The following is a 71,689-nucleotide window of genomic DNA, read 5'->3' as shown; positions in this document are numbered from 1 at the left end:
TTGTAATCCATCATGGTGCAAATTCTTTATTTTCTTCAAAAAATCTCCTCAACTCTCTGGCATTTGTAATTGTTACTCTCTTCCCCTGAAGTTCAAAGCTCAAACCCTCGGGGATTATCCATCTGTACCTTGTGCCATTGTCTTTCAGTTTTTCTGTCAACTTTTTATATGTTCTCCTGTCATTTATCACTTCTTTGGGTAGCTCCTTCATTATTCTCACTCTGCTACCTCTTACTATCAATGACTGTTCAAAGTTTTTCTTCATAATCCTTCCCACCATTTCCTTTGTCATAAATCTTACAACAACATCTCTTGGTAAGTTGTTTTTTTTTGCATATAACGAATTGACTCTATACATATGATCATACATACTCTTAGTCTTGTCAGGGTCTTCTTCTAAGAATTCTGCAATTATGTTTATTATATATCCTTTCAGATCATCATTCTCTTCCTCAGGTACTCCTCTCAAGCGTATCTGATTTTCCATTAATTTGCATTCATGGATCGTCACTTTTTCTTGGACTTTCAGCAAGGTGGTATCATGTATTTTAACTTTCTCCTCCACTTCCTGTACTTTCTTGTCTATTTTCCCAATTTGGTCTTTAAGGTCATCCACTTCTTTTTTAATTACTGTGACAAGTTCTTCCTTCATTTCTTCCATCATTTTCTTAACTCCTTTCATAATCCTGGCTTCCATAGCCTCCATTTGGTCCTGCATTTTTTCTAATGAGAGGGCTCTTGTTCGGGGCTGCCTGGGCTCTGACATTTAGGCAAGGAGCAGGGAGATAAAATAAAAATACCAAAAATTTCCGTCTCACAATTTACAAATTTGGCTACCAAGTTCAAAAGGTCTAAATTTTCTCTCTTATTTAGTCTTTGTTCTGTTCTCTTCTGAGCTTCCCAGGCCCAGATATATATATTTTTAAGAAATTTTTCCCCTTTAAAAAATGATGAAATTTTTAACTTCACCAATTTGAAATTTGACAGTCAGGTTCAATAGAGCAGAGGTTGCCCTTTCCGGCAAGCCTAATTTCGCTGGTTTCTGAGCCTCCAAAGCCAAGATATTTATCAAAAAAGTCTTCAAAAATTCCAAAATGGCGGCCGCGATTTTTTCCCCTTTAAATTTTTTTTCCCCTTTTAAAGTCACCCCAGGAGCCCACCAGTAATGTAGTCAATAGTTCTTGTCCTCTTACCCTTTTTCCCGTCGATTCTGTCAATTTTTAAAGTCCCAAATCTTTTTAAAACAATGTTTTAAATTGAACCTCCCAGCAATGGCTGCTGACGTTTCTCTATAATGTAGAGTAGGCTTTTTCCTTTACTGCTTCCTGTCTCTGTCAGCTTCAACTCTCATGGAAATCTCACGATACTTGACGCACTTCCTGTCTTGCTCAGAAGAGTTGCAGAACTGTTCCAGTATATTCCAATGCAACGTGGGCTGTTTACTTTTCACAAACCGCAAACCGCAAGTAGACACAACTATGTTCTCTTTTCAAATTTTAGCAGTTTTTAACACTGTCTTTTGTATTAAAACAGTCCAACCTTCTCAATTTCTTTCTTCTAATTGCAAGCTTTATATTTTCCCCTTCTTCCCACCTTTAATATGTCCCTTTAATCTGTAAATAGCTCCGGAGTGAAAAAAGAGCTTCTGTACCTTTTTTTCTTCACTTATCCAAGTTCCACTGGTCTTCCAAAACTTTAGTTGTTTAGAATTGTCCCAGAAGGTTAGGATCCTGACGAGCTTATGCCAAATCAATGACTCTGAAAGATCTTGCAGACGATAACTATGCAAACTTCTGAGACCCCTCAAAGCCTCAAAGGAACCCCCTACAGGGCTCCTTTTCAGCCAAGGTAAATCTCTTCCAAAGTTTTAAGTGCAAGTCTTGGACCTTTCTCTCACTGAGAAAGGTAGGCAGTGGGCTTTGATTTGCCCTCCACTACCCCGAACAAGACCTTCAGCTTGCTCCCGATGTGAGAGACAACTCAGCTCGCCATTTTCCTCCCCGGAAGTCAAATTCATGCATTTTCCTATTTGCCCCCCCAGTTTGAATGAAGAGGCTGAAACAGTGTTGGATGAAAACCGGGTTGCTTTATTAAACATAACTTGAATGAGCAGGAATGGCAAGAGGTCTAGGCCTAACAGGACAAGCCCTGGGGTCAAACCCAGGACCCCGCTTTGTCCTGGGAGGGCAAGCCACCCTGCCCCCAGCACAAGCCCAATATCGTCTGGCTGGTGCTGAGCAGCCAGGCCCAAACTCCACCTCCACTTAGGCCGGCATCCAACCCACTGGAAGGATCCACCCCAGTGAGGCTTTGTCGTGATCTGCACTCTCTGCATTGAGCCGTAAAGCCCATCTGCAGTTCGTACAGACCACCAGCACCAACTGGTGCAGAGCCATAGGTGCTCCCCTAAAATACTGTAGCCAATACCTCATCCTGCCACCACCAATGCCAACACTCTGCTTAGAAGAAGAAGAACTGCAGATTTATACCCCATCCTTCTCCCTGAATCAGAGACTCAGAGCGGCTTACAATCTCCCATATCTTCTCCCCCCACAACAGACACCCTGTGAGGTGGGTGGGGCTGAGAGGACTCTCACAGGAGCTGCCCTTTCAAGGACAGCTTCTGCCAGAGCTAATGGCTAACCGAAGGCCATTCCAGCAGGTCAAGTGGAGGAGTGGGGAATCAAACCCGGTTCTCCCAGATAAGAGTCCATGCACTTAACCACTACACCAAACTGGCTTAGGCATTGATGCCCACCGGGTGGCCCAGAGCTGACCGCAACCCCCTCCTAAGCTCGTCCAAAAAAGCCTGGTTTCCCAGTTCCCATAAATGAACCCCATCCGGCCTATACAGGTCAGCATACTCGACCCGTATTGCCGGATGGGGAAGAAATATGCCCAAGCCCCCTTCCATGGCTTTTTGCAAGGATCGGTTGGCCTTGCATCTGGCACGCTCAACTCCCCCAGGATACAGGGCAGACCGCCAAACCCTACGTGGCAAAATTGCTGACCAGATCAAAAGGACTCTCGGCCACCTCCGCTTGATGGCTTCTGTATACTCTTGCGCTTGTAAGGAAAGGGCCTTGCCCTTCATAAAGCCCAGGTCGTTACCACCCAGGTGAATGACCAGGATGTCCGGAGCGGGCACCCTCCTTTCCCGAAAAAGCAGCGGCATAATGCCCGGCCCACGCAGGCCACGGCGACCGAGCCACTCCACTGTAGCCCACTCACTGAGACCCAGCTGTGTACCAATTGGGGATCTCCTAGCCTGGTGGGCTGCCCAAAACACCATACTTTGCCTGCAGATGAGGATACGACACCTCGCACTACGAGCCACAGCACCTGAAAAACAGAAAAGAGGTCACATACCAAAAATAACATGCCAACGGGCAACAATTGCTAATAACTCCCTAAAACTTACTAACCAACGGGCGCACATAAGACTTATAAGCTGCCGACCACCAATGGCCCATCCACTGAATAGCAGGAGGGTTATAACCCATCGCAGCCGCCGTAGATGCAGCCCCAATTCGGAATGAATGGGTCCCAAACTTAACACCCCCCAAACCCATCTCAGCCAGGGCTCTCCCGGTCACTGCCCAAAATTGGTACTTTGTGAGGGGAGGGCCATCCAAATGCCGAAACAAAGGGCTGTCGCTCTCACCTCTGAGCGCAATATACTGCTCCAAAGCTCTGACTGTGCATAGCTCAGCTGTAGCACATTGGCTGATCCTTTCTGATGCTGGTCGGTTTTCAACCGTCGCACTGTCAGCTTGACCTGCCCCCCTACAAACTTTACATCACCAACCCCCAGGCCCAGCCTGAATGATCTGCCTTCGACTGCACCACTAGCTCCCTGATCCGTAGCACCCTGAAAAAGGTGACCAAGGAGGCCACATGGAACAGAGAGGCCTCAAACGAAGAGGAACACACCTCCAGCCAAACCCTGTGAAGCCCTTGCAACACTGAAGGAAATATTGGCTGCCGTAGGTCAGCCCTGGGCCCCCGCTCCCTTGACCAATCCTCCAGCATCTTTTTAATCCTAAAATCGCCTGTGCACTCGGGAAAACCCTGCGCTTTGCTAACAAAAGCCAGTTGCCCCTTAATGGATTTCAGTCCTAGCCCCCTCTCCTTCTGGTGCACACAAAATTGAATAATGTGAGTCACCAGTACTGGCCAGCTGTTTGGAAGCCCCACATCTTTCCTGAAAAGCCAAAACTGTAATTCTGCCCTCCCATAGGCTTTTCGAGTACTAGGTGCTAGTCCTAGTTGAATTGCCTTACCGGCAGAAGACAAAATGCAGACTTAATGTCACATTTTGCCATTTCGGCCCCCACACCACAACCCTGCACCACTTTGATCGCTTGATTAAAGGAGGTGTACCTAACAGAACAAAGAACTTCAGAGATAGCGTCGTTCACCGATCCCCCCCTGAGGTAAGACAAATGATGTATCAGATGGTATTCCCCCGGCGCTTTTTTAGGCACCACTCCCAAGGGGGATACCCGCAATGTGGGTAAGGGCGGGCTATCAAATGGGCCAATAACCCTCCCTTCCAAACATTCTTTCGCTATCTTGTCCCTGACCACGTGTTCCATTTCCCTCACCGAGGGCAGGTTAGGGGCCGAACCAGGGACCCTAGGTCCCTGGTATGGAATCCTAAATCCATGAGTAAAACCGTCCATCAGATACTCCTTATCAACTGTCAAGGGGTAACAAGACAACAGCCTTTTCCAGGTGGCTGTTGGCTCCCCCCCCCCCCCCCCCCGGGGTGCTTGGTACCAGTCTTCACCTTTGATTTGCTTCAGGCTGAGAAGGCGTGAGGCCCACCGCACAATGGGCACTCATGTTTGAATTTGCAGGCCTTCCTGGAACAAACGCCCTTGGATGTAAATTCCCAGCAAAGAAGCCGGGGTTGAACCGACTGACCCGCCACACTGCAGGCCCCTGCGTTGTTCTGCTGTCTGTGTACCAGGTGTCCGCTATTGGCCCTGTCCCCTTTGCAGGGGACATCAACTGGAGCCAAAGCTGTTGGTTGATCTTTTCCCAAGGGAGCCCCGGATTAACTGCAGCCCTCATCCTAAAGGCCTCATTGTATTGCAACCACGCTACACCCACGAAATCCGTGTACGCACGGTGCACGATGTCACAATATTGGAACAATGCCACAGCTCGTGAAGGCTGTGCCCTTGCTATCACTCCTGCGTAAATCAGGAAACCCGGCAACCAGTTGGATCAGGTCCTGTCCACCTTCCGGTGTTTCAGCTTTTCTTTTTCCTTATCATCGAGCTCCTCCTTGTCCTTCTTCTCAAGCTCTCTAAAGAGAAGACTAAACATGTCCACATATTCACCCCTCAATATTTTATCTCGGGTTGCCACCGTCAAGTGATCCCTTAGTGGTAAGGTGGTGTCACCATATGGCAAGACATGGAAGGGGATGGATTCATACGGATTGGGGGTACCGGATTGGGATGACCCGGCCACCCACCATGCTGAGGCAGCTGATGCTGACCCCCACCCCCACCCCGGCATCACTGCAGAAGTGGAGGTGCCTTGTGATAAAGTTGTGGCCATCCCTTGACCGGAGGGTTGTGAAATAGGCCTGACCAAACCCTGGTATTGAGGCGCCGCACAAGGCGGGCCCAAGCCCAGGAGGGTCCAGCCTGCGCCTGTTGCCCCAAAGACCCCGACTGTCCCGACGATGCCGTTACCGGACCTGCCCAGCCCTACGAGGCACCTGGCTGTACCGGACCCCATGGTTAGCTTGGCAACTGGGGCTGTGTTTGGGACTTACCTGCTACCCCGTAGGGCAAACTGCCACTGCCACAGCCAGAGTTGGATGCGTTATTTCCCCCTCCGGTCCATGCGTGCCACGTTCCCCACTGCCTACTGCCTCCATATCAGCCTCGTACTCCTGGTCTGGTTCCTGCCACTCGTTCGCTGATGCACCCTGCAAAGCAGAAAGACGAGCCAGGCCTTCCTTTTCAAAGGTCAGTTTGGAAGACCTCCCAGACGCCCGGCGACACCCCTCCCAAGGAGGGGCCCCGGACGCACCCCACTGCTGCTCTAGTGTGTCCCATTGCCCAATAATGGCCTGCCTCAGCTGAGCCTCCTCGCACAAGTCCCCAGGGGAAGCAGGCCGTTGGGTACGCTTCTTAGCAGGCTGCTTCCCCTTGGACATGCCCTGACCCTTCTTGGGTGCCATGCCCGCTGTAACAACAACAACAACAACAACAAATTTTATTTGTATCCCGCCCTCCCCGCCGGAGCAGGCTCAGGGCGGCTAACAACATAGTTCAGGGTTAAATTATACAAATGAATAAAATTACATTAAACATTATAAGCATTTAATTAAAATCTGGTTAAGTTTTAAAATTAAATTGATTAATTTTTAAAAGTGCTAATGCTATGTTTACTTTTTCTGATGGCGGTTTCCTTCGCAAATTTCCATTTTCATCAGCGAAAGCCAGTCTGAAGAGGAAGGTCTTGCAGGCCCTGCGGAACTGTTCTAGGTCCCGCAGGGCCCGCATTTCCTCTGGAAGTTGGTTCCATAGGCTCGGGGCTATAGAGGAGAAGGCCCGGTTATGGGTGCTTTGCAACTTCACCTCTCTCGGTCCGGGAAGCCTGTCCCCACTACAAAACACACCCTACTTGCCCGGTTCACAAGGCGGGGGTGCACCTAAAATGCTGTGATGAGGTGTGGGTGGGTGCTCCTTACAGGGAAGCCCAGAACCACCTAGGTGCCTTCAACAACACTAATTACCCAAGAGAGTGGGGGGGACAAGGCCCAGCTCCCTCCCCAAGGCCTCCCTACCCTCGTACCAACTGCTGCCCTCCTGAAAAAGGGGGGGGGATAAGGGCAGGCGAGGGGGGGAGTGGAACTTAAGTATGAGGAAAAAATGGGGGGACAGCCCAACACCCCCTAGTTGCCTTCCACCACCCTTAATGCCCCAAGGGGGGGCAAGGCACGGCTCCCTCACTCAAGGCCTCCCTACCACCCGCCGAAGACCCTCCTCACAACAAGCCTTTCGCGGCGCCCCCAGGCCAGCTAACCGCACGCTCTGCGCAATGAAGAAAGAGCCCCTGCTCGCGCTGTTGTGGCCCGCACACGCTCCTCCAGCCCAGCCTCGCCCGGCACCCAAGCAACGCGACTCTCTACGCTCTGAGAGCTGAAAAGAACTGCGTTGCTTGGGGCAGGGCCGGGGCTTTATAGCCCCAATGCCACGCCCTGTAAGCTCCCATATTCTAGGGAGCCGAGTCATCCTCCCTCCTTCCGGGAGGGCAAAAACCGGCCCCCAGCCTGAAGCGGCAATGCCGCTCGGCTGGGAGGGGGCCGACTTACTGAGGCTTAGATTAGTTTACTACTTGGGTCTATATTGGGTCTATATTGAGATGGTATTTGAATAGAGTAGAATGACACACTACTATCCCTCAAGTGCTGGCCAGTCAGTTTGGTCTGGATATGAGGGGATCTCATGAAATCACCAGAAAAGCCATGGTGGCAGGATTGTGATAATTGCCCACTAACTTCAACACAGGTAATGTATTAATGAATGCATATTGAAGAAGAAGAAGAAGAAGAAGAAGAAGAAGATATTGGATTATATCCTGCCCTCCACTCCGAAGAGTCTCAGAGCGGCTCACAATCTCCTTTACCTTCCTCCCCCACAACAGATACCCTGTGAGGTGGGTGGAGCTGGAGAGGGCTCTCACATCAGCTGCCCTTTCAAGGACAACCTCTGCCAGAGCTATGGCTGACCCAAGGCCATGCTAGCAGGTGCAAGTGGAGGAGTGGGGAATCAAACCCGGTTCTCCCAGATAAGAGTCCGCACACTTAACCACTACACCAAACTGGCTCTCCAGTTTGTGAAGCCAAAGGCCCATGTGCCATCTACACCATAATTTATTCATGATTGTACATAATGAAGGGGGTTACATATGGCAACGTATTTGTCATAAACCATTGTTGCAAGGATGAAAGTTTTGTAGAGTAAGCCCAAGGCCTAAATGAGTGTTGTTTCATAGATCTTTGGGAAATCTCCTGGAGCAGGCTTTGGGCTTCCAGAAAGCAGTTGACACCAGTAGAAGATAGAAGCAATCTGTGCTTTGTCAGCTTAATTAGCTGTCCGCAAGCTATACAGTGCAACCATGATGAGCTGTCAAAATGGGAAATTATCACTTTTAAGTTTCTGAACAGATAAAATTAACTTGACAAAATGCTCTTTCTTTGTTTGAGGTTAGGGTTGCCAAGTCCAATTCAAGAAATATCTGGGGACTTTGGGGATGGAGCCAGAAGACTTTAAATCCCTTCCCTCCATAGGACATAATGAAGGATAGGGGCACCTACTTTTGGGGCTCATAGAATTGAACCGCCTAGTCTAATCTTTTTGAAACTTGGGGGGTATTTTGGGGAGAGGTACTGGATGCTATGCTGCAAATCTGGTGCCTCAACCTCAAAAAACAGCCCCCCAGAGCCCCAGATACCCACTGATCAATTTTCCATTATTTCCTATGAGAATAAGTCTCCATAGGGAATAATAGAGTTCCCTCCCCCCCCACCCCGTTTTCTCTCTCTCACTCACACACGCTTAACTGTCTCTGGTGCAAGTGGGCAGCCGTGTTCGTCTGAAGCAGTAGAACAAAGCAGGAGTCTCTGGTGCCTCCACAATCAGGTCTGGAAAGTACAGGGGCTACGCTGCTCTTTTACACACTCACTCACTTGTCCGAAAGGAAAGCAAAACAAACAGAGGGGCTGTACTCTTAGGAGGTCTGCTGTTGCTAACCCTTCCCCACGAAGTACTTCCTGCTCCAATTTAAAGGCACACACACACATTTTAAAACTGTACCTGTTTGCAGGTCCTGCCCAAGATCTAGCCAGCCAGCTGGCTGGGGAAAGCCTGTAAAACCCAGAAGATTGGGAAGCCTAAGGGACTGCTGGGACCTGGAGATTGGGAAGCCTAAGGGGAAGGGAAGGGGCAAAGAGAAGCTGCTGCGATGGGGCTGGGTGGGAGGGGAAGGGAAGGGGCAAGAAGAAGCTGCTGTGATGGTGCTGGGTGGGAGGGCAAGGGAAGGGGCGAGGAGAAGGTGCTGCAATCGGGGCTGGGTGGGAGGGGAAGGGAAGGGGTGAGGAGAAGCTGCTGCAATGGGTCTGGGTGGGAGGGGAAGGGAAGGGGCGAGGAGAAGCTGATGCCATTGAGGCTGGGTGGGAGGGGAAGGGAAGGGGTGAGGAGAAGCTGCTGCCATCGGGGCTGGGTGAGAAGGGAAGGGGTGAGGAGAAGCTGCTGCAATTGGGGCTGGGTGGGAAGGGAACGGAAGGAAATGAAAGGGGCGAGGAGATGCTGCTGCAATGGGGCTGGGTGGGAAGGGAAGGGGCGAGGAGAAGCTGCTGCGATCGGGGCTGGGTGGGAAGGGAAGGGGCGAGGAGAAGCTGCTGCCATCGGGGCTGGGTGGGAAGGGAAGGGAAGGAAGGGAAAGGGGCAAGGAGATGCTGCTGCAATGGGGCTGGGTGGGAAGGGAAGGGGCGAGGAGAAGCTGCTGCAATTAGGGCTGGGTGGAAAGGGAAGGGACGAGGAGATGCTCATATGCCCATCTTTTCCAAGTGCTCATATGCAAAGAAACAGCTAGTAATATTCCACTGATGAATTATTTCTTTGTTCTATTATATAATGAACAATAAAGTTAATAATATGGTTTATTCTTTAGTGCTATACAGGTAGTCCAATTCAGCAAAATTGTATACCACTCATATGATTTGTACACTAAAACATATATTTGTCCACATAATGGCATTGCATTGATCAGTTTCTTAACAAGAATTTTAAATGACATGAGAAAGTAGTGGTTCATACTCCATCAATGCAGGGGCTTATATAACAGCATATTGATCATAACCTGTAAGTGTAAGAATATAAAGTTCAGTGCATCCTGTCTTAATGATGAAGAAGATTTGGACAATGTAATCATTGTATGAAATTGTGTGGCCTGAAAAGATATTTACTAACAGTTTAGGGAGACATCATAGCTGATGAAAAGCAGATATCAAGAAAAGACAGATGACCAAGGAAAAGGTATATGGGGCCCTGTTATTGTAAGATTATTGTTCTTCTTTATGACTGCTATAATTCACCCCTCCTAATCTCCCTGATACTATTCAAGCAGGAATGTTTGGATTATGTACCTTTTACAATAATTGTATACATCAGGGTGGTTGCCAATCTAATCTAGCCACAGCATTGACCCACACTAATCATCACACCCTGTACATAATTTCCCCACAGGAAGTTATGAGGTATTTCAGAAACCTGAAATCTGTATTTAGATGAGATTTTACAGGGCCTTTGCAACCAAATGCAATAATTGTATTATAGAAACCTAATTAATCCCCATAGGCATCCAATCAGACTAATACATTGTCTTGATATGGGCTGTTTTTTGTGGCCCCGTCCAATGAAGATGCACAAAAGGTAAGAGGCAGATGGAAAAAAAGAACTGGATTCAGAATATTGTCATTTTCTCTTTAAACAAGGACTGAGATGAGAAAGCAGTTTTGGGTAAGTTGTCTGAGCAAATCAACAGGTTTGTACCAATAGTATACATTAGGCCCATGAGGTGTGATAATTTTAAAACTACCCTATGAATAAAGCAGAGGCATAGGAGATGCTGCAGCTCAATGTAAGATTTTTTTTTTAATTCAAAGATTTCAGGTTCAGTCCCCAAAACCTCTATGGTAAAGTATCACATTGTATGTGGAATGAAAGGTCTTTAAGTGAGACGCTAAAGAGGTGCTATGATTTTCTAAGCAGGCAATACTGACCTTGAACGACAAAAGAACTTGACTGAGGCTGATTCCGCATTTGGCGTTTGCCCTCCTTTCGCTTTGGGGTTGTTCCATGTGGGCCAGATTTCCCGATTCCGCATTAGAGGATTTCCCCCGGATTCAATTCCCAATCTGTTCCATGTTTTCTGATTCCGCATTACCGCTGCTCCCAGAGTTCCCCCTCCCTCATACGTTTCCCTTTTTTTTTTTACACGCATGCGTGTTTGCGCTACAACAGAACGTCTTTGTTTGCATTACAACATAATGCCAGAGGCATAATACTGGCAAAGCCACATGTTTTCCTTTCGCCCTCCCATTGGCAGGTTAAACACCATGAAATCTGAGTCAACGATCCACCGTTTTTAACCACACACGCTGAATGTTAAGCACACAGTTTTCCGTTAAAACCTATAACAAATGACAAACAGATGCATGAAAAGGGGGGGAGAAATATGCAGAGGGGTTAAGGGAGAAAGTTTCCCCAACCTATCAAAAATATAAAGCTGTAAACATAATCAAATTTCCGCTCCTGTTTGAGGCCGTGGGGGGGGGGGATCGATAAAGGTGGCAATCGCGCATGTTTAAAGTAGTTTGTGCAACATTGCTTTTTATTTAGTTGTGTTGCAACGATCTTATTTGGAAAAAAATATAGCAGTCAGGATTGATTTTTTTCGGAGGGGGGAAGAACGTAATCACAATGCAATGGCACATTATCAAATTCACGTGGAATATAGTAAAGAAGGGGGGCGGGTGCAAGTAAGTGATGCATTCAGAAAAAAAATAGTGTTACATCGTTATATTGTTTTTACGTTGTAACGCGAAACGAGTTGTTTTTTTAAAAAAAAATAATCAATTTCAGGAAAATATTGCATAATTTTCAAAGGGAGTAAAATTGCAGAAGTATGACGAAATAACTGGGCGGAATCATGGGTGTGGAGTTATGTGGGTGTGTTCTACTGATGCAAGAAGTTTGACAGTGCACTGGCTCGAGTTCCGCACATAGAATTCTGAGCCTCGGAACCGCAGCAAAAAAAAAAAAAAAGATCTGGTATTTTGCCAATCTCCTTAATCCAGGGCAGCACCGCTTCAGAAGTGGGTCAAACTGCCGCCCCGGGTCAAAATGTGTGGAAACCAACATCTGCCCCAGGGGAAACACAGCATCGGAGCCGGAGCAAAGGCTAATGTGGAATCACCCTAAATGTAAGGTAGTCTGATGTCTTAATGCTCTCTCTTACCTTGGATTTGGGAAATGAGTGCAGAATAGAATGGATGTGCAATAGCCTGCTGATTTGTGGTCTGAGTTGAGAATTAACTATGACCACAAGTCTCTGAATATGTATAGGGGAATGACAAATGTAGTGATTTATATTTATATGCAAATCAACACATAAAATAATAATTCTTAAAATTTGGCCCTACAGAAACTGCTTATGTACTCATTTTGTTGGTTATACCACCCTTGCTCAGATCTCAGTGTGGTGTTGGAAAGGGAGATAACTATGCAACTATGAGAAATTCTCACCCCTTTTAATTGCTTCTGCTATGCCTAGCTGCAAGAAGGAAGGAGGCATGGAATAGCTCAATCTCATTCAATCCATGAAACTAAGCAGGGTGGGTACTTGTATGGAAGACCACTAAGGAAGACTCTGAAGAGGAGGGCAATGGTTAATTACCTATGCTTCTCTCTTGCCTTAAAAACCCCATGCTGGGAGTGGGACCCTCATAAATCAGTTATCAAGATAATTTTTATCCTTGTCTCAACACAAGCTAGTTTTACTCCTTTTATCTGACAAATTCCCCAAGTTTACCTTGTGGCTGCAAGATTTTTCCATTGTTTTAGTACCAAGTTCAAATGATGCTACTTAACGGAAGGGTTTTTGACTGCTCAATACTTTTAGTCAAGGAGGTTTAATCAGCTTAAAGTAAAGGAAAGAACGGGAGACACTAAAAAAGACACTGTATAGGAAGGCAATGATAAACCATGTCTGCTTCTCACTTGCCTTGAAAAACTGTTGCTGGCAAGTCAGTTGTTACTTCCTGGAACTTACCTATGTGTTTAGCTGCAACGAACTTCAATTGGCATTAATTTTGAATCTCTGATCTAAGGCAAATATCTTTACTTGCAGTAATAAATCTTGTATATAAAGCATATCAGACAAAAGGTTTTAGAAGGAAAAACCCTCAGTAGAACAGCTTTTAAAGTCAAACTGTAGTGTAGCTGTCATCTCTTCCTTATAAATAGCAGCTGATATTTTCTCAGTTCGAGGCTGATGGAGAAAGAAATTTTCCAGCAGTAGGCAAAATTATCTGTAGTTGACACAAACTCCATCCAACAGCCCCCTCCCGAGACAGAGATAAATAATTGCCAAGCAAAGTGTGTTTTTGCCTCTGAATAGGACCAGGGTGGAGGGGTAATAGGCAGCTAGCAGGCAACCAATTGGGGGAGTTGGCTGCAAGCTAAATTTCAGCTTTTTTTGGGGGGGGGGGGACACCAATATGGAATTAGTTCTTCATTTTGTGGCTGAGCAGGATTTTTTTTTTTTAAGGGGGGGGGTTTCCTTGTTTAGATTGACCTTGATAGTAACATTTTTTTGCCTGCTGTTTCAGATTAAGGTAGCAAAAGAAACCAGTACCTTAAGGAACTGATTAGGTAGGCATTGTGGGGATTAGTGTGGGGATTAGTGTAGATCAATGTTTGTTGTTAAATTAGATTGGCATCCACTCTGAGGTGTAGAGATATTGCAAAAGACACATAATCCAGCTGCTGTTGCTTACTGTGGGTTGAATGAATGGGGAGCCTTTCTCCACACAACTTTCATGCCGACAGGGAGAAGCATGATGTGGCTTTTCACCACACTGAGATCTGAGCACGGGTGGTGTTGCCCAAATGCTAGGAAACCTGACTGGTAGTCTTTAAGGGATCCTATAACAAAGATCATGGCATCTGGCCTCATCAAACCTTGCCAAATAGAAGGGGAAGACATGGAAGTAGTGACAGACTTCACATTTCTGGGATCCAAGATCACTGCAGATGGTGACTGTAGTCATGAAATTAAAAGACGTTTGCTCCTTGAGAGGACAGCTATGGTGAACAAGGGCAGTATAATAAAAAGTAGAGACATCACCCTGCCAATAAAAGTCCGTATAGTTAGAGCTATGGTATTCCCAGTAGTAATGTATGGCTGTGAGAGCTGGACCATAAGAAAGGCCGAGCGTAGAATAGATGCTTTTGAGATGTGGTGCTGGAGAAGACTCTTGAGAGTCCCTTGGACTGCAAGAAGATCAAATCAGTCAGTCCTAAGGGAAATCAACCCAGACTGTTCCCTGGAAGGTCAGATGCTGAAGCTGAAGCTCAAATACTTTGGCGACCAAATGAGAAGGGAGCACTTCCTGGAGAAGATCCTGATGCTAGGAAAGACAGAAGGCAAAAGAAGAAGAGGACAGCAAAAGATGAGATGGCTGGACAGTGTTACTGATGTAACAAACATGAATTTGAGCAGACTTTGGAGGATGGTGGAAGACAGGAGGGCCTGGCTTGACTTTGTCCATGGGGTTGCAAAGAGTCGGACTCAAATGTGCGACTGAACAACAACAAAACAATAAGGGGATGTGTGGCTTTAACGGGCACAGTCCAGACATTTAATAACTCCTAGATGAGTCAGTAATTTGTGTAAATTGTCTTTATTTCAGAGTGTGGGACAATTGAGAAGGAGAAATGTTCAAGGGATTTCAAAGGAATACGAGAAGGTTTGAATATAGGTGGAACATGGGAGTGCTTCTGTTCACCATGTGGGATTCTACACATCCCCAATTTACATGTACACACAGACACATATACACACCATACCAGTATCAGGATCTCAAAATATGGAGAATACTGATATTTTTGGCTAGTCCCAGCTCACTCCTAGTTGGGACAGGCTACAAGCTGTCAGATATGGTGGCACTTAATGGCATGTTGTTGCACCACAGACCATAGCTAATGCACCATACATAATTGTTTTTGTCTGTTTGATTCTTGCAGCTTATGTTGTTTGCTGAAAATTGGAAATATAAATGGAAAATCAGACTGCAGTGACTTATTTTGTCCTCTTGGGATTTTCAGACAACCTACTTGTCCAAATTTTCCTTTTCCTGATGTTTTTGTTTATATATACAACAACTCTGCTGGGAAATATGACAGTTATGGCAGTAATAAGGAAGAACAATAACCTCCGGAGCCCCATGTACTTTTTTCTCAGTCACCTGTCTTTTCTTGATATCTGTTTTTCATCAGCAACGGTACCTAAGGGGTTGATAAATTTCTTTTCAAGCCACACAATCTCATACAATGGCTGCATTGCCCAGATCTTCTTCATCATCATGACAGGATGCACTGAACTTTATATTCTTGCAGTCATGGCTTTTGATCGATATGTTGCCATATGCAAGCCCTTGCATTATGTACAAATCATGAACAGAGTGTTTTGTAGATGGCTGGTAGGAAGTACTTGGACCATTGGTTTCATACAAGCTTTAGTAAATACATTACCATTGTTTAAACTAATGTTCTGTGGTCAAAATGTCATCAGGCACTTCAGCTGTGAACAACCATCTTTATTGGCTTTATCCTGCACAAACATTTACACTAATAGGATCATACTTTCTATTACTGGTAATGCAGTTGGGATTTCTTCATTTCTTTTTATTTCAGTGTCTTATCTCCACATTTTTTCCACAGTCCGGAAAATGCACTCAGCAGAAGCTAAAAGAAGAACCTTCTCTACATGCACTCCCCACCTCATTGTTCTGGGTTTGTACTATAGCTCTACCTGGCTTAGATATATGAAACCTGAGTCAATGTCTTCAAGAGTTCTGGATGCAATCCTCTCCATTCAGTATAGTATCTGCACCCCTATGTTGAACCCCATCATCTACAGCCTGAAAAGCAGGGATGTGAAGGAAGCTATAAAAGAATTAATTGGGTACAAAGAACATAAGAAAATAAGAACATAAGAGAAGCCATGTTGGATCAGGCCAATGGCCCATCCAGTCCAACACTCTGTGTCACACAATGCCCAACACTCCTGTGTCACACAGGAAACTTTCTAAGAACCTCTGCTTCCCTGCTTTGGGCTTCTCAAGACAAAATGTATTCATCTAGATGGAGTCAGATGAAGAAAAATTGGTTTTTATATCCCACTTTTCTCTACCATAAGGAGTCTCAAAGCAGCTTACAGTCATCTCCCATTCCTTCCCCAAGAGTCACCTTGTGAGGTAGGTGCGTCTGAAAGTTCTAAGAACACTGCAACAGGCCCAAGGTCACCTAGCAGGCTTCATGAGGAGGAAGACTGGGAAGCAAGCCTGGTTCTCTAAATTAGAGTCCACCATTTTCAACCAATACACCGTGCTAGCTAAAAGATAAGTACAGAAGAAGAAGAAAAGGGCAACTAGAATGATTAAAGGGTTGGAACACTTTCCCTATGAAGAAAGGTTGAAACTCTTGGGGTTCTTTAGCTTGGAGAAACGTCGACTGCGGAGTGACATGATAGAGGTTTAAAAGATAATGCATGGGATGGAGAAAGTAGAGAAAGAAGTACTTTTCTCCCTTTCTCAAAATACAAGACTTCATGGGCATTTGATGAAATTGCTGAGCAGTCAGGTTAAAATGGATAAAAGGAAGTACTTCTTCACCCAAAGGGTGATTAACATATGGAATTCACTGCCACAGAAGGTGGTGGTGGTGGCTACAAGCATAGACAGCTTCAAGAGGAGGTTAGATAAAAATATGGAGCAGAGGTCCATCAGTGGCTATTAGCTACAGTGTGTGTGTGTGTGTGTGTATAATTTCTTTTTTTTCCACTGTGTGACACAGAGTGTTGGACTGGATGGGCCATTGGCCTGATCCAACATGGGTTCTCTTATGTTCTTAAGAAGAAGAAGAAGATGATGATGATATCAGATTTATATCCTGCCCTCCACTCCGAATCTCAGCGTCACAGTGCAGCTCACAATCTCCTCTACCTTCCTGCCCCACAACAGACATCCTGTGAGGTGGGTGGGGCTGAGAGAGCTCCTACAAGCGACTGCCCTTTCAAGGACAACTTCTGGGACAGCTGCAGCTGACCCAAGGCCATTCCAGCAGCTGCAAGTGGAGGAGTGGGGAATCAAACCCAACTCTCCCAGATAAGAGGCTGCACACTCAGCCATTACACAAAACTGGCTAACAATAGTTGTTTCCATTTTTCTCTTTATTTGGATGATCCAGAAACCTATCCAGATAACAGTGTAACTAGAATTCTTAGGGAACAGATTAGTTTGTAGTGCAGTTTTTGCTCTAGGTGGCAAAGTGTATATAGTCTCATATTGTCTCTCAGATACCATTTCATTTATTAGCTTCTATGACCAAAGGTCTCAAGCTCAATCAGGATGTAACAATCGTCAAAACATGCATTGATATACAACAGAACTAACCATATTCACAGAATTCAAATGTTACAGTCAAAATATTCAAATGTAAAAGTGAATAAAATGTTAAAACAGGAATTTCTAATAACACCTATTGTACAGTTAAGTAAACCTAAAATTGTCATATTAACTACATATATGCCAGATTCCATTATCATCAGATCAATGCACATTTCTGTCATTTTGCAGATAAGATTATTGTTACAAATTTTGTAACAAAATTGGTGGTTCCAAGGCAATTGGTGGTTCCAAGGCAATCACTTTCTAAAGTGGCCATGTGCCACAATCTGAACATTTTTTGTATCTGGTGTCAAGATCGACTGATTCTGACTAAAGACTGGGGGATCTTGGCCTAAGTATCAGGCCTAGTTAAAATCATAATGGATCCACTGCTGCTAATGTGCTAATGTTCTACCCTTAGCTACTTCCCTTCCCACCTTTTCTTATTTTGATTTGCAACTGGTGTGAAAGAAATAGTCGGCGCCTTCTCAGGGCCTGAGGTGGGAGGAAGCCTTGCATGTTAATACAAGGACAACTGGCTAGCTATCACCTGAGAAAGTATCTGGAACGCCCCCCCCCCCCGTAGGAATGTTTTTGAAGTGTATCTTAAAACCCATGTATCAATGTATTGGTTTCATTCTTAGCAAGCTAGAGGCTTGCGCCAGAGTACCGGTTATCAATAAATGTAGTCTTAGTATCAACTTTGACTCATTCTTGAATCCGTCGACTTGGCATCTGGAACCAGTGCTCTATAAGCTAAACGCAAGGTTGCTAGTCAGTTACTCACAAACAGCACTATCAGTTCTCTTTTGTGTTTCTGGAGCATATTATTTTGTTACCTTGCCTAATACTGATTGTTGTGAATACACTGGATACAAGCATGATTTCCTCTTAGTGTTTTCTTCTCTGTGCTTTTCCCTTTGTTTTTTCAATTATACCCAAATGGGGATTGGCAACCCCATCAGGCTTTGGGGGGATTGACTTTTTAGATGGTTCCAAAAAGTGGATTACCTGGGCTGATTGGTGGTCTGACTTAGCAACAAGTGATGGGGAAGAGTGCCCTTCAGTTTTTGGGGATGAGGCAGGATTTTCAAGACCATACCCACCTAGAATTTTTTTAAAACAAGGTAACAGCCTTTTTTAAACTAGTGCCCAAAATGGAACAAAAAACAAACTTGGTTGGAAATTTATCCAACCGGATATGCACAGAAACATCCTCCATGACCTTTTTGGTCAAGTCCAGCAACTGTTTCCCAGTGTTCCTGGCTATATATGTGATAAAAATGAAGGATGACCAGAGACACCATGATTTTTTCACCCCTACAAAGAAGGGGATGAAGAGAGGACAAAGCAGTTAAACTTTCCATCATCAGTGGAGCTCTTACTCAAGAAGGCTTACCAAGCCCCGGGGTGGACTGCATGCTTTAGGGTTATCAGAAAGTTGTCAAGTCTGCTATGGGTTACTCAATATCTGTATTAAGGTTGGTTCTGAAGTGAAGGAGTCTGGGTACTTTACAGTGTACACCGGGGGCTGCTAGCTCACTCTCCTGCCCCCTCTCTAGAAATGCCTTTGTTGTGTAACCTGCTTTGAAATGCTAACCTGTGAACAAGATAGTGGCGCCTTCCCAGCCTTGTTCTCTGTGGGGAGTATGGGGTGTCAAGACTTCGGTCTGGGAACGAAAGAAGTAGCATCCTAGTGTGAAGATGTGTTGCATAGATTGCCCCCCGTAGGAATCCTTTAGATTCATACTTTAAATACTGGATTAGTGCATATGCGTTTCAGTCCTTCAATCTCTGCCATGGTCCACAGTTCTGATTACAATAAACTTGCTACTTTATCAAGAGACTCGTTATTGAATTCAGCCGACTTGACATTTTGAAGGACTCCCTATCTTGGAGTTCAACCTTTCCGGCAACTGAAAAGGCGATGTCCGAACAGTCTCCGGAGAATGGAGGATTCCCAACCAGAGTGGAGGGGGCCGAGACACCCTGGCACATCCATACTGCCAGAAGGACCGCGGCCTCCCCTCCACAGTTTCAGCTGGTGGCGACCCCACGGCAATACCAGCCAAGAACCTCCACTACGCTGATGGATCAAGCCCCGGTCCGTCGGGAGGCGATCATGACCCGCCACACCAAGCGGGTCCAACTGGCCGAGGCCGCCGCCATCCACCCGGGCGAGGCGAGCAAAGGCGCCAGCGCCGCGGGGGCGCAGGACCTCGAGAGTGGAAGCGAAGGGGCCGAGTGCGGAGCGGAGGACGGAGGGGCGAGCCCCAAGGACCAGACCGATGAGGAGTACGAGACGTTTCGCGCGATGGTCCGCAGGGAGATCGACGGGGCGGTGAGAGACCTAAAGGACCAGATGCAGACCCTGACCGCGCAGCTGGGCAGAGCGCTGGGGGTGACCGGGGCTCGCCAGCAACAGCCAGCCCCGGCGGGTCCGCGGGGACCCCCGGCTCGACAGGGTCCCGCCGCTCCTCCACCCGGAGCGGCCCCGCAAGCCCCAGCGGCGCCCCCCCCTGCCCCGGTCAGACAAAGAGACCTGGGGGGGGGCCGGGAGCTGGACGCCACGTTCGACGGGGACCCGGAGGAAGTGAACTACTTCGCGATCCAAGCAAACAGCTACATGCACTACTGGGGGGACTCATTCCCCGATGAGATGAGCCGCGTGGACTACCTCGGGTCGAAGCTACGGGGCGCAGCGAAGAAGTGGTATGTGAGCCTATGCGAAACCAACAGCCTGGTCCTCCATTTCGTAAACACTTTCGTGCAGGCCCTGCTGACCCAGTACGAGGACCCCCTGCAAGAAACCCGAGCGCTGGCGGCGCTGCGGAACATGAAGCAAGGGGCCCGATCCATCCGGGAGTACGCGGCCGACTTCCAGGCCAACGCCGCCCGGGCTCGGAACTGGAACGAGGTGATGAAGATCGAGCACTTCACCAATGGGCTGAACCCGAGCATCCTGGATAGAGCGCTCACGCAAGCCCGCCCCGATACCCTGGTGGGGTGGATTCAGCTGGCGGGGGAGGTGGAGACCAACCTGAAACGAGTGGCGATGCTGCGCCAAGCACTGGCCGCTGGCAGGGGAACGCCGAAAGCAAGCCCCGGGAAGGCTGAGCCACCTAAAGTCAAGAAGCAGGCGGTGGCTGCCCCGGGGGGGCCCCGACGTTGTTTTCGGTGTGGGGACCCCAACCATCTAGCCTCCGGCTGCCCCCAATCAGCCACCGGGGCCGCCCCACCGCAGGGAGCCACCCGCCCTGGCACCCCCGGCCCCAAGAAAACCACCGGCCGCCCTAAGGACGCGGCGAAGAGCAGCGCGCTCCTGGTGCAAGATGACCTACAAGAGGAGGAGGTGCGTCTGTCAGAGGAGCTGGCCGAGCTGGCGTGGGAAGAGGAGCCGGCGGGAAACGACGCCGACCTGCTTTGAACGGTGCCAACCAGCAGGTCGACCGAGAGGAGGCACCGCTCACGGTGAGACCCACGGGAAGGTTGTACTTTATAGTGGTCAAATTGTTGAACCCAAAGCTAAAAAGGTTCCTACAGATCCGGGCCCTCATAGACTCGGGCTGTAATAGAGAGCTGATTTCCCCCAAGGTGGTGGAGGCTCTGGGATTGAAACGCTTACAACTGCCCCACCCCATGCACTTTGAACAGATGGATGGATGAGTCAGTAATGGGGGGGGAACCCTGCACGCAAGAGACTGAGCCGTGCCCCCTGGGGATTGAGGATCACTGGGACTCAGAGACGTTTGTGATCGCGCCCGCCTGCGGCTACCCCGTGGTCCTGGGAGTGGGGTGGTTGGAAAAGCACGAGCCCCTCATCCGCTGGAGAGCCCAGACCATCAGATTTCCCGACCCAAGTTGCAACCAGCACCTTTGGCAGGCAGCATGGGGGCCACGAGCGCCAGCCGCTCGGGAGAGGGCGTGCGTCCTGGTGGAAGAGGTGCACCATGTCCCGGACGCCTCCTAGACTTGAACTTGAAAAGGGGGTTCATCAGACCCGCGACGGCCCCCCAAGCGGCCCCCGTGTTGTTTAGAAAGAAAAAGGACCACAGTCTTAGGCTTTGCACTGATTTTCGTGGGATTAACGCGATTTCCATGTCAAACGCCTACCCCATCCCCCTCATCAAAGATTTGCTAAGCACGGTGGCGGGGGGGAAGATTTTCACAAAGCTTGACCTGCGGGACGCGTACTTCCGAGTGCGCATCAAGGAATGGGATGAGTGGAAAACGGCGTTCAACACCCCGATGGGGCAATTTGAATATTTAGTCATGCCGTTTGGATTGCAAGGGGCACCGGGGGTGTTCATGAATTTCATAAATGATGTATTGCGGGAATTTCTGTACAAGGGGGTGGTGGTGTACCTTGATGACATCATTATTTATTCGCAAGACGAACAATCCCATGTGAAACTAGTGAGGGAAGTGCTGGCCACCCTGCTGAAGCACCAGCTCTATGCCAAGCTGTCTAAATGCGAGTTCCACCGCACGGAACTAGACTATTTGGGCTTCCGGGTGTCTGGGGACGGGCTGGCCATGGATCCAGCCAAAGTTCAGGCAGTTCTAGAGTGGGCCCCCCCCGAGGACACGTAGACAGCTCCAAAGTTTCCTCGGATTCTCCAATTTCTATAGGACATTCATTGAGGGGTTCGCCCAGATCGCTCTGCCCCTAACAGACCTCCTGAAGACGAAGGGGAAGGGGGAGGAGGCAAAGCGACCAGGGGCCAGGCTGAATTGGACACCGACTTGTCAGGCGGCTTTCGACCGGCTTAAACAACTGTTCACAAGCGAGCCGGTCTTAAGCCACCCAGATGAGCGGAAGGGGTTTGTGGTCCAATGCGACGCCTCCGACGTCGCCGTAGGAGCCATTCTCATGCAGAGGGATGAGGAGGGGAAGCTGAGACCCTGCGCTTACATTTCGCGAAAGTTCTCGGAGGAGCAGAGGAACTGGTCAGTGTGGGACAAAGAGGCTTTCGCTGTCATGTTTGCACTGAAAACTTGGAGGTCCTGGTTGGAGGGAGCCAGGGTGCCCTTTGAGATATGGACGGACCACAAAAATCTAGAGGCACTAACAGGGAAAAGAAAATTGAGTGAAAAGCAAATCAGGTGGGCGGGCTTCTTCTCCAGATTCGACTTCACCCTGAAACACATCCCGGGGACCCGCAATTTCCTAGCAGACGCCCTGTCCAGGCTCCCACAGCATGAGAGCCAGAGAGAGGAAGTGGTAGATTCCCTGATCCCCCCCACACAAGTGGCGGCTATGGTCACTACCCGCTCGCAGAGGAAAAAGGAATTGAGCGGGCTAAGCAAAGAACGAATCACCCTAGAGGCCGAACGGGAGGGAGGTGGGCGGCCGGAGGGGTTGCAGAAAAGAAAAGACGCTCTTTGGTACAAGGGGGAGAAACTGTACATCCCGGAAATATTAAGGAAGGAAATTCTCCAACTATGTCACTGCTCCAAATTAGCTGGGCACTTCGGCTATGTAAAAACCTTGCACTTGGTGCACCGGCAGTTCTGGTGGCCGTCCCTAAAGAAGGATGTGTCGGACTTTGTAGCTGGTTGCCCGGTGTGTGTGATGGCAAAAAAGAGGGGGGGGGGGAAACCCCGGGACTCCTACAGCCTCTGGAAACAGCAAAACGGCCATGGGCCATGGTGTCCATGGACTTCATAGTCGAGCTACCCCCCTCCCGGGGGAAAACAGTCATACTGGTGGTGGTGGACACGTTTTCAAAACAAGCCCACTTCATCCCCTGCAGCCAATTACCCACGGCCAAGAAACTAGCGACTTTATTTTTCGACCACGTGGCCAAACATCACTCCATCCCTGACAAGGTCATAAGTGACAGGGGGCCTCAGTTCGTTGCCACCTTCTGGCGGGAGTTTTGTAAGTTACTAGGGATGGAACAGGGGCTAAGTTCTGCCTATCACCCCCAGACGGACGGACAGACTGAGAGAGTGAACGGGGTGCTAGAGCAGTACCTACGGTGCTTTGTGAGCCTACGCCAGTCGGACTGGGTGGACCTCCTCCCCTTCGCTGAATACGCTTACAACAACAGCGCTCACAGTTCCACAAAAGCATCTCCCTTTGCAACAGTGTTCGGGTATGAGGGAAAGCCGATTCCCATGCTGCCAGGGGGGGAGGGATTGACGGGCTCAAGTTTCGAGCAATGGTGGCAAGGTCCCAGCCAATGTTGGCCAGCCATTCAAGAAAACCTGAAGCTGGCCAAGGAGGCGTATAAGAAACAGTACGATAAAAGCCATGTGCCAGTCTGGGACTTGAAGGTGGGGGACTCCGTGTACCTGTCAACAAAAAACCTGCCTCTGGCACAACCGTCTAGGAAATTGGCTTTTAAGTTCTTAGGGCCATTCAAAATCAAGCGGGTAATCAACCCGGTGACAGTAGAGTTAGACCTCCCCCCTGCTCTTGGTAAAGTCCACCCTGTTTTTCATTGCAGCCTACTGCGCAGATCTCCGGGGCCGTCCAAATGGCATTCACAAGATTCACCAACCCTCCCCTCGAAGGGGGAGTGCCGGAGCCTCTCGGGGCCCGAGTTCCGGAGCCATAAATGTGACTCGCCCTCCTTGCAAGGCCGCCCGGCGGGAGGGGGATCCTAGGGGGGGCAGTATGTCAAGTCTGCTATGGGTTACTCAATATCTGTATTAAGGTTGGTTCTGAAGTGAAGGAGTCTGGGTACTTTACAGTGTACACCGGGGGCTGCTAGCTCACTCTCCTGCCCCCTCTCTAGAAATGCCTTTGTTGTGTAACCTGCTTTGAAATGCTAACCTGTGAACAAGATAGTGGCGCCTTCCCAGCCTTGTTCTCTGTGGGGAGTATGGGGTGTCAAGACTTCGGTCTGGGAACGAAAGAAGTAGCATCCTAGTGTGAAGATGTGTTGCATAGATTGCCCCCCGTAGGAATCCTTTAGATTCATACTTTAAATACTGGATTAGTGCATATGCGTTTCAGTCCTTCAATCTCTGCCATGGTCCACAGTTCTGATTACAATAAACTTGCTACTTTATCAAGAGACTCGTTATTGAATTCAGCCGACTTGACAAAAGTGGGGGGTGGAGTGAAAATATTAGCTGAACATTCCATTATACCCTAAATAGACCAGTTTCTATAGGGAAGCTGATTCATTATGAGGGCCAGATCTGACATATATTAGACCTTGTTGGGCTAGGCCATGTATGGCTGGCCATATGTGTACATATTTACGGTTAGGTAGCAGAGATTTAAACTTTATAAATGACACAGACAAACAGAAAGTTTTTTTAAAAAAATAATAAAACATAATAATAAAAATAATAAAACATGTTTAAAATATTAGCACTCATTGGTCTTAAAGGTGTTTTCTTTGTATTTCTCCTATAGGATCCAGGGAACTGGGCAAAGGAAGCTTTGGCTCTTTCCTTCCTTCCCCAAGGGACCAGGAGGGGGAGGAGCCTCAACCAATAGAAGGGTGGGAGGCTTGGCTCAGTAGCTCTACTGTGCAATTAAGACAAACTGGAAAACCAAGTTATTCCTCCCCTCTCCTCCCCAAGGGAGGAGCCTCAGCCAATGGAGAAAATAGAGGCTTTGCTCTGTAGCTCCTTTTTGATTGATTAAGACTGGCAAAGCAAGCTGTTATGCAGAAGAAAGAGAGAGAGAGAAGGAAGCAGATGACAGCCAGTTCCTTGGGGCCCCGGGGCTGCATGTTCAACACTCCTGCTATAGGATATAATTGAAAATTGACCTGCGGCTACCTAGGGCTCTGGGGTTTGTTTGTTTTTTGAGGTTGAGGCACCAAATTTTTAGCATAGCATCTAGTGCCTCTTCTAACCCCCCTCCCCCAAGTTTCAAAATGATTGGATGAGGGGACGGTTCATTCTATGAACCCGAAAAGAAGGCGCTCCTATCCTTCATTATTTCCAACGGAGCATGGTCCTTTTAAATGTGATGGTCAGAACTCCCTTTGGAGTTCAATCTTGCTTGACACAACCTTGTTCCTGGCTGCACCCTCCAAGTCTTCTGGCTCCACCCCCTAAGTCTCCATATGCTTGAATGGGAGACCTCCAAAAAATACCAAGTTCAGGACACAGAGGCAGGCAATAGCAAGCCACCTTTCTGAATGTCCAAGCCCTGCTAGGAGTTGCCAGAAGTCAACCATGACTTCAAGGCACACGCACACACAAATATACACCCCAAAAAGTTTTCAATACAGTTTTTGATTTATTAAAGGATCTTACCTGGAACTCTCCATTAGGGGTGTGCATTCAGTTCAGCCAAACCGCATAGACCACCAAATCATCCCTGATTCGGAAGTATATGGCACTGTATACTTCTGATTCCATTTTCAGGCCATTAAACGGGAGCCGTATATGGCTCCCCGTACACTTCCTATAGATATTCGGAAGTATACGGAAGTCAATGGAAAAGGTGGGAAAGGAGCTTCTGCAGCCTCAGGGGAGCTGCTTGCTTCCTTTCCCGCCTTTGGAAGTCTTTTCCTGCCTCTCCCATAGCCTCCCTGGGATCAGGAAGGGAGGGGGAGGGGGAGAGGAGCCCCAGCAGCCAATCCAAAGCATGCATTTGCAAAATGCATTGCAAATGCATGCTTTGCAGGGCTTTTGTGTAGCTGATGACTGGGCTAATCCCTCAGCCATCAGCTACATTGTTGTTCTTTTGTTTACTTGGGTATCCAAGTAAACAGTGTTCTCTGGCCAATCAGAGAGCAGTCCTATTTTTTGAAACTGCTCTGTGTAGGGTCAGAGAACCTTTTTAAGGAGTCTGCCTGGCTGGACTCCATTCCATTGCTGTTGTGTTGGTGTGTTGGTGTGAGAGAGAGATTGTGCTGTGCTGGCCCTTGGCCTCAGCTGCTGCTGCTCTCTCTCAGCCTTTCCTGACCTGCCTTGAGAAGGGAAGATGTCTAAGGTAAGACAGTCTTGGGGTTCTTGTTTTTATTTTAGTTAGTAAAAGGACTTTTTAAGACTCAGAGTCCCTTTAAAAGTGCAGTGTCCTTTTACTTTTCCTGATTTGGGTGACTTGGATTTCTTGGGGTTAGGGTGAAGGTTTGTTTGGGGGGAGAGGGGTTGGTAAAGTTCCTGCATTGTTAAAAGTTAAGGGGTTTTTTTGTTTTAAAAGGATTCTGTGTTTGATTTGTTGTTGCTGTGTTGTGCTGCTGTTGTTCCTTTTCTCTTCTGGTTCTTGGGGGGGGGGGCTGTTTGACCTAATTTTCATTGTTTAAAAGGCCACTTTTTAAACAGTTGAGTTTGTTGGCTTTCTGTTTGGATCTATTCTCTATTGCTGCAGGTTTTGCATCCTCCTGTCCTGTTGTCCCTTTTCCTGGTTCTGGTTTTGGGGGGTGGGGGGTGTTGTTGACTGATTTGGCCTGAGGTTTCTTATTGGTGAAAAGGCCACTTTTTTAACAGTTGAGTTTATTGGCCTTCTCCTGTTGTCCCTTTTCCTGGTTCTGTTTTTTTTTTTTGGGGGGGGGGGAAGCTGGCACCTGGATGAGAGACCCAGAACCAGCAGACTTGTTGTGCTTGGCTAGCTCTCCACATGTTGTTTGGGGCAGGACTGGAGAGCTGACATCTGTAGATTGTGTGTTCTGTGGCAGGGAAGCTGGCACCTGGGTGAGAAACCCAGAACCAGCAGGCTTGTGCTTTGCCAGCTCTCCCTGTGTTGTTTGGGGCAGGGCTGGAGAGCTGGCATCTGGGTTTGCTGCAGCCAGGTCTGCAGAGCAGACCTTGAGCAGATTGTGTTTTGTGTGGCAGTGACATTGGCAACTGGGTTTCTATTGGTTCCAGGCCTGCAGGATTCATAGAGTAGATAGAGGGATGTAGTGCATTTGGGTCCTATAGAGATTCTCTGGTGTGAAGTTAGGTTTGGCTTTGGGTGCCCCAGGAATTGGACCCCCTGGTCCAATTTATTTTTGGCCTTGTGGGTTATGTGTGGGACAGTGCCCTGAAGCTTCACAGCAGTTTGGGGGGCTCTCCTCAAAACCTCCTCCTCCCCAGAGCCACTTTTCCCACGACAATTACAGTGAGGAAGTGGCTCTAATTGGTTTTTTCTCACCATTGGGAGTGTCACGTGTAGAGTAGTAACCTGGGACTCTAACCCAGACCTGGGACTTAAACCCAGAAAGAACTGCCCCTCTGACAGAAAATACTCACACGTTTGGGTCCAGCAAGGATCGTTTATTGATTACATGGAATTGCAATTGCATGGAGAGTTGAGAGCAGGAAGATCCACCCAGCAACTCTGACTCCGTGACGCAGCACAGCTTAATATATAGTCTATGCAAAAAACCCTAAAACCTGTGAGATCCTCCCATAAGAAGATCCCCTCCCATTCTAAACTAAACAGCACCGCGCATGCCCCAAGCCACGAGTACATTTCCCCCCTCCCAAGTTTCCCCTTTATCTTATCTCTCTGCATACTAACCTAGGTAGTGACCTGGTACAAGACTCTTTTGCACAGTTTTCTGCAGCTTCTACAGCTTTAGCACATTCCTTTCTTCAGACTAGAGATAAACAAGAAGCCCTCTCTCTCAGTCCCCCCTCTTTTTATTTCGACAATTTTCTCTAGTCTGAGCCCACTGAAACATTAATAAACTCCATCTGAGGTGTTTTCCTCAACATCATAATATGCGCTGTACCTTTTTCTCCCCAATTCCAGACACTTCTTACACACATTGGCATACACTGAATACTACAGCATACAAAAATCCCCATAAACAGTATGAATATAACCACAAAAACAATCCCTTTACCCAGCTGAGGTTTGGCACCCAGCTGGTTAGCCATTCCCACCAACCCTCTCCTCCCTGGGAGTATATCTTTCTTACTTGCACCCCAATATCTTGCAATACCTTTACATTAGTTTCCACTTTAGCCCTTTCATTCACCCAGTGGCAGCATGTCACATTCAACCACACACACAGCTCCCCCTGGGCACTGAGCAAATAATCCAAAGCCAAACGATGTTGATACAGCTCTGCTCCTAGAGATTCAATTTCATTTTTCAAGGTAGATACAGTGTCTGCAGTGGTGTTTGCCAGCTTTTCCACCGCATAACTTAATTTTCTGAATTGCTATCACATTCCATGCCACCCCTACACCCCAGAATGTAATGGCAACATATCTTTCCTCTTCAGTCAAATACTATTGTCTATATCATAACCCAACTTCTCATCATATTCCCTTTTTACCTTGTGCCTTTTCATATGAGAGTCCCAACAATCCTCCCAAGCTCCCTCCCCCCCCCCCATATTCCTCCTGGGGTTAAAAATTCACAATTCTCCTCTTCCTTCGTCCCCTTTATAAACAATCCACTCCCTCCAGCCCCCCCTGGGGGCCCGCCCCAGAGGCCGTCCTGCAATAAAATCAGAAAGTTAAAGGGAAGAAAAATAACTCAGACAATGCTTGCCCCACAAGCCAGAAATTCAACTGATGACACAAAGTTAGCCACAAAGTTAGCCCTTGTGCAATGAGCTTATCAGGCCAAGCTGAAACACAGCCAAGAAACGTGGTGCCGAGGTCTGCTCTGGATTGTCTGGATAGGTCAGCTCCCACAATAGTTATTCGCAATCGGAGGGGTTCTCCATCCACCGTCTGGCTCTTCCAGCTCCTTGGGTTCTGCCCCCTCCCCTGTGCGAGTGTAGTGCGTCCAACCTCTCTCAGCAGTTGTCACGGCCGTTCCTGTGATCAGGAGGACTTGAAAAGGTCCCTCTCAATTTAGTTGAAAGGTTTCCTCCTTCCACCGCTTGTTTCTTGTGCACTGGGACTTCAAGTAGCGGAGTGGGGTGCATCAGTCCTTGCTCCCTATGAGACTTAAAGGGAGAAAACAGGTGCCAGCACGCATTTTTTACATACACGTCTCTTTATAAATACAAATCATCTCCTGCTGTACCAGGCATCTCCCTCCACAAAACATTTAAAAAGAGGTACTTTTGTCCATGGTAAATGAGTTCCTAACATTTGTTCTCACACATTCCCTCTCTTACAACATTTGCGCACATCCTCCACTCCCCGCTCCTCTTTCATGATTCACCCCCCCTTCTCTTGTCCTGTCTCTGCCCTTCTCTAACCATCCACACCATCAACTTAACTGTCTCCGCTCCCTTGTCAGCCTTCCTCCTTGCAATAACTTTCCGTGCCTCTACCACTAATTCAGTCAGGGGTTTCGTCAACCCCCCCCCTCTTTTCCCTGCAATTTACTGTACACTCCTGTAGGCAGTCAAGGGTGGTTCACTTTCCCCCTTTGGTTCCCCAAAAGCCGAGGGGGCAATGCCTCCCCCCTCTCTCTTGGTATGCTACCGCCCTTCCTACTCCTTTCTCCACATCCACTGCTAGATGAATGGGCTCCGTGAACCGGGGGAGGTGTAAAACCGGCGCCTGCAGCATTCCTTGCTTTAGCTGCGCAAGAGCCCTTTCCTCCTCTTTTCCCCAATGAATTCTATCCGGTTCTTCGTCTTTGAGTTTTGCATAAGGGGGGGGGGGGGCGCCAATTGAGAGAACCCATTCACCCACAGCCGACAAGAATTGAATCCTCCCAGCAGTCCCCGCAACTCCCTTTTTGTTTTAGGAGCTCCCAACCCCAACAACCCTTGAATTCTCTCCGGTGGGACACACCGAGTTCCTCCTGATAAAAGTATTCCCAAATATTTTTACTGTAGCCTTCACAAATTACAATTTCTTTCTGGACACCCGCAGCCCCTTTTTCCCCAAAAAAGTTCAACAAAAAACCACTCAGATCTTCTACCTCCTGTTTGTTTTCTCCTGCCCGGGACATAGGGTGGGGGGATCAACCACTGGCTGCCTCTCCCCTGTTCCGACTGTGATTGATCCCGCTCCTGTGGAGCTGTAGGGGCCGTCCTACTAAATAATCATTAAGATTTCACGGAGGGGTGTCTTCCTCCTCAGCAACAGCAACCACCATAATTGCAGCAGCCGCTAAAAACTCCACACAAACCTCCACACAATACAGATTTAAGGGTGCCTCCGGCACTGACCTCAGCCAATATTGTTTCATGTCTAAAATAATTTCCTCATCTGTAGTTCCATACCATGGCCAGCGAGATCTAAAAGAGCCGGCCATTCAATAACACACTTCTTCACCAGTAGTTCCTTAGTTACCCCAGAGTCTTTAAATCTATCCCTAACTTTTAATAGGCGGTCAAGGGGTCTCCCACCGGGAACCCCACCTTCCGCTGGCGCCCCCATACTGCCGGCTGCCCATTATACCCTGCGCTTGTTTCTTGGGGACGTCTCCCCTGCGCCCCTTGTCTATAGACCCCTTGTTTCCCATGGTGTCTAGTTTTCAATAGCCAACTCACCAACTTTCCGTCGTCAGTAGAGTCTCACCGTCCCCTCCGTCGATCGTTGAAGGACCTGCAACGGTTCTTGTCACCCTCGGGTGGCCGGATGGCAGCCAGAAGGAAGAAACCTCAAATTGGACAAAAAGGTCCGTGGGCCCTAGAGGGTCTTCCCTCCCACTGCCGGGACCCCCGTTAGAGTGCCGCGCATCCCACCGCTGCCACCAAATTGTCACGTGTAGAGTAGTAACCTGGGACTCTAACCCAGACCTGGGACTTAAACCCAGAAAGAACTGCCCCTCTGACAGAAAATACTCACACGTTTGGGTCCAGCAAGGATCGTTTATTGATTACATGGAATTGCAATTGCATGGAGAGTTGAGAGCAGGAAGATCCACCCAGCAACTCTGACTCTGTGACGCAGCACAGCTTAATATATAGTCTATGCAAAAAACCCTAAAACCTGTGAGATCCTCCCATAAGAAGATCCCCTCCCATTCTAAACTAAACAGCACCGCGCATGCCCCAAGCCACGAGTACATTTCCCCCCTCCCAAGTTTCCCCTTTATCTTATCTCTCTGCATACTAACCTAGGTAGTGACCTGGTACAAGACTCTTTTGCACAGTTTTCTGCAGCTTCTACAGCTTTAGCACATTCCTTTCTTCAGACTAGAGATAAACAAGAAGCCCTCTCTCTCAGGAGCAGTGTTCCTTTTGGGGTGCCCACAGATGGGTGCAGTCTTTTTGGGCCAGGGGGGTTTCATGCTGGGGAGTGCCCTGAAGCTGCCCTGCAGTTTTTGGGGCTCTTCCTCAAACGCCCTGCCCCCCAGTAGCCTCTAATTATGCCCTATGTTGCCATTGATTTCAATGGCCCATAGGGTATAATGGAGGAATAGGGGCACCCTCTTTGGGTGCCCCTGGAACAGGACCCCCTGGCCAATCTTTTTGGGACTTGAGGGGTTTGTAGGGGAGAGTCCCCTGCAAATTTGGGGGCTCTCCATCAAACCCCCTCTCCTCCAGGCAGGTTCCAATATACCCTATTTTGCCATTGATTTTAATGGCCATAGGGTATAATGGGGCCGTATATTCGGAAATAGCCGCGCATCTACCGTATATGCAGCTATTCTGAGTACAGTAATAGGAAATACACGGTATTTTGTATTTTTTTGGCCCCGTGTATTTCCGAATCCGTATAATTCCGTGTTTTTTTTTTTTTTGCACACCCCTACTCTCCGTCTGTTCACTGCTAGATTCAAAGCTTATGAGCGCAGGGTCTGATAAGCCCTGGGGTACAAGATCAAGGGTCCACAGGTGAGATTCTGAACCTACCAAAACGGGGACCCATCCTCCTTCTTTTAACAGCAGATCAGCTGATTGGATCCATCCTTATGTGTTACAAGTTTGTTGCAAGGCTCCTGGCAGCACAGGGCAGAAGTATTGCATTAAACTTGATTGGTTTCTTCCTGTAAGCATGGCCATCTCTGTTAAGGTAATGAATTCAGGTCTGGCACAAATAATCAGCTATTAATTTTTCAGTTTTGATTGCCAACCTCCTGGTGAAACTTGGAGATCTCCCAGAATTACAACTGATATCCAGACTACAGAGATCTCTTCACCTGGAGAGAATGGCTACTTTGAAGGATGAATTTTATGGCATTATACCTCACTGTAGTACTTTCCCTGAACCAATCTTGTCCTGTCAATAATCCACCCCCCAAAATCACCAGTGCTTAACACATGGAATTCATTACCATGGGAGGTGGTGGCAGCTGCATGCATAGATAGCTGCAAGAAGGGATTGGATAAACATATGGAGCAGAGGTCCATCAGTGGCTATTAGCCGCAGGGTGTAGATGGAATTATCTGTCTGGGGCAGTAATGCTTTGTATTCTTGGTGCCTGGGGTGGGGGAGACTGGGAGGGCTTTAAGTGTCCTGGCCCCACCAATGGACCTCCAGATAGCAGTTTTTCGGCCACTGTGTGGCAGAGCATTGAACTGGATGGGCCATTGGCCCGATCCAACATGGTTTCTCTTATGTTCTAGGAATTCCCTAACCTGAAGCTGGCAACCCTATTGTCAGTCAAGCCAATGGTTCTCCGGCAAAGTCTGATTAATAATGAAATGTGCTCCATGGAGTAACAATCACACTAAATAAAACTAGTGAACACAACTGAACAGTGTATCCAAGATAACCAGCTACAAAGCAACACACAATGGCAGAATCATTTACACTCATGGAATTCCATAAAACCTGGTCCAGACATGCTGCAGACAGAGGTAAAAGAAATATGAAGGGAGAGAATGGTGTGTCTTACTTCAGATTGCAGGAGGAAAAGTCATATTTTTAATGCCCAGTTATGTTTTATGTTTTAATGCCCTGAAAATAATTAAATAATAATAACAGTAGCACTTCAAAGAATAAGGTGAAACTTAGCTCCTTTTGCACACTGCACTAAATTTTGACTAAAAGTGTGTTATTAATGTAGGGAAATTTAATCCTCATGAAGTGGCACAGTTCTTCCTACCTCATTATCTTGTTGCCACATTCAGCTAAGTGAGTATCAGCTAAGGTCTATCATTCCTACATCAAAAAAACAAAACAAAACAAAACAGTATTTAATTTACTCACATGGACTGTCATCTGGCACACGACATTGAACTAACTTGGTATTCTCATGGGTCTTCATTCTACACATCAGATCACAATCTTATCATGCAATAGGGGTCCTCCCTAGAGTTCCACTCTATCCAGTATTAAAAAACAAACATACATGCATTTTCATTCCAGATAGGTCAGTGATTAAAACTCTAGGCCAGGTGCTATTAAATTCATAGAATGCAGCAAGTAAAGTAAATCAATAGTGTTGCAGCCTGCCAAGAACAGGCTGGAATAAAAGTCATATTTATTTATTTTGGATTTTTTTAATAGGAAATCAATCTGGATTGATTTCTAATGATAAAAACTGGATAAAGTTACTTTCAACACCCTAGCTCTTTTTCAGAAGTTTCCAGGTGAGTGTTTTACTGTAGAATTTCATTTTATGTCTCTCCTTCCTGAATTAACTTATGGAATTCAGTCACAACATGTTTAATTATTTACTTACTTCATTTGTATGTGACATGTCTAGTTGAAAGAATTTCAAGTAGCAGGAGTCTGGGAAGACCTTTTTGTGCCTGAGAACCAGAGAGTCATTGCTACTCCACAGTACACAATACTGAATAGAATGGCCATTGTCTCTATAAACCAATGTCATGACTGATGGCTGGGGCTGATGGAAGTTGTAGGCAAAAAGACATCAGGAGAGGTACCATTGGCCACCCCTGTCATATGGTCATCTGTCGTATTATAGTGGCTTACACTTGTGCTCCTATAGGATGGTCACAGACAGTGCTTTAAGTCTCTTAATTTTTATGGGGAAATTAGCTAAGAGACTAGGTAGAGCGAATTAGGAGTGAAGATCTTTTCTTTCAATGATACAGAGTTCGGGTTCTCAGCCAAGAATAGTCCAAGCAATAGTATTTTATAATGTTTGCTTAGGATATGTAGCAAGAGAATTTATACACACACAGATCTATGAACAAGCAATCTAGAGGCTAAGAAAAATAGAGGTTATCAATAGAGGAATTCAAGGGTTGTTGAAGCGGGTAATATTCACATGATCCAGAAATATTCACCTGATCCAGATCACCTGATCTGTTCAGTGGAAAAATACACGGAGAAGAATGTAAACGACCAGTGTAACGCGCCCTATAGACCCAATTACAGGAGTAACGGGTAGTACAGATTGCAAATGGCGCCCTACAGTATGCACACCGAGGTGGGTTTTTGACACACACTATATAGGGGTTCGACAGATGGGGGTCGTTAGTTACCAAGGGGGCTTTGATGTTCCATTGATGGTTATCTTGAATCACTATGTTGGGAAACTTCGCACATATGCTGGGATGATAGGATCGGAGCGATTGAATAATTTGTTACCGGTTTTGGCTGACACTCGAAAAAGGGATCAAAGACCTTTAAGGGTAGGATCAATCAACTTATGCATTCGATTGGAGTTGGCAAGGTAGAGGTGATAGGCTGGAGGAAAAGGCAATTGGCAGGTAGCAGAAGATCAGAGTGAGAGTACTACTTACCCGCAGTTCCCATGTTATTATGTATTCCATTTGGGCGGAGGCGCTGGAGGGGGGAATGGATGAGACTATGCTGAGAGACAGACTTTAAGCGCCAACCCAAAACAAGCTCTCTACTGGGTCCACTCCACCTGTTTAGATGGTGTGTTTGCTTGGCCTGTTTTTGGTCAGACTCCATTTTGTTTAACAGAAATAGGAGACCCACTCTCTCTCTAGGCACTGGGGTACTCCATTTTATTAGGCAGCGCCTCTCACTAACAGGATTGACTGGAGAAAAACATCTTGTCTTTTTAGTAGGGAGCTTTTTCTTGGCAAGGAAGTAAAATCACATGATAAATAGCACAACATTAAGCCTGTATTTAAAGGGACAGGACAATTTTCCTCCTCCAGGTGGTCAGCAACCCTACATTTGTTGCAAACAGAGCATTCAGGTTAATTATTGTGCAATCCTGAGCCAAATTACAGCTTTCTGTCATTTCAGTTGATTTTAAAAAGGGAAGAACTCTGTTTTGGACTACACTCTGAATCACCCTCAGAATATGAAATGTTAACTGCCATTTCATTCACATTGGCCTTCCTGTTTGATTGGAAGATTTCACTCCTCCACTTTATGTCACAATAAAATAATGAGACAGGACATAATCACTGTGATAAGTATGCCAGCCCACACAGCAATTTTGAAAGATGTGGTTGTCATGAGGAACAGGCCAGTATACATTAACTTTGCACACATAAACAAAATGGCCAATGGGAGTATGCCCCATTGAACAAAAATGTTTCTTACTTCTAGTTTAAAATACATGGCTACAATTCTGTGCATATTTATTACAGAGAAAATGTCACTGAAATCTGTGGAATTGATGCCTAAGTAAACATTCATAGAATCAGACTGTCAAAGGCAGGAAGACGGTAGAAGTTTTGGAAGTCCCCATACAAAAATGATAGCATTTTTAAAATCACTTTAACATCGTCTACTTGTAATGTCTAGCTTGATCCTTAGACATTTGCTGCTGGAACCCTTCCTCTGCTGGAGACTCTGGAAAGTTGCTACAAATGAGAACAGAAGACACTGAGCTAGATAGACCTGTCATCTGACTTGTTATACAAGATAGCTTCCCATGGGCAAGCTAAGTTTTGTCATCATGCATGTGCAATTTCAGCCAGCTACGTTCAATGTCAGAACAACCTCAAAAACAATATATTCTATACATGTAAAGAAGAAAATACTGATGGATTAGAAATATAAACTGAAGAGTGTGGGGGAAGTGAGGAAAACTTATGTTTGCATTGTAAGACAGGGCTAGTTGAGAGATGTGATATTTATGCATTAGCTTCCAAGGATAAAAACATGGAGGGAGTAAGCCCTAGGCTCAATGGTAGAGCCTTTGCTTGGCATGCAGCAGGTCCCTGGTTCAGTGACATCTCCAGTTAAAAGGACCGGGAAGTCTTTCCCATCACTTCCACCAGAGTCCTTTGAGAGGTGCTGCCAGTATGAGTAGACAATACTGACATGATGGACTGATTCAGAATAAAGAGTTCATGGGTACCACCTATCAATCACCCTTTAAAAGGCAGCCTACCATCAAGCTCAGTCAACAGCCTGAGACCAGTCATTCTCTCTCAGCTAATTTATTTGGATAAACTGGAGATGGGAAAAGCCATGTAAATTGCTCTTATTTCCTTGGGGGAAGGGTGACATAATAAACTAATTTTAAAAAGGAGAATGACAGCAGCTATTAAAACATATATCATAGATTACAGAAAAATATAAAGTGCCAATTTAAGTAATTTAAAATATTTAACAGAAAATATTTTTAAAATATAGATATAAAATACAGAGATGATGATGATGATGATGATGATGATGATGATGATGATGATGATGATATTGGATTTATATCCCAGCCTACACTCCAAATCTCAGTCTCAGAGCAGCCCGCAATTGCCTTTATTCTCCTCCCCCACAACAGACACCCTGTGAGGTGGTTGGGCTGAGAGAGCTCTCATAAAAGCTGCCTTTTTCAAGGACAGCTCTGAGAGAGCTATGGATGCTGCAAGTGGAGAAGTGGGGAATCATTGGGAGACATGGGCATATGTCTCAGGAAATGTTTCTGCAGTGTAATGATGCATTTTGTGCAACAGGACATAAATATAATAGCCTGCCCCTGTTATTTCTCACCAGAAAACAGAATTTAGAGCTCAAACACCTCTGTACATAGAGTTTCGATTTACTTGTTATGAAGAATAGACATCAACTGGATTTTCTTAAGAGTTTATCTATTCCTTTATTAAAAGTCATTTTTGGTGGTGGATATCATGGCATCATGATCTAAGAACCTAAGATCAGTACTGTTGGATCAGACCCATGTTCCATCTTGTCCAGTATCCTTCTTGTTTCACCCAGTGCCAACCAGATACCCCTGTATACCAAGCCCAAATCCTCCCTCTATTGTTTTGCCCCAGCACTGGTGTCTTCATGAAATTGTCTAATCCTCTTTCAAAGTTGATGGGACTACAAGTTGGTAATTGTGTGAAGAATTTCAGGCTAATAGACATGAATGGACATTGAATCACGTTACATATGTAGTCAAACTTAGTTTTTTTGAGAGAACAATTCACATATCCCGTGTGTGTGTGAGTGTGTGTGTGTGAGAGAGAGAGAGGTCGTTTTCGCACTCACCTTAATCAGCAGCGATGACCCTCTTCACCGCGCAGGATCTGCGCGGATTTCGCACTAATTGCCGCGGAGCACCCAGAAGAGCCGGAAAGTCCCGGCGCTTTTGCGGCGCAAACGGAAACCGCCAAAAACCAGTTTCCGTTTGCGCCGCAAAAGCGCCGGGACTTTCCGGCTCTTCTGGGTGCTCTGCGGCAATTAGTGCGAAATCCGCGCAGATCCTGCGCGGTGAAGAGGGTTGTCGCTGCTGATTAAGGTGAGTGCGAAAACGACCAGAGAGAGTTTAAATTAGTCAGTGGCTATCTCATGCAAACTTTTAGTTCATCAGAAGGTAACTGTTTGGACACTGTGAAACCATATGAGAGATTAGGTGGACCAATGCTCTGACCCTGCATACTATCTCTTATGTTCTTAATCCTATGAGCCTTTCAAGTTGCTACTATTATTGTTACTGTTATTATTTATGTCCCTGTAGCTGTCTGATATAATGGAGAAGGAAAACCGAACTGTGGTTGCAGAATTTGTCTTTCTTCATTTCACTAGCATACCAAGCCTTGAGACTACGCTGTTTGTGCTGTTCTTAATCATCTACATCCTGGCACTTCTGGGCAACTTGCTGATCATTGTCATTGTGTTGGTGGATTCACGCCTCCAGACTGCCATGTATTTCTTTATCTGCAATCTGTCAGTGGTTGAGGTCTGGTACACTACTGTCACAGTGCCGAAGATGCTGGCAAACCTCCTGGCAGACAAGAGGGCCATTTCAATCCAGGGTTGTATCACCCAATATTACTTCTTTTTTGCCTTTGCTGCCATAGAACTCTTCATCCTTACAGTCATGGCTTATGACAGGTACCTTGCCATCTGCAACCCACTACGTTATTCCGCCATCATGAATCCTAAGACATGTAAAAATGTGGTTATCCTGTGTTGGTTTATAGGATTCATATGCCCTACTTTTCCATCTTTCATGTTAGCTAAAATTTCCTTCTGCAGCCCCAATTTGATTAACCACTTCTTCTGTGATGCTGGACAGATATTTCGCCTTGCTTGTACTGACACTTATGCCATCCAAGTTGTGGGCTATAGCTTTAGCTCCATTATTGTAATGGCTGCTCTTCTATTCACTCTAGGTTCCTATATGCACATTGTAGTCACCATATTGAAAATGTCTTCTGCTGCAGCCCGAAGGAAAACATTCTCTACATGTGCCTCACACCTCTCAGTCGTCGTCATCTATTTTGGAACCCTTATTTTCATGTATGTCCGCCCAGCTGTGAAGTACAAATCAAATGCCAACAAAATAGTTGCTGTTTTTTACTCAGTGATAACTCCACTGTTGAATCCAATGATATACACACTGAGGAACAAGGATGTTAAAGAGGCTTTGAAGAAAACATTCCTCAGAAATAAAAATCTAAACTGATGGGAGGGGGAGGTAGTAAAGCAGGACCTAGACCTAGGGTGAGTTACAAATGCAGCAGCTGAGTTCATGTTGACTGCTGAATTAACATGGTAATGGTCCTCTGATTGTGTTATGGCTAACCAAGATCAAACATAATCCTTCAGAGAGTTCACAAATATGTAACAGCCCATGACTTGTGCTTGTGGGAAACCGATCAGGTGAGTGTAATAGCATGAATGTGCTGATCTCTATTAGACTTAGTCCTGTTCTGATCTCTATTAGACTTAGTCCTGTTCTGACTATAACCATATAATAATATGCTGCTGAGTACAAAAGTCTTACAAATCAAACATTTCATCAAATAGACATCCATACATTCCCACTCAAACCTGCTGTACACATGCAACAGAATGATGTTTAGAAATCTGAGGAAGCAAAATGGGCTGTTTCACTACTGAGTATGTGGCACCCCGGGAGAAAAATATTCTAAGCTAGTCCTTTGCTAGATGTGCTAATTTTAGGGCATTAGTAATATATGGTATAGTAGAGAAATATAGGGCTCAATCTTAAACAAGTCTTAGAAGTAAATGGCATGACATTGAATAGGATTTACTGTCAGGCCATGGTGCATAGGACTGGGGCCGTAATCCCTCACCTGCATTTTGGAGTGGTACAGTCCATTCTTCCACCTCTGATTCCTCATTACCATCTCTTTCTGCTGCATGTCTAGAGCAGGCTTCAGATTACTGAAGACAATAGAGTCATATTGGGGAGAGGAAAAACAAGAGGGATTAAAAGCATCCTGCTCCTTCTTCATAAAAACATGAATGACATCATCACTAATTATTTGAAAGGTGAATATATCCTACCTGGCAAGTGAATGTCAGGGCCAGATCTAGGGGGGAGCAGAGGGGGCGTTTGCCCCGAGTGCCACCAGAGGGGGTGCCAAATTGGGTATGGAGTCCATTCTATTCTATGGGCCCATAATATAGAATGGGCCCATAAGGGGGCACCATTTTTTAATTTTGCTCCCCCTCAAAAAACATGTAGATCTGGTCCTGAGTTATGGGAACAGTACAGATTCCCTGATTACATGCATTGTTCTTCAGTAGGGCTTTTTTTTTTTTTAGCAGGAATGCACAGAAATGCAGTTCTGGCTGGCTTGGTGGCAGGAGGTGTGGCCTAATATGCAAATGAGTTCATGCTGGGTTCTTTTTCACAAAAATCCCTATGTGAAAAATGGCGATGTCAGGGGGTGTGGCCTAATATGCAAATGAGTTCATGCTGGTCTTTTTCCTACTAAAAAGCCCTGTTCTTCAGTATGGTTTACTAAGTACATACATCTAAAGGCTTCATTCTATGCATGTACGCCTCTAACTGGATGGGGAATCTGAGTTTTGAATTCTAATAATGACTTTCAGAATCTAGCCTTTGCTTTTGATTCAAATGAATAGTAAATTATGGTGTTGTCATCCAAAATACGAGGTAAGAGAAAATGAGACTATCGTATTTTATTTTGCATTATACTTCAAATGTCTCTCTGTGTGTAAATTGGTGAGATATAGCAAAAATGGGAAAATCAACAAAGAATGGAGGGGAAAAGTTGGGGGGTATGTTTTAAAAAACTGGGAACATTTCATTTATGAGGATATTTTCTTCTCAATGTTTTTATTTGTAAAAAAAAAAAATACCATAATAATCATCTGCTTATTACAGAATTTCTCCATAAACACAACACTGTATAATAGTTGACCTAGCAAAACTATTAAACTTATGTGTAAACCATGATGCTCTCTCATGCTTGTGATATATGTCCTTTCAGTCCTTTCTTGATTTGTATAAGATATTATTGTATCTAGACTTTATTTTAATGATATTTGCTCTTTACCCAGGAAATATATTCACTTCTGTCTTTCCCAGAAATTCCTGGAATATTTCCAGTCAATTTTGCTTTCTCTAAAGCTCTCCCAAGAATTGCTCCTTTAAGTGCCATCATATCCCTTCTAACCTATCTGATGGAAAATTATGCTCCTGAATTAGAATTCAGTTACCTTGAATCAGAAATCCTGAGGCCTCCAGGAAGAGTTCTGATGTTGTGTTCACCACTGTGCTCTAGTCCTCAAAATATTGATAGGACATTTTTCACAAACTGGAGGATAGCTAGATTGCCACCCCAGTCGGAATAACGAGACAGACAACAAGATATGGATAAAAGGGGCCACTTTATTAACTTTAAATGGCAAGGGGAAAAACAGTGGGGACAGGTTAAGCCAGGGGTCAACCGGACCACCTCCTTAACCTGGAACTGGGCGAGCCCCAGGCCTCGGATGGGAGCGAACCCAATGGCTCAAACCCGGCCGGCCAGGCACAAGATCCCGTTTACCTGAGCTCCATCATCCCCCAAGCCGTACAGCCCGGGATGTGGACAATTCCAAGTGGCGGGATCCCAAGACTCCCTGGAGCCAACCTTGGGCCATAAAGCTTAACGGTCACCCCAGGGACGCCATTCACTCAAATGGTGCAGTGCCGCGGGAGCTCACCAATACCCCACACATGTTCCCAACAATAAACAGCCACAGACAGAGCCAAGCCTCAGCTTAGGCAACTGTCCCCCACCTAACCAGGAACATGTTCTAGCCCTTACCTTAACTTAGCCACAAGGCCTTGTGCCCTTTAACAAAGCATGGACCCCATCCGGCCTGTGCAAATCCTTGCAACAGGCCTTTATGAATGGATGCATCACATAAAAAACCCAGCCCCCTCCGAGGCTATCCGCAAGGCCCAGTTAGCCTTCTTCCTGGCCCGCTCAAACCTGCTGGGTCCCAAGCTGCCTGCCACTGCTGGCGTTGCAGCATGTCTGACCACAGGCTGAGGACGCCCGGGCACATACTACCAATCTCGGTGATACCATCTTGGGCCTGACACGAAAGAGTCTTACCCATGAGTAAGCCCAAATCGTTCTCCCCCAAGTGAATCACCACAAATGTGGCGGGGGCCCCCCACTTTTCCCAAAGAAGTGGAAGAGCCCCGGCACCCTCATGCCCCGATGGCCCAGTGACTCAATGACAGCCCGCTCACTCATGCCTCACGGAGAACCGCCGGTGCCCTACGAGCATGATGTGCCGCCCAAAAGATAATACTATGGCCACAAATGAGGATCCTCTTTTTTTCCACGCCAGCCACAGCACCTAGAAAATAAAAAACCATTAGGACACATCCCAACAGTACAAATTAATCTATATAAAAGTGAAAATGGATAATCATCCAACGAGCGTAAATGCCGTATGTAGGTCCGATAATCACTAGATCTCCACCGTCCCACCCAACGAATGGCATCAACCTCGTAACCATAGCAGCAGCTACTGATGCTGCCCCGATCCTAAATGAATGAGTACCGAATTTCATGCCACTCAGGCCCAATTCTTGCCAAGGACCAACTCGTGATGGACCAAACTTGAAATTTAGTCAAGGGGATGAAGTCGTTATGACAAAACCATGGACCCTCTGCCGACCCTCTCAACTCAACATGATGTTTGAGGGCCATCACCGGACACAACTCCTCTTCTGTGCAAGGTGGAGTTGTGACTGTGCAAACCCGTTGCCACTGATCTGTCTTGTATTGACGAACCAGCAAAGAAACCTGGCCCTCCAAGAGCTTAACATCCCCCACCTGGAGTGTCCAAGCCAACGAATTGGTGCGGGAGAGCGCCACTAGCTCAGGCACCCGTGAAACCCGTCAAGGGGGCTGCATGAAATAGCGCCAATTAAACACAGAGGCACAAACCAGGGCCCAGGTGGCATGTAGCCCACAAAGGATAGATGGGAAAACAACTGGCGTCGGCCCACCTCCCGAAACCACCTTCCAACATTTTCGCAATACAGAGGTCTTTAGTCACCTCCGAATAGCCCCAGGCCTTCTGAGGAAGGCCACCGCCATAAGCTGGCCAGTGATGGATTTCAGCGAAAGGCCCCCTCCTCTTCTGCCAACACCAAACTGCAGCAGGTGCTCCACCGGAGCCATTGCTAAGGCGCGGCGGATTGCCAGTCTAACTTCATCCCTGCCACACCTGCAGGGATGCCACGGGAAAAAATCCGGAGTTAGCTGATGAAAGCACCTCATCTGTTGGAGGGAAAGGGTGTCCACCACTCCATTACTAATGCCCAGCACGTCCTTTGCCAAAACAAAACATTAACCTAAAACAGCGCAGTATAAGCGCCATGACCCACCTCATGACCAGTGGGGACCTAGAGGCAAGGCTGTTGACGACATGAACAACCACCATGTCACACCCAAAAATGCACCGTGTGATTGGCCAGGGAGTGACCCCAAAGAATATAGTTACCACTATGGGAAAGAACTCCAAAAAGTCAATTTATGGCATAACTCGGAGCCCAACCACTCCCTTGGCTAACTTTCGGCACACCAATGCCCCAAAAATACACCCAAAGCCAGTGTAATCGGCAGCATCCCAAACAATTTGCACTCAGCCTCCCACTGCATAACACCTCTCCCGAAGGAAATGCCATTAAAATCCCTCAAAAAGGTCTCCCTCGTGTTAAGGTAGCTGCGCATACCCCCGGTCACATGGGTATAGTGATATGGTAAACACAGGGCCACCATGCCATCACAAAATTGAAGAGAAAATGCCCACTCCAGGGCCACCACTTTGCCTACAAAGTTCAGGGTCCCATGAGCTCCTATAACTCGAGGAGGGTGACCTTACGCTTAACCTTCACCACTGTCACACACGCCTGCAAGTCCTCCAACTGATCTAGCGGCAACCGGGATCGCTGGCACACTGTATCCAGCTCAATCCCCCAAAGAGTCAAAACTGTAGCTGGGCTCTCTATCTTCTCCTTAGCCAAGGGACACCCGACTCGCTGCCAGCCGTTAAAACGCCGTTAACCATCATAAGCATTACACCAAGAACACAACTCAGCTGGGATGGCATCGTTGACCGACTGCCCCCTGAGGTAGGATAACGATGGATAAGACGAAATTCACCCATGGCCTTCTTGGGGACAACACCCAAAGGTGACACCCGCAAATGTGTCGCCGGAGGAGACGCGAAAGGACAAAGGACTCACCCCTCAGCACACTCCCCCTGATCTTCGCCCTAACAACTTGCTCCAAACCGCGCACTAATTGCAAGTTTGAGCGAGAAAACGGGGTACAAGGACCTTGGTAAGAAATTCTAAATGCTCGTAAAAATACGTCCCCAAAATAACCACTCTCATCTACCTGCGGGTAAACCTTCAACCACTCTCTAAGTACCCTCACTTGAATGGGGCTAGGCCCCTTTTCCAGGATGCCGGCTGGGCCTGGCCCCCAGGCCACTTGTTAGCCCCTTATGGCCTGGATCTATTACAGGCCATAAAGGCCTGGGGGCCACCACACAATGGACATTAAAGCCTGCACCCACAAACTTTTCTGCCGCACACACCTAGTGAGGTATACTCCCAGCAAGCCCGTGGCTGAACAAACTGCTCTGCAACAGTGCGGGTGCTAGGAAAATGACTATCTTCTGAACCAGATGAGCAACCAAAGTCGCTGACCAATCCGGTCCCGCGAGAGACCAGGATTAACAGCCGCTCGCATAGGGAATTGCTCATTATACTGCAGCCATGCCCCCCCCCCGAAAATCTCTATACACACGAGAGGGCGACCGTCCACGGCTGGGCCCTGTCAATAACCCCTGCATAAATGAAGAATCCCGGTAGCCAACCTTTTTCCCCCTTCAACTTCTCTTTATCCTTTTCGTCTTACTCCCCTTTGGACTTCTTTTCCAATACCCTGTGTAAAAGGCTAAAAACCTCTACGTATTCTCCTTTTAAAATCTTCTCCCTAGCCACTGTAAGATGATCACCCAGCGGCATAGATGGCTCCCCGAAGGGTAGCGCATGAAAAGCCACTGTGCTATAAGGGACCGGGGGGGGGGAGGAGGAATCCCCAACCCCCACACTATTGCACAGCCCACACAGGATACCAAAGGGGGGGGGGCGGTTTTCTGCCAACCCCACGGCAGAACGCTCCCGACCGCCTAAGGCCCGGCGACCCCCACGCTACGCCTGCCCTACACCCCCTGAACCCGGGTGCCAAGAAAAAGGAGGAGAACCGCTGAACTGATTCGATGTCATCACTAAAGGCCCTAAACATATGAAGCTGCCATATACTGAATCAGACCCTTGGTCCATCAAAAACAGTAATGTCTACCCAGACTGGCAGTGGCTCTCCAGGTCTCAGGATGATGTATTCCACACCTATTTGCATGGACCCTTTTTTGGAGAAGCCAGGGATTAAAGTATAAAAGTGTTTATGCATCTGGAAGTCATGGCAACCTCTGGGGACTAACCCCTATAGGGGGCATGGAGGGTATACAGTGAGGTGGCAGAATAAAACCTACCACTGCCCTCCCAACCCTGGTGTTCCAAGGAGGTCATCCATCTAAATACTTGCCAGAGACAACCCTACTCAGCTACTGAGATCCAACCAGACTAAGCCCTCCCGGGCTATCCAGGCCAGGGCAGACCCTCAGCTTACCAAGCAGATGCTCTACCACTGGGCCATATTGAACATGTAGATGGGCTGCCACGCACATGGGCGGCCCTGTGTCCTATCTCAGGCCCCATGTAATGCTTAGCCAACAGCCAAAATGGCACAAGCGCCTGATAAATGCCCCGCAAGCACGATAAATAAGGTGCAAATGGGGGGGGAGGGGCTCTGACCAACTATGCCTACACCCAAACACCCTTTCATGACCTTAATATAAATGTGGTTTGCCACACTTGCCTCAGCAAAGCGGCCGTGAACTTCCTTGGTGTTCTCCCATCCGAGCAACCACCAGGGACCACCCTGCTCAGCTTCCGAGACCTGGTGAAACCAGGCCAGCCCAGACCAGCCAGAAAAAACATTTTGATCAAAGTCCTTACCAGGACTAACCACTGGTCGCCTGGGTAAGGCCTAATGTAAGTTGAAGGGGAGGGGGAATAGATTAAAGGCTCTCCCTTTTAGCCTGGCAGTGACTCCCAGCGTCCCCAGCCCAAAGTCCCCTTTAACTGGTGATACACGGGACATAACCCAGGGCCCTCTGCTTGCCAAGCAGAGGTCCCACCTCAGAGCCACAGCCTGTCCGGGACCTTCCGGACCAGCAGCCGCTGGTCCGGCAAACCTTTCCAACATGCCTCTGCCGCGCGCAGCTTCTCCCACTACGCAGCCGAAGCTGGCCCCCGCAGGGGAGGAATCAGCTGGGCCGCGGCTCCTTGCGCTACTGCCCAGGCACACACGGCCGAAGTCCCCTTTTTCTGCAGATGCACGGAACAGAACCAAGGGCCCTCTGCATGCCAAGCAGGGTCCCCCCCAGATCCGCAGACTGTCCGGGACCTTCCGGACCAGCAGCTGCTGGTCCAGCAAACCTTTTTGACGAGTTCACGCACCGCTTCTCCCACTACACAGCCGAAGCTGACCCCCACGGGGGGGGGGGGTGGAATCAGCTGGGCCGTGGCTCCTCACACTGCTCCCTGGCGTGTAAAACACGCCAAAAAAACCCACACGCGCTCAGGGCCCACAGATCGCACAGCTGATGTCCGGCTGATCGGGCCGAGAGTGCAATTCCAACTGCGCTACGAGAGGTGGGGCCAGCTCATAAGGCTGCCCACGCCCCCCCCCCCTACAAAGAAGAAGAGTCCACTGTCTCCTTTTCCGGGGAGGCAATGGACGGCCCCCAGCCTAACGTGACCGATTGGCCGCTCAGCTGGGTGGGGGCCGAAAAGGCTTGATCTGCAATTTGTGGAAACAGTTGTAGGTTAACCTCTGAGCATTATCAGACAGTAAATTAAACATTTACCTTCTGAGGTCTCTATGAGGTAATATATTATTTCATCACGCCTTTCACTTCACAACTGAAAACAGGAACATTCTTGGGGCTTTGTAATGTCCGTATTTGTGGGTTCAGTGACATGTAGGGGAAACAGACTAAGAAGTGAAACAGACACCATGATTTGGAGAAATAAAACAGCCACAGCTTTTTATTGGATTACACTGTAGGAGCACTGGCACAACATAGGAATGGATCCAGAATCAGGTGGCCCGCCTGTTGTCTGATGAACCCCACACCCCCAGCTTGTCTGCTGGGGTGCTATCAAGCCCAGGAAGCCATGTGGGCACCAGCTGCTGTGTGGTTCCCTTGCCACCTGGTACTGAGAGCCCCACTGATATCCCCTGAGCTGGGCATGCTGCTGGATTGGCTTTCCCCAGGGGTCCTTAAGGAAGCCTTCTGAACCTCAGGATGTGGGCATGCCACCGACACCGCTTCACCATTATGCACTACTGAAGGAAAATCCTTAGGTGCAAATATTCTATGGGTAAAATGTCTTCATTGCTGACTCAGAGTTTTGGAAATTGTCAAGACATGTCTCAGAATGAGGTGGTAATGATAAAGTGCTGAGGTGGTGGAGTGAATTGCAATACTTCAGGCTGCAGGGATGGAATTATAAATCATATTTACAGCATTCTTTGTATTAATAAGTCTCTGTAAATGGAAAAGTAGCACAGAAAAAGGATTAGGGTGTAAAGGATTAGAGTGCAGCTTTAATCCTGAAATGCAAACTGAGAAATAATACCCTGTTCCACTAAATGAGTACTTAAGTATGGGACTGATGAATGAAACATCATAAACACAAGAATATGAGGATGTAAGGATTGTCATGATGAATCAAAACTTTTGTAATCCAGTGTTCTGATTCCAAACATGACAACCTAGCTTTGAGAACAGTGTGGTATATTTTACAGACTATTTTATTTAGTTAACACATATTTATTCTGCATCTTTCCTCATGAAGTTCACAGTGGCGTACATGGTTCTTTCCTCCTCCAATTTATCCACAAAACAACACTATGAGGTTTTTTAGGCAGAGTGAAAGTGATAGGCTTAAGATCACAAAGAACATTTCATGGCAAATGGGGATTTTAACCCAGCTGTCCTGAGCACTAATCATTTTCTAGCTGTAGCAACACATCGGATCACTAATTTGAGGGTTGGGATTACTGCTGTTTTTGGACTGAATTATTTTACTGTTTTCTATAAATACATTAAGTAGTGACTCACAACAGCCATATCTGACAACTAACTGATCAATGAATACTTATGATTGGTGGAACCAACTGCCAGAGGAGGTTAGGGCCTTGCAGGACCTTGCCCAGTTCCGCAAGGCCTGCAAAACAACACTATTATGGCTAGCCTTTAATTGATCTTGAATTGCTGATATAGTAGTAGGAAATGATATCTAATAAGCACTGAGGAAAGGAAAGGTCCCCTGTGCAAGCACCAGTTGTTTCCAACTCTGGAGTGATGCTGCTTTCACAACGTTTTCACAGCAGACCTTTTTACAGGGTGGTTTGCCATAGCCTTCCCTGGTCATTACACTCCCCCCCCCCCCCAGCAAGCTGGGTACTCATTTTACCGACCTCAGAAGGATGGAAGGCTGAGTCAACCTCGAGCCGGCTACCTGAACCAGCTTCTGCTGGAATTGAACTCAGGTAGTGAGCAGAGGACTCCGACTGCAATACTGCAGCTTTACCACTCTGCGCCATGAGGCTCTTCAAATAAGCACTGAACGCCATCAGTAATGAAATGACACCAAATGATATTAGCGCCAAACTGTTTTAATTGTTAATTTTAATTATGATATGTAACTAATGTGGTTGAATTGTTTATTGTGATTTCATTGGTTCTGAGCCGTCCTGAGCCTGCTTCGGTGGGGAGGGTGGGATATAAATCTAATAAATCTAAATCTATGTGAACTGACAACTGCCATGGACTTGGATCACAGGTCATAATACACTTGCAACCTCTTGGAGTTTAGTGATGCATCCATTTCAATTACTCATATTTGCCAAATGTGTGTTCGCAAAAATGTCTGAAATTCTGGGTGGGAAAAACAAAGCAAATGTGCCTTATGGTAGGTGTTTGCCAATTTTTGCATTGTTATACCAGCTTTCCATTGGCAAAACTGCAATATAAATGGAATAACACCTGCTTATTAAAATATGTTGATTATTTGCAAAAGAAAGCTGTGTAGAAATAGTTCCAGGCGGAAATAGCCATCCCCTTTGAGAATTAATTTTCCCTTGATTGTTTGGGGAGCAATCTTCACACAAAACAGAGGACACATAATCACAATGAGTTCTATGGGTCATTAATATTTGAAATAACTCATGGAGTCTATCAGGATTAGGGTCAAGCTTTAGTATTTCTATTTATGCCTTAATACCTTGTAGAGTGTGTGTTATTCCATCCCACTGCCTGTGCCTATATCAGGTGAGTTAATCTATCTTTTTAAAAATGTTCATATCTGATGGCCACTACCACAAGTTCCTGAACTGCCTGACCTTATATATATGGTCAAGGAATTGGTGCCAGAACTCTCAAGAAGGGAATGAAGGAGAAACACACAGGTGTCCCTCATGAACTTTTAAACATTTTTGAGAATATATATATTAAAAATTGTAAGCAGAGTTAGCTTATGAAAGACATCTCCAGCTCACTAGTGTTAACTGTACACAAGAGTAAAGTGGTGTTTGTGTTCCATCTCAAAGAACACATTCCATATTGATTGATCTGCTGAGAAACCACTCAACAGTTTGATTGGGTCACTATGTGTACAAGTCAGGAGAAAGAGATGACTCTGAATGACTGTGCCATGGAACAGATGGTCGCAGAACCTACTGAGGTGTGGGGGAGGCAATCCTGGACTTGGTCCTAAGTAATATTCAAGACTTAGTGAGAGATATAAACATGATAGCATTGTTGGGAACAGTGTTCATAATACTATTAAGTTTAGCATTTATGTAAATAGGGTATTGCTCCCCAAAAACCAACATAACCACATTTAAAAAACTGAAAGGAAGGGTAAGGAGGGTCAAATCCTTTCAGGAAGCTTAGAGACTATGAATGTATCATTCTGCCTCTTTCTTTACTGTGGAAAATGAGAGGTGCTTGCCCACTCCAGAACCGTCAATTTTAAGAGAAGTGTCAAAAGACCTGAGTCTGATTGAGGTGATGAAGAAGAGGTCCTTTGACTGATGCACACATTTTTTTAAAAAATGACAAATCACCAGGTCCACATGGCATATATTCAAGGGTTCTGAAAGAACTCAAATGTGAACTTGTGTATCCTGATAAAAAATATGCAAAATCACTAAAATCTGCCTCCATTCTCTAGGACTGAATAGTAGCTACTGTAACCCCCATTTTTTAAAAAACAAAAACAAACAGGAGATCTGGGAAAGTACAGGCTAGTCAAGTCTAATGTTGATATCAGGTAAATTGGTGGAATCTGTTATTATAATATAAAATTGGTAGGCACACTGATGAACAAAAGACACTGAAGAAGAATTAGCATGGGTTTTATAAGGGAATATTTTGTCTCACTAATCTGTTAGATTTCTTTGAGGGGGTGAACAAACAAGTGGACAAGGGGACCTAGTAAATATTGTTTACTTAGACCTCCAGAAAGCTTTTGATAAAGTTCCTCATCAAAGGCTCCTAAGTAACCTCAGCAGTCATGGAATAAGTGAACAAGTCCTCCTGTGGATTAAAAATTGTTTAATTAATAGAAACAAGGTGAATATAAATGGGCAGTTTTCACAGTTGAAGGTAGGAAACAGTGGGGGTACCACAGGGTTCAGTACTAGGGTGGTGTTTTCTAATTTGTTCATTAATTATTTGGACTTGGAAGTAAGCAGTGAAGTGGCTAAGTCTGTGGATGACATGAAGTTGCTCAGGATGGTGAGAACCAGGGAGGCTGTGAGGCAATCCAGAGGAATCTGTTGAGGCCGGGTGAATGGGTAACAACATGAAAAACGAGGTTAAATTCAATGATCTTGAATGTGTATATTATAGGGAAGTCAGATCAATAACAGAATCAAGTATTTGAGAGGTATTAAATGATTAAAACATTATTTGTATCAGCTAAAAATTTGATGTTCTATTTATTTGCAGAAGCAGCCACACACAGGGGCATATTTTATTACAGTTCTTTCCCCTGGCCATACAGTTCTTGAAAGAGCCGCTTTTTCAAGAGGTCCCTCACCTGCCCATACTCTGCCCTCCCTAGTCTCCACCCCCCAAAATTTCCAGGTATTTCATAATCTAAAGCTGGCAACCCTAGCTTAGCTGATGCATCATCCCTGCATATTAGAAAAGACTTTGGGGGATTTGTAGAGCACACACTCTGTCCATACACCCTGTTTGGACAGTCCGGCCCCTTCCTGCCCGCGCCGGCTTGAGCCGGCTTTAGGGCGGGGGCCGAGTTTGCCTCCCCGGATGGAGCGAGGCAAACGGCCCCTTCATCCGGGGATGCTGGGGGGCGTGGTCGATGGGCTTATTAGCCCGACCACGCTTCCGGCCACGCACTTCGCTGGCCGTTTCTCGGCCCTCCCTCCCACCCGGCAATAGTACAGGCTTCACCGGTCGCCGTTTTTATCGGGGCCAGGCAGGAATTTTTTCGTCCCATCTGATTGGCCTGAGCTGGGATGTTTTTCGCCTGCCTTGTACTGCTGCCTTTAGGTTGGGCTTATGTTAGGTAACTTTATGGGGCGGGAATTGAAGTCAGGTTTGTTTTGGTGAGCACCCATGGTTTTCCTGGTTAGGGGAAGTAGCTGGGGATGGGCGGCAGCTGGGTTAAAACGGCCCTCTGCTGTCTTTCCCGCTACAGGGTTACCTCATTTAGCGAGCCGTCCCTGGGTGGGTGGCTGCGCCATTTGGAGGTTATACCCGACCGTTGCCGGCCTGGCAGCAGCCAGTTTACCTGGCTGCGGCTGGGGGCTGGGTGGCTCGCCCCACCGGGTCCGGGAAGGGTCTTGGAGTTCCCTTCGCCTGCCCGGTTAGTTTAGGTTGCCCCAGGCTGTTGGTTCAATAAAGTTGCCCTGTTTTACACCCATACACCGTGTTGTCTCGTTCTTCCGACTGGGGGGGCAAAGGGTGTGCTTTATGGATTTCCAAAAATTACATTAGAAGGGAAAACCAGTAATGGTGGCCATCCAATTTTCCAGAACTGTTTGTCCACCATTATTTATTTATCTCATTGGGGATCACTTGTTGAACTTCTTAGGAATCTTAGACCTCCTGTGAGATATATTTGAAGACTACTAAAATAGTATGAGTGAATTCTAGGATTTTCACTGTGCCTCACCCAGCTCCTATCCTTAGTACAGTTGCCACTTTATATGGCTTTATATGCAATAAGATGTTTCTTTGAGAGAGTGTAGCATGCAGAGATATGGATGAGTGTCTGTCTGTTGTTCCATGAATTAGAAATATATATGGTTATGGTGCTTCCAAAGTTGTATTAAAGTCCAATCAAATGCAATGGAACAGTTGGAAACAATGGGTTTTAATCATGCTTAAGTTTGTTTGCTTTGCACCCTTTTCTTCTATAGGTGGCTAAAAACAAATGGCGAACCAAACTAGTGCTTCAGAGTTTATCTTCTCGGGACTTTCCAAGGACCCTCAACTGCAGATTTTCTTCTTTTTGGTGTTCTTCACAATTTACCTAATCACATTATCAGGCAATCTAACCATCATTCTGGTTATTAGAATGGATCCATCACTTTATACACCCATGTACTTTTTTCTGTCTCACCTGTCTTTTGTTGACATCTGTTATTCTACTGACATTGTCCCTAAAATGTTGGTGGATCTTCTGACAAAGCAGAAGACAATATCCTTTGTTGGCTGCCTTACACAAATGTTTTTCAGCCTTCTGTTGAGTGTCACAGAAGTTTTCATTCTTTCAGCAATGGCTTATGACAGATACACTGCTGTGTGCCACCCGCTGCACTATGCTGTGATCATGAACGAAGCCATATGTACTTACTTGGTGATAGGCGCATGGATAATGGGCACTGCTTTTGCAATTATAAATATAGTGCCAACATTAAATATACAGTTCTGTGGCTTCCGTGAAATTAGACACTTTAGCTGTGAACTCCCACCACTACTAAAATTATCTTGTTCTGACACCTTTCTGAATAATGTGATTCTTTTTTCTTCTGTTGCAATTTTTGGGCTTGGATCCTTCCTACCAACTCTGGTATCCTATATTCACATAATCTCCAACATCCTGAAGATCCGCTCTGCAGAGGGCAGGAGCAAAGCCTTCTCTACCTGCAGCTCCCACCTTATTGTGGTTGGCTTCCTATATATGACAGGGATGACACAGTACATGAAACCCAGCAAAATCTCTTCCATGACATTGGATGAGGTCTTCTCCATCCAGTACGTGTTTTGACTCCCATGCTGAACCCGATTATCTATAGCCTGAAAAATAAAGAGGTGAAAAGGGCTCTTGGGAAAATATTTGGAAGCAAGTAAATATATAATTTGTTTTGTTAGCATAGTGGTGGAAATTTGAGCTTGATTTTGCCAAGACCCATTCATTGTATTTTGGCACAGTAATCAGATGATACAGTGAGAACTTGTTATCTATCCCTGGAATTTTTGAATTGGCCAGAGATCTACAGCATGCAGCTTAGCTCTATATGTGATGTTTAGTTCTGCTTTGCTCCCAACACCAGTTCCCACACTTGGGTTCACAATCAATGTCTTGTCTGAAGAAGATGAAGAAGATATTGGATCTATATCTCAGAGTCTCAGAGTGGCTCACAATCTCTTTTATCTTCCCCCCCCCCACAATATACACCCTGTGAGATGGGTGGGGCTGCTCTCCACAAAAAACACAGAACTACTCAAATTCTTCAGTCTTTTAGGAGAATAGTTTTCTGAATGTTCCTGTTTTTCTTCATCTCAGTCACATCCATTCCTTTTCCCTTCAGCCCTGTTTCCTTCATGGCATGCTTTGTCTACTTCTTTCTTTATTCCACAACCTAGCATTACCATCTCTACTTTCATCTTAGCTTTCCAACAATTTTACACTTCTTCCTTCATTTTTTTACCCTAAACCTCCCTTGACCCTAGATTTTGAGCATTTTTTTCTTAATCTTTTCTCTCCATAATCTTTATTTCATTCATACCTCATCTTCCCCCACAATAGGGACTCAAAGAGGCTTATATCATTCTTCTTTCTACTATATTGCTGGGGGGTGGGTTTGCCATCAAGTCACAACTGATTTATGGCAACCCCATAGGCTGTTCAAGGCAAGAGATGTTAAGAAGTGGTTTTCCATTGCCTACCTCCATGTCACAACCCTGGTAATCTATGGTGGTCTCCCATCCAAGTACTGGCCAGGACTGACCCTGCTTAACTTCTGAGATCTGATGAGATCAGGGTTACCCTCACAAGTACAACCCTGTAAGGTAGGTTAGGCTGAGAGTATGTGACTGTTGCAAAGTCACACAACAAGCATTTATGGAAGAGTAGGGATTCAAACCCTGATCTACCAAATCCTAGTCTGCTATTCTAACTGCTACACCACACTGGCTCTGAAACATCCCCAGACAGAAATGAAAGTTTAGTTCAGCTAGGAAAAAGCTCCCACCAAAAATGCATTTTCTCACTTTCCTGTTTACTCTCCTGCTTTCCCACTTTCCTCTGCTTCTGCCACCCATTTTTATGTATTTGCTTTTTTGTGTGTCTCACCTCTCAGATATCTTACCACTCATATTTCAAACCAACTAATACAAAAAGGCAGAATTCCCCCTTCCCTGCCTACTGACAACAACTTAGAGCCTTACCTCACTGAAAATTCTGTTTCCCTCCAGTGAAACTGAGTTTTTGTTACTCTCTGGGGATGTTCCACTACTCCACTTTTCATCTGATCTGTGTTCATCTATTTTCATTATTGCTATTTCCAATTGATCTTATAGCAGTTTGAAACTTGTATGGGTATAAAGTCAACTCATAGCTGAGTTATGATTATTTTGTAGGTCTTTCAAGGCAAGAGACATTCAGAGGTGGTTTACCATTGCCTTCTTCTGCATAGCAACTCTGGAATTCCTTAGTGTTCTTCCATCTGAATAGTAACCAGGGCCAACACTACTTAGCTTCCAAGGTCTGATGTGACTGGGCTAAAATGTAATTTGTAATAAAGTAAAATTTTATATCAACAATACTTGGAAAACTAATATAACTACTTGGAAAACAATATTTCCCACCTTTATAATTAAAACAAGAACAAGAATTGTGGTGCTCTGAAGTTTAACAGATTTATTGTGCCATCTGCTTTGCTGATTAGACACAACTCCATTGCTATTATGTTTCTACCAAAGCATACATTGAAATAAAACAATAATATTAAAAAGTCCTGCCAAGGTAGGATCCTTCGTACACCAAGTAGTGGGGACACAATGCAAACACACAGGGTTGGATCCAGCTTTTGTGCTGGTGAAAAAGAGAGGATAGCTCTGGTCATCATAAAAGCCACTCAGGATATCATGGGACATGCATGGTTAGGAACGATGTGTGACAGGGGCTGTCATCAAGAGATGACTTGGACAAGATTTATTGAAAAGATCCCTACATCCAACCCATTATCAGGCTCTTGTTTCAACCAGAGACCTGCAAAGAATACCCCACTGGGCTACATGCTGCAAGCTCTGCAACAACCACCCCACTTTGCCATATGAGTACTTTACCATTGAATAGAGAAGCAAACTGATCATGATAAAGGGAAGCTGAAAAGAGAAGGGATAACATTTCATTAATTGATTATTTAAATTGATAAAGAAGGAACAGCTTTAAAAAAACACATGCAATAAAACTAGTGGGGGGGGGGTTGTAAGAAAGCTATTATATAATCTAATGCCAATTTATTTGATTGTTGACTTAAAACATATATATCCTGGTTTATCTGCTCCTTTTTCACCTTCCCTTCAAGTTTGTTCCACATTTGCCATTCTTATCTGAAGCCCTAGTTCATCATCCCCCTTCTTTTATGCTACTTGATTTTTCTGCAAGCATACATTTCACTCCAATTGCTTTCTGTAAGTCATCTTTGATCTTGTTTCTCAAGCAGTAAATGATTAGGAGTGATCACAGCATGGGAGTGATCACAGTGTAGAACAGGGATACCACTTTGTTGGAGTTCACAGAATTCACTGAGAAGTTGGATGTTGGACACACGTGTATGGACATCAGGGTGCTATAAAAATAGGGTCCGGTCCCTACCCAGCCGAGCCGGCTTGCTGGCCTATAGGCTGGGGGCCGTCTTTGCCCCTCCCGGAAGGCGGGAGAAGCAGCATCACCCGACATATGGGTGTTTGCTAGGGCAGGGAGTTGGGGCTTTATAAGCCCCGGCTCCCGCCCTCCGCCACGCAGTTTGTTTTTGGCTCTCTGTTTGGGAGAGCCACGTGCGCGGAGAGTCGAGCCGACGAGGGACTGGGGCCGGGATTTGTGGAGCGGCGCGGCCTGGACTGGTTCCTTTTTTCGAGCGGCGACGTCGTGTGCAGCCGGCGTGTTGGGGCCGGCGTGGGCTGAGTAGCTGCTGAGCACGGCGGGATTGGCGGCCTGGGTGGCCTGTGCGGGGAGGCGAGCATAGCGGCCTTAATATTCCCCAGCCCCTTGGGCTGTGAAGAGCACGTGCGGCTGGCAAAGCAGCGCTTGCGAGGCTCAGCTGTTTTTTAGCGCGGCGGGGGCCATTAGCGGTCTGGGTGGCCGAGTGGAGGCTAGCGCGGCGCTTTGGTATTTGCCAGCCGTGGTAGGGCAACGATCCTGGAGGCAGCGAGGCTCAGCCACTCTCATTTCCCTGCCGAGCGCGGGAAGCGCGCAGCGGGCCCCTGTTAGTGGGGCGGTTCATAGGCGTCTGGCCAGCCATAGGGCAGTAGCTTTTCTTTGGGTGGGCTCTGACTGAGTGGGGCTTTGTGGCCATATAGGGCTCATTAAACACTGGGCTTTCTGTGGGGGGAAGTAGGATGGTGGTACCTGGGGTGCTTAATTGCTTGCAAACCCCCCCCCCCCTCTTTTTGGGGCCGGGTTGGGCTGAGCCTGCCTGCATTGGTTGTGGGGTGACGTAGGCTTGGCTTGTTCATCCAGGCATCCCCTCCCACCACCCTCTCCCCCTTTGGTCGTGGGGAGTCCGTAGTCTGGGGTAGCTGTTTGTGGGTTGCACTGGGCTTTTGGCCTGTTTATTAGAGTCTGGGTGACGCATACTTGACTTTATCCGCCCCACCGCCACACCACTTTTGGGGTGGGGGTGCACGAAGGGAGCATCTTAGTGTCTGTGGGCAGTTACTCCTGATTTTTGGCCCGTGCTTATAGAGGCAAGTAGTATGGCACCCAAAAAAGGACAGGGCAAATCAAAGGGCAAGCAGCCCGCCCGCCCACCCCGTGGGCGGGGCGAGCAGAGGGTCCCAGTTGAAGAGCCTGGGCAAAGTGAGCGTGTGCGGCTGGCCATTATGGGACAGCTGGATGCCCTGGAGCAGGAAAGAGTCGCTAGGGGCGCTCCCATTTGGGAGGGACGCCGCCGTGCCTCCGGCCGCTCGGCGCGGCTGACCTTTGAAGCGGAAGTGCTCGCACGTCTTTCTGCTTTGCAGGGTGGGCCAGCTGAGCCGGAGTCACCACTGGAACCGGACCAGGAGGAGGATCCTGAGGAAGGCCCATCGGGTGCGGCATCGAGTGGCGGCGCATCTGGTAGCGGTGGGCTGCAGACCCCTGGTGGCGTCGGTGTCTTCCCGAGTGACGGTGGTAAGCCCCTTCTTCAGCCAAGTCAAGGGTGGCCGTGGGGCCCCATTCAACTTCCTCCCCTGACGGCGCCGGGCGGGGCAGTCTGGGGTGTTGGGCAGCCAGGAGTTAGCGAGCAGTTGGGTTCTGCTCAGCCGTGGGCTTGGGGTTTTCATACACCTAGCCCCCTGCATAGTAGAGTCTTTGCTCCGGGCGGCCAGCAGGCGGGCGCTATTGCGCCCCCTGCTGTTTCTACCCCTCCGTCCACCCCTGGTATTTTGCCTTGGGGAGGTCAGCAGCTTGCTCAGCTTCAGGGGGCTTGGCCGGTGGCTCAAAGCAGTGGGTGGTTTTATCCCCCCAATCCTTATGCCAACATCCCTTTCCACGTTCTTCCTTATGGTGATACCTCTTTGCCCCTGGGGGACCACCTGACAGCTTCTACACGTGAGAAAATTCTCCGTGGTGAATACGTGGACGTCTTCAGTCTCCTATTCAGAGAGCTCGAAAAGAAAAGTAAAGACGAGCTCGATGACAAGGAGGAGAAGCTGAAACGGAGAAAAGTTGATAGGTCCTGGGCAAATTGGTTGCCCCGATTTTTGATATATGCTGGAGTTATTGCAAGGGCGCAGCCGGCTCGGGCGGCGGCCCTCTTTCAGTATATAGACATTGTCTATCGGGCGTATACGGACTTCGCCGGTGCAGCCTGGCTGCAATACGACGAAGCTTTCCGTATGAGGGCTGCGGTCAACCCTGGAATGCCGTGGGACCAGATAAATCAGCAGCTATGGCTGCAGTTGATGTCCCTGGCAAAACCAAACGCCGGGGATAGGTTGGATAGCGGCCATCTAGTTCAGAGGGTGCAACAACAACAACAGTCTTCTACAGGGGCCCACGTTACAGCGGGCCAGCCGGTTCAAACCCGGCTGCTTTGATGGGAGTTCGCATCTAAGGGTGTGTGTCCCAGGAAGCCCTGTAAGTTCCGACATGAGTGCCTGCTCTGCAGTGGGGCTCACGCACTTTCGGCATGCAGCAGATCTAAGTCTAGACCAGGCAGTAAGCGCCCCGGGGGCAGTGGGGGCGGTCAGCACCCCCCTGGAAAAGGGGCCCAGCCCCATCCGCCTGATGGCACTCAATAAGTGCTTGCGTCTGTACCCGTGCAAAGCGAATGCCCGATACTTGCAGGACGGGTTTAGCTTGGGGTTTCGGATTCCCTATCTGGGGCCTAGGGCCCCCCTTTTGGCTCCTAATCTACGTTCTGTTGTTGGGCTTGAGCATGTGGTCCGGGAAAAAATAGCCAAAGAATGTCGGGAAGGAAGGGTCCTTGGAACTTTTGATGCACCGCCGGTTCCCACGTTGAGGGTATCACCTTTGGGGGTGGTTCCCAAGAAGGCTGCAGGTGAATATCGCATTATTCACCACCTATCTTACCCTAGGGGGGCATCGGTGAACGACGCCATCCCCGAGGAACTATGCTCGGTGCGTTATACCTCATTTGACCAGGCGGTCAGAGTGGTTCGGTCTTGCGGGATTGGGGCCGAGATGGCGAAGTGCGACATTAAGTCAGCTTTTCGCCTCTTGCCCGTTCACCCCGGGGACTTTGAGCTACTGGGTTTTTCCTTTGAGGGAAAATTTTATATGGACCAGGCTTTGCCGATGGGTTGCTCGATTTCTTGTGCGGCATTTGAGCGCTTTAGTTCCTTCTTGGAATGGGCGCTCAGGCACAAGACCGGGGTTAATGCTACGGCGCATTACCTGGACCACTCCCTTTTTGTCGGTCCAGCGGGGTCTGAGCAATGCTTCAGGTTGCTGAATGCCTTTCAGGAATTAGCCCTCAAACTCGGGGTGCCTTTGGCACACGAGAAGACCGAGGGACCCAGCACGGTCCTCACTTTTTTGGACATTGAGCTTGACACTCTGCAGGAAACATCACGTTTGCTGGAGAGTAAGGTCGCCGACCTGAAGGTCTGGCTGGCCACTTTGAAGGGACAGCAGAAGGTTTCTCTGCTGGAATTACAGCAGGTTGTGGGCCACCTTAACTTTGCCTGCAAAGTGGTGGCCCCAGGTAGGGCCTTTTTGAGGCGCCTTTGTGACGCTATGGGCCGGTTGCGCCTCCCCCACCATCGAGCTCGCGTCACTGCTGGAATGCGAGCAGACTTGGAGGTCTTTGAAATCCTTGGAGGAGTTTTTGAAATCCTTCAATGGTGTTTCTTTCTGGAGGGAGGATCTGAAGATTGAAGCAGAGCTTCAGATTTCTTCAGACGCCTCCGGTGCCAACGGTTTTGGTGTATTTTTCAGAGGACATTGGTGCGTGGAGCGATGGCCCGTGGAATGGTTGGACAGCGGGCTCTGTAGGGATCTGACGTTTTTGGAATTCTTTCCTATCCTGGTGGCCGTTTGGCTTTGGGGGGAGCAGCTAGCCAACCATTCGGTCCTTTTTTGGTGTGACAACTTGGCGGTTGTCCATGTTATCAATTCTTTGACTTCTAAATCTGTGTTGGTTATGAATCTGGTTAGGTTCTTCACCCTGCGTTGCCTCCGGTTGAATGTTTTATTCCTGGCAAGGCACGTACCGGGTGTATGCAATGGGGTGGCGGATGCTCTGTCTCGCCAACAGATGGAGCGTTTTCGGGAACTGGCCCCAGAAGCAGATCCTTGGCCGGCGAAAATGCCATCGGAACTTTGGCGTCTTGGGAAAAGGAAGCCGGTAGGGCCATTCAGTTGGCACTAGCTCCTAGCACCAGGAAGGCGTACGACAGAGCGTCTATTCAATTTCGGGATTTCAGAAGTGCGGCTGCACTGCTGGACTGTTGGCCGTTTCCAGTGGAGCACATTATGCAATTCTGCGTGCACCAAAAGGAAAGAGGCCTGGGGCTGAAATCCATCCGGGGCCAACTGGCAGCATTGGCTTTTGTCAGCAAGGCCCGTGGTTTTCCTGAGTACACGGGTGATTTTAGGGTCAGGAAGATGCTTGAGGGCTGGGCCCGGGAACGGACCCAGCGAGTTGACGACAGGCAACCTATATCCCTGTCCGTCCTTCGTGGGTTGTTTGGGGGTTGGCTCGGTGTTTGTTCTTCACCCTTTGAGGCAGCATTGTTTCATGCTGCCTCGTTGTTGGCCTTTTTGGGGGCCTTGCGTGTAAGTGAGCTGGTAGTACAGTCTAAGGCTGATACTTCTGGGAGGGCGCTCCAGTCCGGGGATGTCAAAATCACTAATAGTCAGCTTGTTCTGACCATTCGCCGGTCCAAGACTGACCAGAGGCAGAGGGGATCCGTCATCACGATTGGTACGTGCTCCATACAGGAATTATGTCCGGTTAGGGCTGTTCGGCGTTACATTCAGGTTAGGGGGTGTGAGAAAATGACCCCTCTGTCACACACATGGTTGCCAGGGCGCCTGGAGAAGTGAGCTTGCACCCGCCTGGCCAGTGAGTGTGAGTAGAACTATCCAGGAACTACATAGGACTCATGTGTACCAACCACCAATTATACAAGTGCTTGAGACAGGCACAGAGTGTCTGCAGACGCACACGGACGTTTCCCCGCTACCGCGTGGAGTCCGCCATGGCGAGGAGGAGGCTACGCCGCCAAGGAGCTGTCCAGGCGAACGGTGTTGAAGCGCTAAGCATGGAAGCCACTGTGTTTCGCTAACACCACATGTAGCCATCTTCCTGCCTGGTTGGGCTTCATTCCTTCTCAGTGGGAACCTCACGTACACACCTTGAGTCATTCCTAGCCCGCAAGCAACCTATCTAGTTTATGAATGGATTAATGGCTCAACTGTTGATCCTGATTGCTAAGTAATGTCCTGAACAGCAGTCCTCACCCAGGAGATGATGAGAAAGAGGAAGGATCTCTCCTGCTACCTCCAAGCTCTTTTGTCTACACCGGAATACCTAGGTCCATATCTGATTTCCTATTGTCACCTTCCCAGATAATCCCATCTCATCCCAATCACCCAACCATTTCCATACTGATATCACCGGAGCCACCCCAGGCCCTGTCGCAACTTGGAAGTTTCCAGGGTGCCCAGGATGAAGGTGATGTTCATTGGTTGAAGCATACACCCAATCAGGTGTCGCCATGAACTCGCCATTGGTCTAGCCGATGTCCAGCCTTCTTGGTCATCAGCGGAACCTCCCATTACCACTCCCAGTCACCTCCCATCCCCTCAGGACTGAGGGGACTCTATATAACCTGTGGACTAGCTACCCACAGGTGTGCTCTCTATTCAGCAACCCCCTTATTCCGCTGTATAGATCCATCCCCGATTCCTGATCAGTTTCGGGTCCATCCCCCATTCCCTCATTTGTCGCCATCGGAGTCTTCCTTGGAGTCTGCAAGAGGTATTATCACCCTGTATGTCCATCCTTTTATGTACCCCTATCGATCTCTCTATATTTCTCTAGATCTGTGTGAATGTGTGGTTGTTTTTGTACCTTGTGTGAAAGAACTATTGTTTCAAATAAATTACAATTGATTTTATTAAATTAGAGTCCAGTTTATTGAGCATTGACTTTCTGAATGGTTGAGCCTGGTATACACAGATAACAAAGATTCCTATTGGGCCAGCTGTCTCTCAATCTAATTCCCCAATCTCATTTTGAGAGCAGTTACGCTAACAGGGGGATGGTGGGGGCCCCTTTCTAAGGCATGATGACGGCTCTCCTCTCACCAAATATCAATTTTGGAAGGTCACAAGTAGGGCCCTGGCAAGGTTGGGTTTACTGGGCGTCAAATTTGGGACGCATTCCTTCAGGATTGGGGCAGCCTCCACAGCCGCTTCTATGGGTTACACGCCCTCCGCCATTCGTCATATAGGCCGATGGCGGTCGTCGGCTTATAAAACGTATGTTCGCCCTTTGGTCACCTAGTGTGTAGGTGGTGGGCCTTTGGGTTGTATTGTCGCTATTGTATGTTAACAGTTGTTTGTCTTTTCAGGTGCTGGTGCTTGTGGTGAGAGGCGTCGCGTTCTCATCTGCGGGCACAGCATGGTTTTCTGGGCTGCCCATTTCACCAGACGGTCTTCAGTGGGCACCCAGCTTGGCCTCAGTGCATGGGCCACTGTGGATTGGCTGGGTCGTCGGAGGCTGCGCTGGCCCGGGATCATGCCCCTGTTGTTCAAGGAATGGAAGGCACCACCTCCACACATTCTTGTCGTCCACTTGGGTGGGAACGACTTGGGGCTGCTGCGGGGGAAAGCTCTCTCCCAGCAGGCATTGGCTGACCTCCGGGAAATTTGTCGGAGGTGGCCCTGGGTTATTTTGGTTTGGTCGGCAATTTTGCCACGCAGAGTGTGGAGGCATGCCATTTCGCCGGGCGGTGTGGAACGCGCCAGGCGCAAGGCCAATAGGGCCATTCAGAAAGCTATGGAGGGGGGATTGGGAATTTTTCTCCCGCATCCAGCCATACGGGTCGAGCAGGCTGACCTGTACGGCCGGATGGTGTTCACCTTTCTGATTTGGGTAACCGGGCCTTTTTAGACGAGATTCGGCAGGGGGTGCGGTCGGCTCTGGGCCAACCGGTGGGGCGCTAATGCCTAAGCAGAGGCTTGGCATTGGCGGTGGCTGTAGGAGGTTGGCCACAGGGTTTTCCAGGGGAGCACCTATGGCCTAGCACCATTGGTGCGGTGGTCTGTATGAACCGTAGATGGGCTACACGGCTCAGTGCGGGGATTGCAGATCACAGGGAGCCTCACCTGGGCGGATCTTTCCATGGGGATTGATGCCGGCCTGGATGGTGGTGGCTCGAGGCCTGGCCGCTCAGCTACAACCCGAATATGGCGGGCTTGTGCTGGGGGCAGGGTGGCTTGCCCTTTGGACAAGGCGGGGTCCGGGGTTGAACCCAGGGCTTGTCTGGCTTAGGTTTTCACCCCCCTGCCAGTCACAGTTAATTAATGTTTTAATAAAGCGGCCCGGTTTTTAAACCCAACACTTTTGTCTACTTCTTCATTCCAACTGGGGGGGGGCAAGGTCCGGTCCCTACCCAGCCGAGCCGGCTTGCTGGCCTATAGGCTGGGGGCCATCTTTGCCCCTCCCGGAAGGCGGGAGAAGCAGCATCACCCGACATACGGGTGTTTGCTAGGGCGGGGAGTTGGGGCTTTATAAGCCCCGGCTACCGCCCTCTGCCACGCAGTTTGTTTTTGGCTCTCTGCCCACCCACCCTCCCTTTGGCAGTACAGGCGTATGCCGGTCACCTTATTAGGGGCCAGGTGGGAATTTTTTCGCTTCCACGCAATTGGCTCATGTGGGGGTGTTTTTCGCCTACCTTGTACTGCCTGGTAGGTTAGGAATTGTTAGAGATATTTGTCTTGGTCGCAGGCTGCAGGAGGTTGGCCACAGGGTTTTCCAGGGGAGCACCTATGGCCTAGCACCGTTGGTGCGGTGGTCTGTATGAACCGTAGATGGGCTACACGGTTCAGTGCGGGGATTGCAGATCACAGGGAGCCTCACCTGGGTGGATCTTTCCATGGGGATTGATGCCGGACCGGATGGTGGTGGCTCGAGGCCTGGCCGCTCAGCTACAACCCGAATATGGTGGGCTTGTGCTGGGGGCAGGGTGGCTCGCCCTTTGGACAAGGCGGGGTCCGGGGTTGACCCCAGGGCTTGTCTGGCTTAGGTTTTCACCCCCCTGCCAGTCACAGTTAATTAATGTTTTAATAAAGCGGCCCGGTTTTTAAACCCAACACTTGTGTCTGCTTCTTCATTCCGACTGGAGGGGCAATTACCTTATCACAGCCAGATGGGTCCCACAAGCTGAGAAAGCTTTTTGGCACCCAGAACAGAAGGGGATTTTCAAAACAGTGATTATAATGAAAACAAAAGACAAAATGAGGACGGAAAAAGTCACAACACTGGTGGCCACCACAAAACTGAACAGTTCCGTTGCATGCAGGTTGAAGCAAGAAAGTTCCAGTAAAGGGGGTACATCACAAAAAAAGCGTTGATCTCATTGGGCCCTCAAATTGAGACAAGTGGTGGAATGCTGATAATGACAGCACCAACCCAATTGAAAGCAGCCAATTGAAAGCAGAGTTTGTTATTCATGGGAGCTGGATATTGCTGAGGGTTGAGCTTGCTAGGTAACAATCATATGCTATGATTCACAGAATGAAACCTTCTGCTGTACCTAGAGTAATAAAGATATAGAGCTGAGTAATACAGCCAGCATATGTGACAGTGTTGTTTTTGTCTAAGATTTCTAGCATCTTGGGAACAACATTAGAACCCTATTAAAGTTGTACATGCAAATAATAGTTGTGCTTCGTCTGACTAGCATGGAACCACCCTTACCATGCAGTCCCAAACGAAGTCACACCTTTCTAATTCCAATGACAGTATAGATATGTTTAGGATTGTTTGTTTGTTACCTGAGTGAATTCCATTTTAACTACACCCTACCATACCAATAAGTGCTTGTTAAATTTAAAGCTTATTTTGTGAGAATACACAGCGATTATCATTAAACAAGAAACCTACCAATCGACAATGATGTAGGACATGCTTTGAAAGCCTGTATTATAGAATCACAACTGAAACCGATGTTTGGAGAGAATTTAAATATCTTTTTATTTAAGAGTTCTTCAGTATTAGAATACCTAGAAGTATATACAAAAAGTACTCATGTTGGCTGGTATAAAATCACAAAAAAAAAAAAACCTATTGAAATAAAGAGTGACAAAAAAATGATCATTGCAGATCTGGTAGAGAGACATGTAGGAAAATCTACACAGAAAGAGGGGGAAATGTTAGGCTGCTCCTATACCTGAGTTCTTTGCTTGAACTTAATCCTGTGTGTGTAACTTTTCATCAGATCAGGCTGTGGATCCCTTTAAGGAAGCAATTATATAAGACAAGTTGCAGCTTCTGCTGAATTATATTACCTCTGCTTTCCATGAAGGTAGATTTAGGCAGGTAGACATGCTGGTCTGAAGCAAAAGAACAAAGTGGTCCAGTGCCACCTTTAAGACCAACAGTTTTTTAAAAAAGGTATAAGCTTCTGCGTGCATGCAGACTTCTTCAGATACACTGAAATAGAGCAATAAACATAGCTAAGATTGGATTAAAGTAATTAGTAAAATCTGTGAGAAGCAGCAAATTATCATACAGCATAATAAAAGAGTTTACAGATGTGAGAACAGAATGACATTAGTGAGATAAGAAAATAATATCTGTTAAGACCTTGGGGTTCCATTGTCCTGAGCATTGTAATAACTGAAGAGCTATTCACAGGTCTTGCTTTCATCGAAACTTTGCTATTTTATTTCTCAGTTACTTATGCACCTTTATTCGAATTGGCCTTTCCTGGCAATACCCTCCCCACTCTGTACCTATGTGTAATAGTTGATGGCTTTTGTTTCAAGATATCTGAAGAAGTGTGTGTGCAAATGAATAATTATCCCTATAAAGAAACTTTCTTGGTCTGAAAGGTGCCACTGCATGCAAACTTTGTTCTACCTCTATCATTGACAACTTTAATTCATTTTCCCACTTAACATGGTGCTTGATTTTGATGCCAACATGCATTTCCTTTGGACTGCTTTCTGCAGAGCATCTTTGACATCCTTGTTTCTCAAACAGTAAATGACTGGGTTTAGCATGGGAGTAATCACAGTGTAGAACAGAGATACAACTTTGTTGAAGTCCACGGAGTCCACAGAGAAGTTGGATGTCGGACGCACATACATGAACATCAGGGTGCTGTAGAAAATAGTCACAACTGCCAGATGGGACCCACAAGTGGAGAAGGCTTTTTGTCGCCCTGAAGAGGATGGGATTTTCAAAACAGTGATTATGATGAGGATGTAAGATACCATAATGAGGAGGAAGGAACTGACAATGACACTGGTTGCCACAATAAAGTTGGACAATTCGGCTTCGTGGGGCGGAATGCAAGAGAGTTTCAGTAAAGGGGGTGCATCACAAAAGAAATGGTTAATTTCATTGGGCCCACAAAATGGCAGTCTACATAGTGAGATTAGTGGTGGGATATTAATTATGAAAGCACCAACCCATGCACACACAGCGAGATAAAGGCAAACTTTGTTATTCATGAGAGTTGGATAGCGCAGAGGGCTGCATATGGCTAAGTAGCGATCATACGCCATGATTGCCAGAATGAAACATTCTGCTGTACCAAATGTGATAAGAAAATAGAGTTGAGTAATACAGCCAGTGTATGTGATAGTTTTGTCTTTATCTAGTAAGACTTCTAGCATCTTGGGAACAATATTTGAGGTATACCATATCTCTAGGAAGGAGAAGTTGCTGAGGAAGAAGTACATCGGAGTGTGGAGACGTTGGTCAATGTGTACTATGGTGATAATGATGATGTTTCCACACAAGGTCAAAATATAGACAACGAACCCCACAAAAAAGAGGAGAAGCTGAAGTTTCTTCAGAGCTGGGAAGCCCAAGATGATGAAGTGTGTAACTGTTGTTATATTCTCAGTTACCATGCTGACATAATTTCTAGTCTATGGAAAAGAAGCATTTCAAATATTTAATAACAAGAATGGTAGTGGTCTTTACAACAAATAAAATACGCTTAAATGATACAGTACAGCTTATCTATTATGTTTTATCATGCCTTTTCCCCAAGGAAATCAGTTTGACATGTGTAGTTCTCCCTATTCCTGAGTTATCCTTAAAGCAATGCCATGAAATAGATTAAAGCTGTGTGACTGGCTCAAGTTTGTCAGGGCTATGGGAGGGAAACACATTTTTATGCATCCAAGTTTATTCTTTATATCTTCAGCTGAAGAATCACAGGTGTTTGGATAGAGCCAGCTCTGCCTGGAACTGGAGGATTGCTGCTGGTGAGAGGAGATAATACTGAGCTGCACAGACAAATGGTTTGACAGGATAATACAGCTGTATGTGTTTATCAAGTGACCTTCAATGGATAATGGGGACTTGAGTCCTGTCCAATGCACTAACCACCACTTTATAGTGGTTGCTGGGCTATGACCATTGAAATAAGTTTCTGGGATTCTAGACTGCAGAGATCTACATTAAGGGAAAAGAATGATAAAAGAAATGAAGTGCACAATCATTTTGTTAATGAGGATTATTAAGGCTGCAAATTTAATAATAATATTATGATATTCAATGAGTGTTAATTTCACTGTTGTGCTTCCTTTCCTCTCGCATAATACTAGAGAATCAAGAATGCAAAGAAAAATGTTCAGAAGCATTGATACATTCAGAATAAGACCAAATGTCCTCTCGCAAGTCCTTTGCATACATTTTTAAATTAGACGTGTTTCAACGTATCACAGATGGGCATTAAGAGTAAGGCTAAGACATGATAGCTAGACTGAAGCCATACTGTGAGTTCACAGTGAGAGAAGAGTTGAAGCAGGGGCTTCCTTCAGATCCCACACTCTTACTTATTGTGCTACCCAACAGCGCCAGGCCTTCATGCTTGCTAGAAGCTGCATTTGCACAGCAGCCAAGAAGGTCAGAGTGCCTGCTCCGGCTGCAACCCCACTGAGGATGTTCTCCGCAGCTGAGAACGAAACGTCTGGAAGGAAAACTTTCTCCAGTAGAACACGGCACTTGAGCTCGAAAGATTCTACAATCCCTAATATGTAAGTAGTGTTTATCAGAACCTGATTCAGTTACTCATATTTTACTCTGTTGTCCTATGTTCTGTAAGATTCATCAGCAACTTCTTGACCCTGTTATTTTCAATTTCTCAGACCTCCCCCCTCCCCAGAAAAACTATTCAGTACTTACTTGCTGATAAATGTCCCAGGTTGATGGAACGAATAGCTGAGTATTTGGTCATTGTACCACATAAGGGCCATTATATTCCTAGGCATAGGGCATGAACATTTGATCAGTTTTGCTTTTATGTACTGTTTTTATGATATCCTTTTAAAACCATTTTTGTACACTATAACTTTCACTGGAACTTATTTTAAGTCTGTCTGTACTTTTACCTCACCATTTTATGCCATTAAAGGTTCCTGAACTTGAACTTGACTAAACCGTGCTATACAACCATTTGATGAATGTCCCTTCCTCTGGACATCTGTTGATTGCTAGTTGGAAAGGGTCCTCAGAAAAAGCAAGAGTGTGTCCACCTAGAAAGTATCTTTATAATTGTCTGCCATTTTAGGTAGACTATACTATTTCCTTTCTTTTGTGGGGTGAAAAAAAATCAAATTTCCTTCAGCAAGTAGAATAATACTGAGAATGGACTTTGTAAATTGGCTCCTGGAAATGGCTACCAAACACTGAACCACTTTAATAAGTTACTTACCTTTTAAAATTTTGAATGACTGGAAATTTCACTGTTATGCTTCCTTTCCTCCTCTTCAAATATCAACTAGACAGCTTCAGGACTTAAAAGTCCACTTATGTGGATATGCAGCTGTATCACTGTATTGAGCTGTGACTCAATATGATGTTTTGGAGAATATCATGAAGCACATAATGCCGCTTCCTGTACCTTCACCAAATGGTGGAAAATATAATCTCTTCCACTGCACATCTCAGTTCTCACTGGGAGCTTTGGTTTCCCCAGAGGACTGATTAATAAGATCTTCCCTAATTCAGATAATTAGGTTGGCAAAACTTTTGTTGGGAAGGGGGAGCAGATATTCATGTGTATCATTTAGTTGCACACATTCTATTTTGTGATATTGTTTGGCCAAAAAGGAACAAGAAATTTTTCAAATTGGGATGTCATGAAAGCATGCATGAGTGAAGAGGTCCCTAATCACACACTGAGGGTGAGATCACACTGGGAATTTGGCACAGCAGTATTCCAGCTTTGAAAAAACTGGTGCTTATTGATGCATTTGTTCATGCTCTTTGATGCATGCCATGGTAATCACACAGCCTTTGCCTGGCTTCCGGGAGAGGCTCAGGCCACACACACACACACAAGAGGAGCATTCAGACTGCTCCTGCACATGTAGGATGCATGCATATAACTTGGCCATTCAGACAGCCGGGAAATGTGCCCTGCATGTGCTTTAGAGATTTTCTACTGGGAAGTTCCCATTAGCTATTTAATCCGGTCCCAGCCTGTTCTAAGTCAAGGTAAGGACATGCAGGACTCAGAAGGGGTGGGGGGGTGGGTGCTTGTCATAATGCACATTAAATCTGGAGGGGAAGCATGGCTAGGTTGGGCCAAATTTCTCACATGATTGCAACCTGAGTCAGGTCCAACAAGTATGGTTGTCAAAAAGTAGGGATGCCAGCCTCTATGTGGGCAACACACAATAAAACACTGCATATAATAAAGGTAAAGGTAGTCCAAGCACCAGTCATTTCTGACTCTGGGGTGATGACACAGCATGTTTTCACGGCAGACTTTTTGCCATTGCCTTCCCCAGTCATCTACACCAGGGGTGGCCAACAGTAGCTCTCCAGATGTTTTTTGTCTACAACTCCCATCAGCCCCAGCCAGCATGGCTGATGGCTGGGGGTGATGGGAGTTTTAGGCAAAAAATATCTGGAGATCTACTGTTGGCCACCCCTGATCTACACTTTCCCCCAGCAAGCTGGGTACCCATTTTACCGACCTCGGAAGGATGGAAGGCTGAGTCAGCCTTGAGCTAGCTACCTGAAACCAGCTTCTGCTGGGATTGAACTCAGGTCATGAGTAGAAAGCTCGGACTGCAGTACTGCAGCTTTACACTCTGTACCGTGGGGCTCTTCTACCGCATATAATACTTATACACTATATATTCATGCTTTACTTTTAGTAAATGTTTCCCCTCCAGATTTAAATATATTTTTCTTTCAAATGTTACAAGCTAGAACATTTGAAAGAAAAAACATATATTTCAAAAGTAAAGCATGAATATATACTGCATTTAATACTCATACACTATATATTCATGCTTTACTTCCTAAATATATTTTTCTTTCAAATGTAACATTTAAAACATAAACTTCACTTGAAATAACAAATTACTTATACCAAAACAAATATCTTAAAAGACTCAGTCCTTCAATAAACAGTCCTTGAAAGAGACAGCTACTCATCCAATGTACTCTGGTTAATCCAATGGATTTGCAACTTGAAGAGAATGAAGCTGTCTTCTAAGTTAATTCTGAGATATTTTGAGCCAAAAGAAGAAAGTCTCTCAAATGGAAGTACAGGAAGTCCTTCAGAGCAGTATACAGCTCTTCAGGTAGAGCACAGTGGCAACATGCTACCTAGGTTTACATGCATGTTTCTTTTGAAGACTCTTGGTTCTATTTTCAAGTCAGCACTCTTGGCTGGAGAACCAAGAGTGCTGACTTGAAAACAGATAGAGCTGTAGCCTGTAGAACAAGGTTCCAGACATAATAGTGACTTGATAAAGTCTTCAAAAATTACTTACTTTTTCTAATTGGTTCAAGGCAGCTTCCAAATAATAATTCAAACATTATAGATTAAAACCTAATAAAATTTTTAAAAAGATATTTTTCTCTTCCCCACAAAGATGCTTGTTGTTCATATCCCACCAAAAGTCCTGGCAAATATATAAACCTTGCAGGACCTCCTGAAGATTTCCAGCAAGTGAGGTCTGATTGATTTATGAATCATCACATATAGTTTAACAAATTTCCATACTCTCCACTGGAATATTTGAATTGGTCTTACCCTGTCTCTCCATATAAATATATTTAAGGTGGATCACAACAACAATAAAAACAATTCTAAATCCATCAATAAAATAAGAAAGGCGGCAAAACAGGATTTAAATATTAGCAAATAAGAACAATTTTAAACAATTTTAAAAGCATCAGATTAAAAATGAGAATCAAGATCTCATAAATCCTTAAAATCACAACATAGAAAAGAGAGAGGATTTTAAAACAGTGATAGCACAAATTAAAATTGTGGGACAAAAAGAACATCTGGCACTTGAAATACTTGGTTAATTCTGTAATAGTAATAGCTGGCTAAGCAAGCCTCATAAGGTTTTATATCACCGAACTTTGATTGATGAATGATTCTGAATGATCATAGAATCAGAGTAAAAGGGTCATATTAATCTACCACATGTTTGTAAGATAGTTATATTTATATATCTATTGAGAGAGAGGCAACCAGCTTTTCAACTGGTGAAAGAGGAGGGGTCACATTTAACCTCCCCAAAGGGCTACACTGTTTATAGGTCCTGTGTGTGTACAAAAGCCATGTGGAATGGGGGCAATGGTAAGGGGGTAATTGGATGAGATTTTGGTAAAGTTGTTGGATAAAGTTGTATGCTTAACTCTATGCTTGCTTGTTGTAGTACTTCTGTTCACAAAAATTGTGAATATTTTATGTTAATAAAACCATTCTAAGCAACAGCTTGCT

At 46.6% G+C, this 71,689-nt stretch overlaps 4 protein-coding genes and 1 pseudogene across 4 annotated transcripts; 3 read left to right on the top strand and 2 right to left on the bottom strand.

Moving 5' to 3' along the window:
- Nucleotides 1–14,866: 14,866 nt before the first annotated feature.
- On the top strand, nucleotides 14,867–15,790 carry LOC132583466 (olfactory receptor 2D3-like; the record flags this gene model as incomplete). Its single annotated transcript, XM_060255101.1, has 1 exon — nucleotides 14,867–15,790. A coding segment is annotated over exon 1 (918 nt), but the record flags the coding sequence as incomplete, so codon positions are not given.
- A 22,060-nt stretch (nucleotides 15,791–37,850) lies between these two features.
- On the top strand, nucleotides 37,851–38,789 carry LOC132583465 (olfactory receptor 6N2-like). The gene has a single exon (XM_060255100.1). It carries the CDS (start codon nucleotides 37,851–37,853, stop codon nucleotides 38,787–38,789), a length of 939 nt encoding a protein of 312 aa, XP_060111083.1.
- A 13,431-nt stretch (nucleotides 38,790–52,220) lies between these two features.
- Nucleotides 52,221–53,057, top strand: LOC132584248 (olfactory receptor 5A2-like). Its single transcript, XM_060256074.1, has one exon. The coding sequence runs from the start codon at nucleotides 52,221–52,223 to the stop codon at nucleotides 53,055–53,057; it is 837 nt and encodes a 278-aa protein (XP_060112057.1).
- A 2,700-nt stretch (nucleotides 53,058–55,757) lies between these two features.
- Nucleotides 55,758–64,763, bottom strand: LOC132583464 (olfactory receptor 11L1-like; annotated as a pseudogene).
- Nucleotides 64,764–65,852: 1,089 nt separating this feature from the next.
- On the bottom strand, nucleotides 65,853–66,954 carry LOC132583463 (olfactory receptor 11L1-like). Its single transcript, XM_060255099.1, has one exon. It carries the CDS (start codon nucleotides 66,834–66,836, stop codon nucleotides 65,853–65,855), a length of 984 nt encoding a protein of 327 aa, XP_060111082.1. The 5' UTR covers nucleotides 66,837–66,954.
- Nucleotides 66,955–71,689: the final 4,735 nt, after the last annotated feature.

Source organism: Heteronotia binoei, chromosome 15 (assembly GCF_032191835.1).
Source record: "Heteronotia binoei isolate CCM8104 ecotype False Entrance Well chromosome 15, APGP_CSIRO_Hbin_v1, whole genome shotgun sequence".
In the NCBI taxonomy this organism is placed as follows: domain Eukaryota; kingdom Metazoa; phylum Chordata; class Lepidosauria; order Squamata; family Gekkonidae; genus Heteronotia; species Heteronotia binoei.
Note: the sequence above shows the minus strand (reverse complement) of the source record. Positions and strands in the feature narration are given on the sequence as shown.

Bases quoted from the DNA above. Each gene is read 5' to 3' on its own strand.
- LOC132584248 (XM_060256074.1), top strand. From the start codon at position 52,221: ATGGCGAACCAAACTAGTGCTTCAGAGTTTATCTTCTCGGGACTTTCC.
- LOC132583463 (XM_060255099.1), bottom strand. From the start codon at position 66,836: ATGGTAACTGAGAATATAACAACAGTTACACACTTCATCATCTTGGGC.
- LOC132583465 (XM_060255100.1), top strand. From the start codon at position 37,851: ATGGAGAAGGAAAACCGAACTGTGGTTGCAGAATTTGTCTTTCTTCAT.